Genomic DNA, 72089 nt, shown 5'->3' with positions numbered 1-72089 from the left:
TGGGTTAGTCTGCACTGGTCGCATGGGTTTATAGTCTGCACTGGTTGCAGGAACTGGTCTACATTGGTCACATGGGTTAGTCTGTACTGGTCACATGGGTTTATAGTCTGCACTGGTTGCAGGAACTGGTCTACACTGGTCACATGGGTTAGTCTGTACTGGTCACATGGGTTTATAGTCTGCACTGGTTGCAGGAACTGGTCTACACTGGTCACATGGGTTAGTCTGTACTGGTCACATGGGTTTATAGTCTGCACTGGTTGCAGGAACTGGTCTACACTGGTCACATGGGTTAATAGTCTGCACTGGTTGCAGGAACTGGTCTGCACTAGTTGTATGGGTTGGTATGCACTGGTCGCATGGGTTTATAGTCTGCACTGGTTGCAGGAATTGGTCTACATTGGTCACATGGGTTAATAGTCTGCACTGGTCACATGGATTAATAGTCTGCACTGGTTGCAGGAATTGGTCTGCACTGGTTGTATGGGCTGGTCTGCACTGGTCACATGGTTTGATTCAGTCACTGTCAGCAAGATGAACAATTCAATAAAAATTCCAATCAAACTGCATATTCAGTGAAAGGATCACAAAAAGAAACGAGACTAGATTAATGCATGATAAGAAGCTCATGTCACTCATGACTAAAAATGAGTCACTTTGTTTCTCGTTTTCAATGGCAGTTTTTTTTTCCTGCTTTAGACAAGTATTGTAACAGTTTATACACCTATTCACAATCACTAAAACTTCCTGTAGTATTTCATCAAAAATTGAGTCAATAATATTTCAGAGCCTGGCTGTTATGAATATGAAGCATCCCCCTGCCCCTCCCCTCTTACCTCCCCCCACCTCAAATTTTCCTATGTAGGGGAACCTGAACATTTGCTGAAAAGGGTGAACAAGAAAAAAATATTAATTTCCATAAAGCTTGTACTGGCATCAATTCCAAATTTAGTAGTAAAATCTTAAACCCTACATGACAAGGAGTTTTCATAATAGAAACAACTACGCTTAAAATCAATTCTTTTGTATCTGATAATACAACTTTAGCAGAAATATTCAAAACTCTTAAAAACACACACAAACACAAAAACAACCCTTCTTGTAATAATGCTGTTTATCTTTGCAGTCAAATTTATTGGAGAAATTCAGATAATTTGCTTTTCAGTTGGCCTATCCAGTCAATATAGTTTCCCATTACTCTTCCAAAAACGATCTGCTTCAATTCAGTTGAATCTTGTGTGTTTTACAAGATTTTTGCAACAAGAAAATCAGGAGAACGGTTTTTGAATGTAATTAAATTGAGGAGGGTGTTTTAAATCATTAGATCAGGCAAAATTCATCTCTTTATGGTTAATTTCTGTCTGTTTTCTTAAAACCCTTACCATGTTTAATTTTGCTTGTCATTTACAGTGACAGTAACAAGCTGGGTATGTACAGAACCTGCTTACACTGTAGTTGTGTCTTACACTGTAGTTGTGTCTTACACTGTAGTTGTATCTTACACTGTAGTTGTGTCTTACACTGTAGTTGTGTCTTACACTGTAGTTGTGTCTTACACTGTAGTTGTGTACACATTGAACATTGAATCATATTATATTATTATACCAGTTATTCATTAAATTTATTCAGACAGTCATTAAGACAGTAAATCAATGTTGATACATTCTTTGATGTTAACTGGTATCAACAATATATGGTTAGTACCTCAATACAGATAAGCCATAACTACACTGACACTGAGTACAGTAAAATTATTCATCAACCTTTTTTAGTTTGAAACACCAAGTTATAGCTGGTTCAAGTCAATGAAAGAACTGTTCAAAACCACTTCACAGACCATACTCAAATGAAATAACCAGTGAATGATGAGTCCAAGATGTACATGTTTGAAAAAACAATATGTCCATAGCTAAATCAATAAATATCAAGATCAAGGCATCGAGTCCTAAAATTTGCATACAAAAAATGTATCCATTCTCAACAGCAGACACAGACTTGTGCAGCCCAAGACAGGCTTAAATATAAATCAGACATGCAAACAAAATTTAACAAGGGATTAAGTGATCATTTATAATACACATTATAGATGATAATGTATGTCACAGGGTGAGAAAAATGTGCAGCCTGACGGGGACTCGAACCCGGGACCCTCGGAATACCGTACCGCGGCTCTACCGACTGAGCTATCCGGCCGCTTACACATCTTCTCCCCTATATAGTGAACAGTTCTGAACCGTGACATACTCCCCTGCTATATTGAAATTCGTCCTCGAATTTCACAGAGTTACAGAGCAATGTGAATTAAACTCTGAGCTGTATTCAGTCACGGTCCCCCGTTGGGCGCCAAATGTCACGGATATACGTGAGTTCTCACTCGGGAGGATAGGGCGTTCAAAGAGGAACCTGTAAATATATTGTTGGCACACAATAAGATAGAAATACGGAGTCAATGAAAAAACAACAGCTCTCGCTAAAAGTTCTCATTTCTTGTGCTATTGATAATTCCAAGCGAAATACATACACATATCATAGTAATTCATGTTTACAACGTTTTATAACCTCAAATATACCTGTTGACCGAATTCAAAAATGAAGTGAATGAGGCCCGTCAACGTGTTACAGGTCAAATGAAGTTATTAGTATGAAGTTGAATAATGATATGAATGATTGAAAAAGAGACGATAGGGGAATGCTATATAGTATGGGTATGAATTACAGAGTATTCTAGTAAGGACAAAATGACCTTGTGACATGTACTACAAGAGAGTTACTTTCACTAACTGAAATTGAGTAATTGGTGGAGACAATGTACTGTGCTGCTATTGAATCATGTATGAATAATCATACTGGGGTAGAGAATAGGCAATTTGCTGATAAAAATTTCAAATAGCAAAATATATCTTAAAAGTTATACTGATATTTTAATCAGAAGTCCATCTGACGGACTACTCCTTACATCTAAATAAAGGGAAATTTGGCTTTTTTTTATGAATTTTAAGCATTTATTTTGTGACAACCTTTTTTTGGGTTGGGTTTCATATAACACAAACACAACGGCAACTGTCCACATCTACTGGTCAGTCAAAGACCTCAGGTCCCACTCCATGCATCATTGCAGACAATAGAGTCTGTTAAAAAAATAATCAGGATAGATCCTGCATAGCTATGCTCCCATTGTCTGACGTAACCTCACTACCCTAATGCAATGATAATAAACCAATTAAACAGTGCATACAAATCACTAAAAGGTAACAAACCTTTAAATTTACATGTTACAGAAATGCTTATTCATAGAAAATAAACAAAGAAACAAAATAAGAAATAAATCCTTGACAATGAAACTCATTCAGATAACGAGAGCAAATAGAGACAGTGATTTTCCTACTTATATAACAGACTCCGAAAAAGGGCCTCTTCCCAATTGAAATTTTCTTTAAAATCATGCAGTTTTCCCAAAATCTGAACTGAAACATGCTTTTTTCTTCCCAAATTAGCAATTTTAGCGATAATTTTTCCCAAAATCAAGAGGCTAAGGCCTCTTCCCAATTAACGAGAAAAATCACTGAGAGCAAAAATACAATATTTTATCAGAACTAAGATTCAAGTAATATACATGCATGTCTTATTATGCACTAACAAAGTTTGCACTCTTACCCTATGCTACGACCGGATGTAAAAAAAACATTCGCACAGGGCATGCGCGGTGGTTAAATCCCACCTATTTTATTCGATTAAATTCTAGAACAACCACTACTTTCGGTTTCAATTTTGCTGACAAGGAACAGTTTGAATCAACGTAAGCGTTTATTTTAATTGCAATGTCCAAAACTTTGCACTACACGGCGTAATTTTCATTACATATCCGGTATTATCACCGTCATAGTAGTTTTTGTTCCAGTCGGTCAAAATGACAGTACACATTTACATGTAAACAAACAGATTTAACTTCTTAGACAATTTAAATAAGGAATGCAGGCTTCGCGAAACTGCTGAAAAATTTGCCTGACATTCGGTCAGACAAACTTTCAATTCTTGTCTGACCGGAAGAACTTTTGTCTGACCGAATTTTTTTCCAAATATATGTATATGGTATAATACCTTTGTGGGTTTTTTTTAAAGACATAACAACTTTTAAAGATTTGCAACACAATTTTATTCCCTTAAATAAAACATTAGTTTATCCAGATTGATGGACTCTGTCTGGAAATCAAAACATTCATGATCAAAGCGGCCATTTTTCCATTTACCCACAAATTTTCTCGGCGGGCGCCTGGACTCGTATTCCTTTTGTTTCGCTTTTTTTTCTTCATTGGATAGTTTACGATTTTTGCCGGGCGTAGCGCCAGCATAATAATGGAGTAACACCGACATTTTGGTTATTGACAGTCGTATGTATCTAGAATTTGATTGGACACTTATAATGAAACGGCGAATCAAAACTTGTTTTACATTTTTTTTATTCACGGGAGAAAACTCGGTCTTGATCGGTCTTGGATATATCCCGGTATTCGTACCGGACATAAGGTCCGGAACTCTGAAAAAAATATCGGACCGGCCTGATTTTTGCCGGACATGTCCGACGGTCCGGCAACTTTCGCAAAGCCTGGGAATGGACACACGGTAAACTCTGTTGCAACTTAAAGAATATTCATAAACCTGTTTGAGAAAAATTGTCCCCGTGTTCAAATAAATTTCAAAAACGGGAAAAAAAAGCAGTCTTTTACCAATACCCTGCAACAGCATCTTATTATTCTGACAAATTAAATTGACTTTATAACGCTCGTATACAATTATTGATTGATCGATTTTCATTATTTTTATTTTGTAATACCTATCATTCAGTATGCAATCAAACAAAACCAAGTTTTCCTACATTCAAGGAAACTGTAAGTTAGGACGAGCTTTCAAAACGAACAGGTAGCAATTTCCAACACGCTTACCGAAACTCCAACATGGCGGCTCAACGTGGCTCATTTGCATAATTTATTCATAAACGCAGGAGCATAGAACTTTGTTAGTGTTATGTGTTGCACTTTTCAATGTGTCTTCCTTAAAAAGATGTTAAAAAAAAATCTAATTACCTGACCAGGGCCGGTAAAATTGTCCGTATTGCCCAGGTTTTCCAACAGCCTGTTCGAACAAGTGAAAATTTTCAAGAATAAACTATGTTAATATCATACGGACAATTTAAAAATGTTTCACATAAAAAAGGACAAGTAAGTCAAAATCAGATTTTGCCGGCCCTGCCGGACTGACCCTCAATTTTTTACTGCTATCCGTAAATTCTTTTATGAGTTGACTTCACAAAAGTCTTTGTTGCCAGCGATAAAATTGATACATTATGTTTATCAAGAAAAACAAATTAACATTGTCGACCCAGGCCTTTTTTCACAAGTTGGGGAAACAGCCTTGCCCTTAGTTTTTGGGAAAAATTAAATGGTATACTTGCCAAAGAGGTAGAAAATACTTGATGTTAATTCAATTTTTGAGGAAATCTGCATGATTTTAAAGAATTTTTCTTTGGGGAAGCAGCCCTATAACGGCCCCTGCTATAGAAGGTAAAAAGGCCTGCGACCATTTTACAAAAATTACTCCATGAACCATTTAAATCATTTCTCATCTGAAAGAAATCAGATTTTTTGCTTGCTTCTTTCAAACATAATAAAACCACTGAAAGAGCCCCTGAATATTAAATATTTATAACCATGATAATAATATGTCATTTTGGTGTAAAGCAAGCATGTATTTTTTTATCTTAAAACAAAGCATACCATTAAATAATGTTTCCTTCATGTTATATCTATCAGACATCTGACAATTAAATCCTGTGTTCAAACCAGTGAACTTTTATTTTTACACAAAAATGAGAAACATGAGAAATGGGTTTTTAATTGCATAAATTTAAATCAATATGATATTGATTGTTGAATATCGATCATAGGGGGAAGTCAAACACTTGGACCGCTTTGCCGTCCTGAGCTTTGGCTTAATGCCCGGCTATAGACTACAAGTGTATATTCAAATGGAAATAATTAAACAAAAACCATTACAATTTAAGATATAATTTTCTATACCAATCAATGAAAATTTCAGTGTCGTATCTAGTGGACGCCATCATTTTCAATATAACTCAATGATTATAGCAAGGTATTCCGACAACGGAACAATGGCAAATTTTTGTCAAGGTGTTCCAGGTGAAAAAGGAAGCAGTGCATGAAATACTGAATGACAATTTTAAAACAGAAAATTTTATATAAAAAATAAACGATTATTCTAACTGACTTTCCTGTTCATAGTCTTTGCTAATTTCATATTATATCGATATTGTGATTTTCAATGACAGTACTAATAACATCATGATTATAATAAGACTATTAGTATTAAAAGTTTTGTATCCCAAATAGAAATGGTGTGACCGGAACAGTAGCTGAAGTGTGCTCTGCTGAATTCAAAGTGTTGGAGGGTATACTACAGAAACCATCACCTCAAATACAATAATAGCATAATTTTTAACTACAATTGAGAACCCCTGTTCAACTTCTAGATTAACACCTCAACCCAATCATGTCGGCTTTTTAAATCCTTGACGCTAACGAATAATTGCACACTGACAAACAAAAACAAAACACAAATGAAAGCTGTTAAAATGTGCCTATATTTATTTTTCAATGAATCAATGTATGAAAATTTCTGACAGTTCTTTGAAAGCACAAATTATGTCAAAATTTCAAATCAGGAAACTAATTCTTACAAATTATTTATTGGGATTTCTTTGCATATGGAAAAATGCATAAACATCACATATAAAGCATTTTTTAATATATTTATTATGATATTCAGTGGTATGAAAAGTAGGTCGCTGCTGCATAATTTCAGAATCGGATGTGATTTTTGGGAGGCTGATTTTTCTGTGACACTAAACGTTTCATTTTAGTGATCAAATCAGTTTTGCATAATAATAAACCATCTAGCCCTTATTGCATATGGTCATCTTACTTTTCATTGTACATCTTATGCACGGAAAACCTTTGAAACTTACCAATATCAACTATTTTGGCAACTTTTGAGTAGAGTTCATTTTACAGCCTCGTTTCAGATCTCTCATGCCGGAAGTACTTCTGACGTCACATTTTTCGCTGAGTTACAACTCCGACTTAGATTCTAGTATGCGTATCCAAACAATTATTATCTCCCCTGGATAAGTGTCGTTATTTTAACAAATAAGGAACTACAACGAGACAAGGAAGCAGTCGTCAAAATAAAAGTTATGTATCGCTAAATAGATAAAAAGAGAATATTAACTTTGTATATATCAAATATGTTAAAATCATGTATAACTTTCGGATAAACATGAACTTTACATTTCAGCAAGCACTCACCCAAGTTAGGAGACTTCGTTTTGAAAAAAAAAAAATAGCTGAAGTTGGGAGTAAGATAACGAAATCGTTTGCTTTTAATCTGTATTTCCCAAAGGGACACACTTTTCAGAATATCGACAAATCTAACATCAAGGAAATAAATTTTACATATACACAATAAAAAAAGTGATGCAGCATTGATTTAAAACAGTTTTAATTTGATACTAATTGGCAGATATGTTACTATGCACTATATGTCTCTTTATTTGACAGACGATGTTATGGAATCCGGGTATGCCATACATGCGTATCAATCAAATGTAAGCACACATGCCTTAGAAAACAAAGAAAAAAAAGTTAAAAAAAAAATTACTTGAAAAAAAAAAACAATTCAAACAGAACATTACCATTTAAAATCATCAAATCACCACTAAACCCATACAAGTTTGTTCCATGTTGTATCTCGTTAAACATGTCTAGAAACTTTGAGATCAGAAGAGATTGCCTATCATATTCAAAATCGAAATTTAATGTATTGAAAAGTTTATACCAATCAGGTAGTTATATTACACACCAAGCAAGTGTTTATATTAAACACCAAGCAGGTGGTTATATTAAACACCAAGCAGTTCATTATATTACACACAAAGCAGGTGGTTATTACACAAACCAGGCAGGTAAGCAGTTAATAATATATTATATAAAACACCAAGCAGGTGAGCAGTAAATTATATATTATATAAAAAACCAAGCAGGTGGTTATATTACACACCAAGCAGGTGGTTATATTACACACCAAGCAGGTAGTTATATTACACACCCAGCAGGTAGTTATATTACATACCAAGCAGGTAGTTATATTACACACAAAGCAGGTGGTTATATTACACACCAAGCAGGTAGTTATATTGCACACCCAGCAGGTAGTTATATTACATACCAAGCAGGTAGTTATATTACACACAAAGCAGGTGGTTATATTACACACCAAGCAGGTAGTTATATTACACACCAAGCTGATAGTTATATTACACACCAAGCTGGTAGTTATATTACGCACCAAGCAGATAGTTATATTACACACCAAGCTGGTAGTTATATTACACACCAAGCTAGTAGTTATATTACACACCAAGCTGGTAGTTATATTACACACCAAGCTAGTAGTTATATTTACACACCAAGCTGGTAGTTATATTACACACCAAGCAGATAGTTATATTACACACCAAGCTGGTAGTTATATTACACACCAAGCAGAAAGTTATATTACACACCAAGCTGGTAGTTATATTACACACAAAGCTAGTAGTCATATTACACACCAAGCAGATAGTTATATTACACACCAAGCAGATAGTTATATTACAAACCAAGGCAGGTGGTTATATTACACACCAAGCAGGTAGTTATATTACACACCAAGCAGGTGGTTATATTACACACCAAGCTAGTAGTTATATTACACACCAAGCTGGTGGTTATATTACACACCAAGCTGGTAGTTATATTACACACACCAAGCAGATAGTTATATTACACACCAAGCTGGTAGTTATATTACACACCAAAGCTGGTAGTTATATTACACACCAAGCAGGTGGTTATATTACACACCAAGCAGGTAGTTATATTACATACCAAGCAGGTAGTTATATTACACACCAAGCAGGTAGCTATATTACTCACCAAGCAGGTGGTTATATTACACTCTAAGAAGGTGGTTATTACACACAAAGCAGGTAGTTATAGTACACATCAAGCAGGTAGTAATATATAACACCAATCAGGTAGTTATATTACACACCAAGCAGGTAGTTATATTACACACCAAGCAGGTAGTTATATTAAACACCAAGCAGGTAGTTATATTACACACCAAGCAGGTAGTTATATTACACACCAAGCTGGTAGTTATATTACACACCAAGCAGATAATTATATTACACACCAAGCAGGTAGTTATATTACACACCAAGCTTGTAGTTATATCACACACCAAGCAGGTAGTTATATTACACACCAAGCTGGTAGTTATATTACACACCAAGCAGATAGTTATATTACACACAAAGCAGGTAGTTATATTACACACCAAGCTGCTAGTTATATTACACACCAAGCAGATAGTTATATTACACACAAAGCAGGTAGTTATATTACACACCAAGCTGGTAGTTATATTACACACCAAGCAAGTGGTTATATTACACACCAAGCAGGTAGTTATTCCAACTTTAGAAATAGCTGGATTTGTTTTTGTTGTTGTTAGTTTTTTTATTTTGTTTGTTTGTTTGGTTTTACGGCGCACCAACACAATTTAGGTCATATGGTATAACAATAAATTGCTAAGAAACCAATAAACTGTCCTCTTTGTAATAGGACATTTCTATGAGAAAATAGAACATTTTTGTTATATATACGAGTACATGCATTACTTATATTCTAAAAAAATAGCGTGCCTATACATATTTAGAAGTTGTATATAAGTCTATGTCAAACAATTAAAGGGAGATCACTGCGATTTCAAGGAGCTTTCAACTTTGTTTGTATGTTTGTCTGCCTGTCTGATTTACGTCGATTTTAATTCAACATACTTTTTGGTCATATCACGGCGGTCAGCCTGTTTAACACAGTGCCAAAAGGTCAGCATGACGAAGGGTGTCGAATTAACTGGCAGTCAAACTTTGGAATAAAAAAACGCGGATTTTTTTAACTCACTCTTCTACGGTGTTCCGTTAGGGCCATCCTTATGATTAAAGAAACACCGTGCTTTTCTATCGTAATATTGCTGTACTCCATTAAGTTACCATGTTTATCATTGAATTTTTGTGCCAATGCAAAGAAGAAAATCATAATTATCTGTATCAATGAAAACAAAGTGATTAAGTGTAACCATTCGATTTTTCTCATATTTATTTCTTATTTAAAGAATGTTGAAAATGAAAAATATTTATATCCAAAGTCTGCTTTCTGTTCACACTTCTCAGCAACAGGTATCTGAAAAATATAAGAAGTTTTTGAGCGATTTTTAGGGGGGAAATCATTAAGTACATAATATCAGAGGGAATCGCAAAATTTTGACAATGTTATATAATATCCAAATCTAAGAGAGGTTTGACATACTTGCAATATTCCAGAGAAGGGGTGGGGGTCATGACCCCAAACCCCCGTTCCCTCTGGATCCGCGGAAACCAAGCTGAGCATTTTGTAAATATTCAATTCAATTCAATATATCTTTCGGCAAAAATATATCAGTGATCATCGTCAATATAACATATATACAATGGTGGTACGAGTACAAAGAGAAAAGCATGAAATCATTTTAATTAATAGAGGTGTTAAATTTAACAGACTGATTGATTGATGTTATAGCTATACTCGTCTTAATTTTCCAACGATGGCAAAAATTGTATTTCCAAAGTAATCATAATCTGCACGCTAGATATCTAGCAATTGTAATTTTTAAATACATAAAATTTATACCAACACTACACATGTTCATACATAAATTTGTTAGATGACTTTAACGTAAAAATTCTTCTAGAGTGATACACTAAAGAACTGAACCAAGGAATAAAAGTTTCAAACCTTTCATTCTTACATGATAACTTATACTTACTTTGCTATAGCCAAAGTGTAGCTCACTCTCTATATAGACATCCAAGATACCAAACAGGTTATCATCATCGTCATACAAGTCGTTAGTAGGTGTATCAGAGATATCATTCCAAGTTGCTGTTATATCAACTTCACCTTGCTCTTGGAGATCTATAGCTCCGATGTCTAAGATGTCATCATCTAATTCTTTAGTATCTACAATACCCTTTATGTCTGCGATGTCGTCATCAAATTCAATATCTGAAACATCATCAAGCGTATCACTGTCATATAGTTCATCATCTGTTGTTGTGTATCTACTTGTATCCTCAGAATCCGATGCTATACTAGTATCTTGAGTGTCATTGCTACTATCTCGGTATGACTTTATCTGATCTGGTTGAATCACTGTGATACTTGATTTGCTATATGACAGTGGATCATGAGGTTTCTTGTGCACAACTGTCTCAAGTGAATAAGTGTCTGTAAATTCGTCATCTGTGTTTTCAATCGGGTCAGATGCATCACTTTCATCGTCTGGTGCTATTTCTTCTTGGTAGGGAATGTAATCACATGATGTAATATCAGATTGCAATATTTTGTATGCATCAAATTTGGTTTTAGGACTTCCCAATCGAAGACTGTCATTATTATCTAGAACTACTGTTGGCATTGCGAACTTTTCTATTATTTCAGGTTTGACATTGACCATATCCACTGTCTTAACCTCTGTTTTAGTGTTCACGCGCTCTAAATCTTCAGTATATAGATCTCTTGCATCAGCTATCTTGTTCCTGAGTCCATCATTTCTCTCTTTCAACTCTTTAATGGTTAGATCATATTTACTGTAATGTGGACTGTCAATCTTTTCTTTATTCGGTAGCATGACAACTTCTGAAACGTATTCCCTGTCGTTATGTCCAATTTCAGCAAAACAATTTTCATTATCTCTCGCAATCAATATATATTTCTCAATTTGGTAAGGCGGGCATGTCTTCAACATTGCGACACCATCTCGTATGTTTGCTTTAGTATCGTGTCCAGTCTTCAGCGCCTCTTCTGAAAGTTGGCCTTTCTCTCGTGTTTCTGTCAAACCTTCAGTTGTAAAAATTTCATCCAGATACACGTGGTCTGCAAGGCTCAGACATGACAAAATTTTGTCCGGTGGCCAAACTTCCTTTCCATGACGAACATCAGCTTCTTTTTCAATATCAATGGCTTGCATTTCATTTTCATACGCTTTATTAATATCGCCAACTTCTATATTGGTTATTAACGCCCTTAATGCATCTAAACAGATCTTACTCGCCTTGTTCAAAGCAGCGTCAGCGTTGTTAGTCAGTTCGTAGTGCCCATGACACTTCATTGTTGTATCTTCTTTTGTATGTGCAATAACTTCCTTTTCATGCATCTGGTCCGGTCTTAAAACACCACTGATATCATTGATGGACGTTGTTTCTTTTGCGACTTTAAAGCTATCATTGTATTTTTTAAAATTTTCTAAGTGTACCTGTTTAGGAAGTCCAGTTCCTGACATTACTTCTTTAGCTTTTTTAGTTTCAAATGGAGCCTCGCTATAAAAGGACCTGGAAAGTCGAGACAAAAGTCTTTCGACGTCTGTTTCATTTTGAATGTATTTACGGAACTTTTCATCAGACTCGACAACAGGTTGCCGGAAGTCTCCATGTTCTTTTCCTGTGGCATCTAGACCTTTGTTATCTCCTTTGTAAAAGCTTTTCTTGAATTTTCGGGTAGCAAATTCTACTGAAGAAATTAGCGCCTTACCATGTTTCACAGGAGGTTTTTCTATGGTAACACCGGACCTGCTTCCAATGCCTATGTGCAATACAACTTTGTCGAACGTGGCACTAGTAGGGATGATGACGTCATCATTATTGGCATTAATGAGGATATCTGTAACGAAAGAAAGAAGGCGCCCTATTTAGATTGATATTGAATGAGAGTTATTTTAAAACATACCAATTTTGTGCGCTAAAAGTGTGTAACGGATCATAAGAAGTGATTCCCATTTGTCGAATCGGAAGTTACTAGACAGCTTTGAATAAAAATCCGAGCGATTCATTCAACTAATTCAATCCAATCTGATTCATAATTCACATAAACATAATACCACATATGGTTATTATTTAAAAGACAGAGAACCACTAGCATTTTTGTGGTGAACCACTAGCCACTAACACAGCACCACATATAATCAATATTTGAAAGATGGCGAACCACTAGCCGCTAACACAGCACCACATATAATCAATATTTGAAAGATGGCGGACCACTAGCCGCTAACAGAACACCACATATAATCAATATTTGAAAGATGGCGAGCCCACTAGCCGCTAACACAGCACCACATATAATCAATATTTGAAAGATGGCGGGCCACTAGCCGCTAACACAGCACCACATATAATCAATATTTGAAAGATGGCGAACCACTAGCCGCTAAAACAGCACCACATATAATCAATATTTGAAAGATGGCGAGCCACTAGCCGCTAACACAGCACCACATATAATCAATATTTGAAAGATGGCGAGCCACTAGCCGCTAACACAGCACCACATATAATCAATATTTGAAAGATGGTGAACCACTAGCCGCTAACACAGCACCACATATAATCAATATTTGAAAGATGGTGAACCAATAACCGCTAACACAGCACCACATATAATCAATATTTGATAGATGGCGGACCACTAGCCGCTAATACAGCACCACATATAATCAATATTTGAAAGATGGCGAGCCACTAGCCGCTAATACAGCACCACATATAATCAATATTTGAAAGATGGCGAACCACTAGCCGCTAACACAGCACCACATATAATCAATATTTGACAGATGGCGGGCCACTAGCCGCTAACACAGCACCACATATAAAGAAATGAACCATAAGTGACAAACACAGTACCATATCATTATGATCTGTAGTTGAAAGAGAGGTTATCGCAAGTCATAACAATTATCACCTGTATTGTCATATATTTGTCATCATGTCCATCATCCTCAAAATCATCATCATCGTCATCATCATTATCTTAATTATTATATTATTTTCACCACCTTCATTCCAATCATCTTCAAAATCATAATTTTTGACATTTCAGTCGCCGTTATCATCAAATTTTCAATTATCATCAAACCAACATCATTATCATCATCCTCATCATCATCATAAATCTTTCACTAATATTAAAAACAGCATCATCATCACTTCGATCATCATCATTGAAATCATCATGATGTTTTTATCATAAAAATCATCACCACCTCAAGCGTCATCATTTTTAAATCATCATCAAAAACGCAATCATTTCCATCATCATCGTCATCATCATCAAAATCATAATAATTATTACCTCCATAATTAAATATCATCTTTTACCTCCATCACAATCATCAAAAAAGCATGACCTTCTTCAGCATTATCAGTAGTACTATTATCATCATCATGCTAAAAATTATCTGTATTACATCCGTATCATCATCATCATTATCATCATCAGCATTATCATGCATCATCAATATCATTATTATATAATTATTATCACCTCCATCATCATCAAGATAATAATTATCACCTCTATTATCATTAATGTTTCGATCCTAGACTTATAATCAAAACTATTTTCATCATCATTATAATCACTTAATTACACTAAGGTCGATGTTAGTTGCTGTCGCTGATGATGATGATTTGGATGATGTACTGTTGTTGAAGATGATGATGATGATGATGATGATGACCTTAATGATTACAATGAGGGTGATGAAAATAATGATGGTGATGTCATTCTGTTGATGTTATGTTGTTGTTGATGATGATAATGATGATGACGATGTACTGATAATTATAATAATTATGTACTGATTTTGACGATGATTTACACTGATGATGATAATAATGATGATGAAGTTCATGATGACAAATGTAATGATGATGATTATGTCAATGATGATGTCTCTCCGATGATGATAGTGATGAAATATGGTGGTGCTGGTGATGATGACTCAGATGATGTTGTTGTTGATGATGATGATAGAGGTCATGATGATGATGATGATATAGATGATGATGATGATGATGATGATGATGATGGTGATGATGATGATCATGTCGACGTCCCCGCGAGTTGTTTGACATTAATGGGAGATAAAACACTAGCAACAAACACAGCACCATAAATCTCAAGCCTTTAGTTAACATAGTAACGCATATGACCAATATTTGAAAATAGATAAATTACTGGCAGCTAACACAAATATTTTTATGATGGCGTATCACAGTGCAGTACAGCACAGCGCAGAGTACAGTACAGTACAGTACAGTACAAGAAGTGCAAGAAGTACAAGTACTAATACGTTTACTTATCAAAGCCAATCAAATCAAATAAAATAAATCAAATTAAATCAAATATCATCTATAATGCAATATAATATCACATATCTTTTCTTTTTATTCAAATTTTAAGAATGTAATCCGAACATCATTTTTTGTTAGATCTACCTCCTTTAAATAAAATGAACACATTTTTAACAGTAAAAGTTCATTTATCAGTTTGACATTGACAGTGTACTAATAAATGCACAAAATGCTAAATTAAATTCCGTATTAATATCTTTTTATTACTTTTCCTGAAAAAAAATCCATGTGCGAAAATCACATTGACAATTACGCAATGTTAAAAAAAAAAAATCTTATTTTATTTATAATAATTATATAGAAATCCTTTCAAATACCTTTACATGTGCTTTTCGCAGAATATTTTATATCGTTTGAAGGATTTTCTTCCATTTTTGTTAGAATTATTCATCTCTATAAATCACAGCCGTCGACATTTTGTGGTAACTATGCTCAAATTATTACGTCACAGATAATAACTGCGCCGTCCAATAATATTTGACGCAGCATGTGACGTCATGCGTCTTTTTGCGACAGACGTCATAAAGATTCAGTCTGACGATAAAGGTTTTGCAGTTGTTTTGAGGTTTTGAGTGTGTGTTATTGGCAAGTGTGAGATACATGATCCAATATCAAATACATTTATATTGCAGATATTAGTGTTCCGAAACAAACTATTATTATTATTCATATAAATGTTAATACTATACAGTAGCACTTAAAAAATTAAAAGTTTGTTTCCAAGAATTATGTTCTGAAAATATCAAAATGTTACATTTCTATTGTTTCTATCAATATTTCATTTGAATATTTATGGAAATTGTGCCCATGTAGACCAATTCACTTTAAATACTTAATAAGAAAGTAACGCTGAATATAAAATCAGCACGTGCTTATTTTCATGAAAGTTGCGAAGTGAACAAATAAAGTAATTTACACATTGCAAACGGCGATTACTATCCATGAAAATAACCAAAAGGAAGCTAAAATATACAAAAATAGCCCATACTGTCTTAGTCACGCGTTAGAAATATGGTGGTAAATAATGCTAAATCAGTCACATAACATGTTACATAACACACTAGCACATAACATGTAAATTACTACTTGAATCTTGAATCTTTTTACATTTCTTAAAATCTTATTACATTTTCCTTGAACTTGAAGCTAGTGGTTTTGGTCATGCGAATGACATGCAACACATTTTGTGCAATTTGTGTTGACCTCTGAGTGTGACCTTGACCTTGGAGCTAGGGGTCTAGGTATATTGCCCATGTCACAAGTTACTTCAAACCCCTTGATGCATGACAGATTTACAGGCCGGACAAGATTTTCTAACTGCTGAAGTTTGACGTCTCAGCGTGACATTGAGCTTGAAGTAAGGGGTTTATGTTCTGTCAAGTGTTTTCATTTTTTATATATTTTGTAAACTCTATACCAAATATCGAAATTCCGAGAATGCTATGTCATGTAGATTTGATTAAAGTTTCCAGAAAACATAAAGTTGTTATATTTGTGTTTGAAATGTAGTTGTGGAGCACTAACGATGTACGCCAAACGGCGCGTTGTCGTGCGACGTGTTGTCGCGATGTCACATTGTAGCACGGTTCAAATAGAAGGAAAGCGACAGTGCGACATCGTGATAAAACGCCACACGACAACGCGCCGTTTGGCGCACGTCGTTAGAGACAGGGCGAAAGACGATAGCGCAACAATGAGCTGTTTGGCGCTTTGTCGTGTTGTCGCTAGCGACAAGACGACAAATTGATAATGTTATAGGTTGTGTTGTCGCTATCGACAACGCAACGTGCAATATACCAAATCAGCCACCATAACTTATAGTTAGTTACTCATGGCATACTATAACCAATGATCATAGCTCATTAATCATTCATTAATTTACCTTTAGCACCCGAATATAGCCCACTGGCCATTCTTCATAAGGAATATTACTTGTGTCAGTGTGTATTAAACTAAATTTATTACTAACAAAAACTGTAAGTTTTTTTTTTTTTTTAATTTTATATTCTGGAGGGGCGGGGGGGGGGGAGAGGCTTAAGTCTTTTTTTATGCTCCCCGAAAAATTTCGAAGGTGCATATAGTCGCTGGGTTGTCCGTCAGTCGTACGTACGTCACGGATTCGTGTCCGGCACATAACTTCGTTATTTGGAGTCAGATTTTACAACTTTTTCACAGAAATGATTACCATATTGACACGACGTGTCGCGCGCAACACTTGGGTCGCTACATTGAAGGTCAAGGTCACAGCATGACCTTGCAATAAAATTGTGTTCGGCCCATAACTTCGTTATTTGAAGTCGGATTTTACAACTATTTCACAGAAATGATCACCATATTGAGACGACTTGTCGCGCGCAACATTTGGGTCGCTACCTTGAAGGTCATGGTCACAGCATGACCTTGTTTTCAAAGAATGAACAAAACTACTAATATCTAACCTTCTTTGCATTTTTAATGATTACAGATTGTTTTATTTTTACCTAACCTTTCCATATAAAATCATAAAAAAGTCATTAAGTGTTTTCAAAAAAGCAGTATTAGGTGTAGGTAGGCTTGTAAAACAATGAGTAAATAAAGGAAGCAATATTAAAAAAATGCAGTGTAAAAGAACCTTAACTCTGCCTTGCCTAATTTTGGAGTTATAGCCCTTTGTTCATTTTTTAAACTTTGAACTTTGTCTGTGACATAACTCTGACACTACAATATGTATACTTTCCTTTGTCCAAAACCTATTCGGGGAGCATCACCGGTTTAACCGGTTCTTCTTTTTCCTCAGTTGTGTAAGAGTTATTGCCCTTGACTTAGTATAAATTTGCAATTTTCAACTTGTTCATGCATAGCTCAAAACATATTTGACCTGTAGGTCTGAAAGTTTACAAGAATGTTGGTCAGCCATATACTTATGCACCTTGGGGTTTGCTTGTGGATTTTTGTTCTTGCCCTTGATTTAGTAAAAGGTTTTTAGTTTTTAACGTGTGGCACATGTTGACCTAGTCATAAGATTGACAAAACAGCAGAGTCCTCTGATCACATTTCTAGTTTGAAAAAAGTTTATTGATAGTAATTTCCCCTTACCGGCGAGCAATTACATGCGGTTATCTCATTCTAATTTGTATTTGTTTGATGTGTTTTAAAGTCACCAACGGCTAAGTAAATGTCATTTTCCAAACGAAGACCTAGGATACATTATTTCAGGTACATCCGGGAGATATTATAGAACCACTAGCCTTATGTAAAGTAGGCTGATCCTATACTCACATGGAGAAGGGGCAAATGATAATAATTATATAGTATGAGCAATAAAAAAAGAATTTAATAAGGCATTCAAAACAGCTAATCATTAAAGGCACATTATGCTTCTAAACAAAGAAATCTTTACTTCTTTAGCAAGGTCAAATATGAATTTTATATGATTAATACAATGGTTTTAGAGAATTTCAGATTCTTGTTACCTGAAAAAATTTGCCATAAAGTAGAAAAAATGTAAACAAGTAAACAAAAGTAGTATTTTGACTTTCATATAAATTTAAATACACATTCACTCTAAATGTACTTATTGACAAAAGCAACAGATGAAAAAGGATGGTTTAAGTAATTAGCCAATGAGTAACATTTTGGATACTATAAAAGTACACCAAAATTAAAAAGATTTTGAGAAATAAAAATAAAGAATATCTGAGGCATAATGGACCTTTAAAACACAAAGACAACGAAGTTGCCTGCCAACAGCTTTGCCTATATAATAACTCAAAGAAGCAAATTTTGGTATACAACAAGAAAATACAAAACAAATAATTCATGAATAACTACATAACTAAGTTTAGAAAACAAAAGTTAAACAGATATGTGATTTTTCTTTAAGGACGGAAAGCGATTAACATTTGCCACCGATATAGAGCCAAGTCAGCCTGCACAACCGTGAAGTCTGTCCAAGCTAGACTCTTAAACTGTTGGTTGCTTATTCTTTATGCTTTTACACGGGGGAGGAAGTGTAACACGAGGGATGGAGTTCTTATGATTACTTGTTAAGGAGTTCTTGTGATAACTGTCACGGAGTTTGTCGGAAAACTATTGTATATACTGCTAAAACACTCGTCAAAATTGTTATTTTCATCTTTAAAAAGTGAGTTTTAGGTGCTAAATTAAACTTTAATGATTAGGTCTGCCTTACATATTATATTATGTGCCAAAAACTAATTCATAGTCCAATTTTCACCCCCTCTTGCTTAAAATCTGGAAGTTTTGTGTAAATTTTCCAAATTATTTGCCAATTTGCAAGTATTGACCTGTTCATTTCAAGTCTTCACCCTTACAATACATAATTCCCTAATTATACTGCAAAATTGGAAACATAAAGCCAAGGCTAAAAAAATTATTGCCGATTTTTTTCAAATGTCCCAGCAAAAAAATGAACGTACTACATTTCATAATGATTTACAAATTTATTGAATAACAAAAAACCGCTAAAACGTGCCGTGAACACATTGGCAGTAACAAAAGTTATCATAAGAACTCCAGGACATATTTTGAGTTATCACAAGAACTCCGGGGCATTTGAAAAATCGGGTATAAATTTGTTTAATCATTAAAGTTAAATTTAGCACCTAAAACTCACTTTTTAAAGATGAAAATTACCATTTTCGACGAGTGTTTTTGCAGTATATACAATAGTTTTCCGACGAACTCCGTGACAGTTATCACAAGAACTCCTTAACAAGCTATCATAAGAACTCCATCCCTCGTGTAACACTTCCTCCCCCGTGTTTTATCTTGAAATGGACGGTTCCAAATTAAAATCTGGGCAAATCTATTACCTAATTAAAGCAGGGTTTGAGTTAATTCAGTCTTAATCATCAAATACGCTTAGGTGCGCTATTTATGACATAAACGTTTAGCACAGTTGTTACGACAATAACACACGATTCTTATGGCAAATACACATGGTTTTTACGTCAAATACCACACGGTTTTTACGGCAAATACGCATGGATTTTACGGCAAATACACATGGTTGTTACTTCAAGTTTGCAAGTGATATCAACATTGTTTGTTTAATAGCAAATAATCAAATAAATATGTGCACGCCACAAAATAAAAAAAATCATATAATTAAATTATGCAATCATATCGTAATTCGGATTTATGTGGTCAAGGTCAATTGTCTCATTCTTGAAGAACGTTTCATTCTTTTGTAACTTTGTATATCCAGTTAGCAACAAGAAGTGAGATAATTGTGAACTCATTGCATATTCAGAGTGCTGTTTAATACAAATTCAAGCAAATCCAGATTGCTGTTACTCTAAATCGAGCAAATCCAGAATGTTGATATCAAAATACCACAAAATTCAAGCGAATCCAGAATGTTGTTATCCCAAATTCAAGCAAATCCAGACTGTTGTTACCACAAATTCAAGTAAACCCAGATCGTTGTTACCACAAATTCACCATAGTGTATACGGTAATTGGTAAAACACAAATTTTACACATAATCACATGTATACATGTTTGTTACCGAAAGTTTACATGTATTTTGTCAACCATCATACGTATGATTGGATCAAATTAAAAGACACAAAAAAGAATAATTTTTCTGTGCCAGTAATCACTCTTTTGTCAAATACAACATAAAGTTGTTTATTCTTTTCCGAATACATAATGTCAACTATAGATTTGTATTTTGAATCTTTCTTCAGAGACAAGCATTCTTTGACCAGGTAACCTCGTTCTGATATTTGTACTATTTTTAGATATCCGGCGACATAGATATTTCCATTGACGTCGCAGGTGACGGAATTAATCATCCCTTCGATTTGTTTTGTTAAGTCAACTTCTTTGATTATATTTCCGTCAGTATCAACTTCAATGACACGATTTGCCTCGTAGTTTGATTCGCAAATGACTACAGTGTTGTTAACAGTACCTGTCATACACACTGGTGACTGTAAGGCAAGTTTTCCTTCGCTCGAGTTTTTCAAAAAGCATTTATGCGTTTCTACTCCTTCCGGTGAGTAGAACGTAATAGATAGTGTGCGTACACGTCCAAAATTAGTACTGTCTTTAAGCAGAAGCAATGCAATCCCATTATTGAATTCGGTGAAAAGTACATTTCTACAAATTGTTTCATCAACCGCCACAGATTTGATTGATTTCGTTGTATCTCTGTGCAGCTCGTAAGTTACTTTTTGACAGGAAATCATTTTAAAGATATTTTTCAGCCTTGCATGTAAGGGAATATAAAGAGGGACAAAATGCAATATATTTTCCTCATGAATAATTAGTGAAAATCCGGATGTCGAGCGAGCCGCAAGACAAATTTTTAACGGATAATACACCAAACCACGTTTTGCTCGAAGAAAGTAGTCCGGCTTTAAATCGTCCATTCGTTTGAGGCATAATGTCTCTAAAAATGTAATATCATAATTTCTGTTATACAAACATAAAACTTCTGCTCTTCTTATCTTTGTGAAAGACACAAGTTTGATATGCGGGACATATTGTAGTGCCATATTTAGTACTTTTACAACAAAATCGTTTTGTCTGTCTTCTTCTAATTGTACTGATAATGTTTTCATCTCATCTGATCCGCTGTCCGTGCTAGCGCTGTCGCTGGCGAATTCTTGATGATCCTTACATGCTCTTATTTTCTCATAAACATGTTCACAATGCAAACAAACATACAATCTGCATTTTCTGCAATACTGTGACAATTTGTTAATCGGAAAGTTGCAAATACTACACGTATGTGCTGATTTGATGCCATCGTCAAAGTCTGAAAGTAATAATGAAAATATCTGTATTAAATTCTAAATTTGCAAGACATGTATTAAGGGCATTAACCCCCCCCCCCCCCCCCCAAAAAAAGAAAAGAAAAAAAAGAGCCAATCATCGACATTGTTCTATTTGAACTTGAGTGTAGCCAATCAAACTTTCTCTGCCTTTACAAACCTCATGTGACCATAGAAATCGGCAGGTGACTGCAAAATTGGCGGCTACTATACGCAAAACATGAAACTAGTGTCCATTAACTGGAGATACCGGTACTATTAGATAATTTTGGACTCGTTTTTCCTGTTTTTAGACTATTTTGAGCAGGTTAAAGGTGACAGCTTCGGAAAAATCCGTGAAAATGTCTTGTTTTTTGTTCAAAATATCTCATGTTTTAACTAAATGACAGGATTTCGTGTTACTAATATCGACGCTTATCCATTGGGGTCACACAAGCCAAATATCTACCCCGTGAGTCTTTTCTTGAAAGTTTTACAGATTTTCAATCTGGTCCGGTCGAAGTAAAAATGCTGCCAGATACTTATTTTAAATGCTGCCGTCGATGGCAGAAATACCATGAAAGTGATACCATGATATTCTGACAGAAAATCAAGGTCAATCTTTTATCAATTTCTCTATTCTTTGCGTCCTTTTAGTGGGAATTGAGACGTAAAACTATTATTTCTAATATTTTCTCAAGATAGAAAAGTTATTAATGCGGTATGTGCATCGAAAAAGCTTTTTAGCAACACGCAATTACAATACAAAATGTAATGATTCCGTACGAATTTCATTTTGACGTTGTGCGACAGTAAACAATAACTATATATAAATTAATGTGTCGCTCTGGGTCTTGCTTATTGTATCGCCTTCGGAATAGGGTACACGCATGCATACTAAAATATTGGAATTTATTTTCGAAGAAATATTCAAATTATTTTACATTACTGTAGAGCTATTAAAGGGACAGCAGACCGGGGGAGGGGGGGGGGGGCGGGGGTGGTAATCAAAGAAATAAAAACTAGGGGCAAAGCCGGGATCGTATTAAAACATATAGGGATCCCGGAAATTGACCAGTCAAGAAGATATTTTTTTCAGATAAGCCGGGACCGTATTTAAACATATAGGGATCCCGGAAATTGACCAGTTCAAGAATATAGTTTTCAGAAAAGCCGGGATCGTATTAAAACATATAGGGATCCCGGGAATTGACCAGTTCAAGAATATAGTTTTCAGAAAAGCTGGGATCGTATTAAACAATTTAACGTTTTTAAAATCGCCTTTCATTACGACAATAGTCATTACACAAATATAGTTTATTAGTTTTCCCTCTATATCTAATACGATCCCGGATCCCGGGATTTTCCCCCACCTTAATTTGTGGAATTTCAAACCGCAAGTCCTCCATTTCTAAGAAAAACAATTTAATTTAAGCAAATGAGATGTAGAAGGCGAGCTAAAATTTAATCTGGCCCCTAAATCAAATCAAATTACTTAAATTAGATGTACCATCATCATTACTGACTAATTCCAGTTGGCATAAAACTTTGAACAATGAGCCAATGTTAATTGTTATGGCCTATATTTGGACTATATGGCATGCATACAGAATATTTAGTCAATGCTAGGGGTAAAAGAAGTGACCGACAGTCTATTTGAATCTTTTTGCTAAATAAAAATTACGACAAATGGCAAATTGAAAAGAAGGGGAAGTAGCTATTGATATATCTCTCTAATAACATTTTCCATACTGGTTGATCACTTCGTGTATTTTGTTCTTGGATGCATTACAAATTAACCAAGTGACCATTGGCACAGCACGCTAAGATTGCACTGTCAATCACTCAAATGAAAATATGAAAAAGGCATCAGGGACTAAACACCAAACAAGTTGTAACTTCCATCAAACATGATATCATTGTCAACAAGCATGATGAAAGTGCAAGAATGCATAATGACTATTATATATTATTCTAACACGACCCGCATTTTTCCCTATTGAACATAGAAGAACCGAAAGTGTGTGGTATTATTGTCAATAGAGTCACGTGGTGACCGTTGATATATTTAGACATGGTGACTAATCAAATTATGCATGACGTAACCACTATAAAATCCGACGCGCACAATAAGTACGAAACAAATCAGGCGCCAATTTTTGCTTTAATAGCAGGTACGGCAGCATTTTTTTTGTTTATGTCGTGTTAGAATCCGAAATTAATATATCCAAATCGGTGTTATGTTATCGCTGGATAACATCACTGTTTGTTCGTTCGGTATGCGCATCATTATACACTCGGGCACGTATAATGTGTAATTGTCACACAAGCCCGTGATGAAAGTACAAGCATGCATAGTGACTGCCTAACCAATAAGCACAATAGCAGTGTCAATAAGTAAATTGTAACAGTAAGCAGGCATTGTGTAATTTCTACCTCAATATCATTCCATATATTATTGTTATATATATAATTATGTCTTGTATAAGTTGTGTTCTTTCGTCGTTCCAAGCATGTTCATGTAGAGCTTTGAACATTGTAAAATAAAAAAATACAAAACATAGATATAACAATTCTTCAAAGCAAAACAGCCAAAGATAATTAAAATAAATAATATTCCCATACCGCACAGATACAGGACACATTTCCAGATGTCAATTAAAACCGTCCGTGCTGATTTTTACCAATCTTGTATGACTTGAAAAAGCCATCCCGTGAAGTCAATCCATAAAATAAAAAAAGTTAACAATATAAACAATTGCTAAAAAACTATCAATTAATAATCCAAACGCTATGATACAAAAATTCTTCATAAAATTATCAAATTCATGCAGTATATTTGCGTTTTTTTCACTCATGATTACAATATTTTACATGTAGAACTATGTAACATTATTGTAAGCGCGTGTAATGTCTATAAATAGATTGGCATATTGTTAACTATATTGCAGTTGATAAGAAATTTACACAAACTATGGTAGATCTAGGTGACGTGATATTTTTAAGGTATTATTTGTATAAGTGATAGTTATTGGTCATAACTATATAAAATTTTATGGATTTTTGCGCAGCCAAGATCTATTTCAAATCTTATGTACAGAATTTATTGCACGCGTACGGAGCCCCTAAGGTGACATTCTCGACACTTTTACCCCGGCATTTAATTCGTTTTTACGAAATATTAATTCGTAATTACGAAATATCAATTCGTTTTTACGAAAATTAATTCGGGGTTTTTACGAATATTATGTCGTAATTACGAAATATTAATTCGTAAAAACGAAATGTTATTTCGTAATTACGAAATATCATTCGTTTTACGAAATATTAATTCGTATTTACAAATATTAATTCGTTTTTACGAAATTGTTATTTCGTATTATTTTCGTTATTACGAAATATTAATTCGTAAAAACGAAAATGTTATTTCGTAATTACGAAATATTAATTCGTTTTTTACGAAATCTTATTTAAGGCGTCATTTTGAGCTTGATAATGAACCTATTAATCTCACAAATGGGTCATTTACATGCCTTGATCAACTTTGCGATTATAAGCCGAATGGTTCTCAAGTTATTATATTTAAGTGAACAGGGTTTTTGAGTGAGAAGTCATTCTCTATCCAAAATGGTCTTTTTTCCCCATTGTCAAATACATGTTCCTATCAGCAATGTTTTAATGTATCTAACCTTCTTTGCATTTTTAATGATTACAGATTGCTTTATTTTTGCCTTACCTTTCCATATAAAATCATAAAAAAGTAATTAAGTGTTTTCAAAAAAGCAGTATTAGGTGTAGGTAGGCTTGTAAAACAATGAGTAAATAAAGGAAGCAATATTGACTTAACAACAATGATTTTTCCTAGTGGAGTTAATACCCTTTTTATCAATAACTGATGTGAAGCAGCTTTGAAATTTGTAGAGGACATATATCTGAAACCATAAGAGGTATCACTTTGTAGGTAGATTGATCTCATTAAAAAAAATGCAGTGTAAAAGAACCTTAACTCTGCCTTGCCTAATTTTGGAGTTATAGCCCTTTGTTCATTTTTTAAACTTTGAACTTTGTCTGTGACATAATTCTCTGACACTACAATATGTATACTTTCCTTTGTCCAAAACCTATCGGGGAGCATCACCGGTTTAACCGGTTCTTTCTTTTTCCTCAGTTGTGTAAGAGTTATTGCCCTTGACTTTAGTATAAATTTGCAATTTTTCAACTTGTTCATGCATAGCTCAAAACATATTTGACCTGTAGGTCTGCAAGTTTACAAGAATGTTGGTCAGCCATATACATATTCACCTTGGGGTTTGCTTGTGGATTTATGTTCTTGCCCTTGATTTAGTAAAAGATTTTTAGTTTTAAACGTGTGGCACATATTGACCTAGAGTCATAAGATTGACAAAACAGCAGAGTTCTCTGATCACATTTCTAGTTTGAAAAAAACAACAGTTTATTGATAGTAATTTCCCCTTACCGGCGAGCACTTACATGCGGTTATCTCATTCTAATTTGCATTTGTTTGATGTGTTTCAAAGTCACAACGGCTCTGTAAAGGTCATATTCCAAACGAAGACCTAGGGTACATTATTGCAGGCATATCCGGAAGAAATTATAGAACCACTAGCCTTATGTAAAGTAGGCTGATCCTATACTCCCATGGAGAAGGGGCAAATGATAACATATATGATGAGCAATATAAGAAAAGAATTTAATTAGGTATTCAAAACAGCTAATCATTAAAGGCACATTATGCTTCTGAACAAAGAAATTTTTACTTCTTTAGAAAGGTTAAATATAATCTTTATGATGTTTATAATGGTTTTAGAGAATCTTAGATTCTTGTTACCTGACAAAAAATGTCATAAAGTAGAGACAAGCAAAAGTAGTTTTTTGACTTTCATACAAAATACACATTAACTTTAAATGTACTTATGACAAAAAAAGCAACAGATGAAAAGGATGGTTTAAGTAATTAGCCCAATGAGTAAACATTTTGGATACTATAAAAGTACAACCAAAATTAAAAGCTTTTTTAGAAATAAAAAAACATAAACGAATATCTGAGGCAAAATGGGCCTTTTAAACACAAGGCAACGAAGTTGTCTGTCAACAGCTTTGCCTATATTATAACTCAAACAAGCAAATTTTGGTGTACAACAAGAAAATACAAAACAAATAATGCATGATTAACTACATAACTAAGTTTAGAAAACAAAAGATAAACAGATATGTGATTTTTCTTTACGGACGGAAAGCGATTAACATTTGCCACCGGTATAGAGCCAAGTCAGCCTGCACAACCGTGAAGTCTGACCAAGCCCGACTCTTAAACTGTCGGTTGCTCATTCTTTATGCTTTTACACGGGGTAGAAAGTGTAACACCAGGGATGGAGTTCTTATGATAACTTGTTAAGGAGTTCTTGTGATAACTGTCACGGAGTTCGTCGGAAAACTATTGTATATTCTGCTAAAACACTCGCCGAAAATGGTAATTTTCATCTTTAAAAAGTGAGTTTTAGGTGCTAAATTAAACTTTAATGATTAAGTCTGCCTTACATATTGTATTATGACTGTGTCAAAAACTAATTCATAGTCAAATTTTCATCCCCTCTTGCTTAAAATCTGGAAGTTTTGAGTAAATTTTCCAAATAATTTGCCAATTTTCAAGTATTGACCTGTTTATTTCAAGTCTTCACCCTTACAATACATAATTCCCTAATTATAATGCAAGATTGGAAACAAAAAGCCAAGGCTAACAAATTCATACCAGATTTTTCAAATGTCCCAGCAAAAAAATGAACGTACTACATGTCATAATGATTTACAACCTTATTGAATAATTAAAAAAAAACGCTAAAACGTGCCGTGATTTAGCGCAAGAAACACATTGGCAGTAACAAAATTTATCATAAAAGCTCCAGGACATATTTTGAGTTATCACAAGAACTCTGGGACATTTGAAAAATCGGGTATAAATTTGTTTAATCATTAAAGTTAAATTTAGCACCTAAAACTCACTTTTTAAAGATGAAAATTACCATTTTCGACGAGTGTTTTTGCAGTATATACAATAGTTTTCCGACGAACTCCGTGACAGTTATCACAAGAACTCATTTACAAGTTATCATAAGAACTCCACCCCTCGTGTAACACTTCCTCCCCCGTGTTTTATCTTAAAATTGGACGGTTCCAAATTAAAATTTGGGCAAATCCATTACGTTATTTCAGCAGGGTTTGGGTTAATTCAGTCTTAATCATCAAATACACTTAGGTGCGCTATTTATGACATAAAACGTTTTGCACATGGTTGTTACGGCAAAAACATACGGTTCTTACGACAAATACACATGTTTTTTTTACGTCAAATACCTCACGGTTTTTACTGCAAATACACATGGTTATTACGACAAATACGCATGGATTTTACGGCAAATACACAGGGTTGTTACTTCAAGTTTGCAAGTGATATCAACATTGTTTGTTTAATAGCAAATAATCAAATAAATATGTGCACGCCACAAAATAAAAAAAATCATATAATTAAATTATGCAATCATATCGTAATTCGGATTTATGTGATCAAGGTCAATTGTCTCATTCTTGAAGAACATTTCATTCTTTTGTAACTTTGTATATCCAGTTAGCAACAAGAAGTGAAATAATTGTGAACTCATTGCATATTCAGAGTGCTGTTTAATACAAATTCAAGCAAATCCAGATTGCTGTTACTCTAAATCGAGCAAATCCAGAATGTTGATATCAAAATACCACAAAATTCAAGCGAATCCAGAATGTTGTTATCCCAAATCGAGCAAATCCCAGAATGTTGATATCAAAATTACCACAAAATTCAAGCGAATCCAGAATGTTGCTATCCCAAATTCAAGCAAATCCAGATTGTTGTTACCCCAAATCGAGCAAATCCAGAATGTTGATACCCCAATACCACAAAATTCAAGCAAATCCAGAATGTTGTTATCCCAAATTCAAGCAAATCCAGACTGTTGTTACCACAAATTCAAGTAAACCCAGATCGTTGTTACCACAAATTCACCATAGTGTATACGGTAATTGGTAAAAAACAAATTTTACACATAATCACATGTATACATGTTTGTTACCGAAAGTTTACATGTATTTCGTCAACCATCATATGATTGGATCAAATTAAAAGACACAAAAGAGAATAATTTTTCTGTGCCAGTAATCACTCTTTTGTCAAATACAACATAAAGTTGTTTATTCTTTTTCCGAATACATAATGTCAACTATAGATTTGTATTTTTGAATCTTTCTTCAGAGACAAGCATTCTTTGACCAGGTAACCCTCGTTCTGATATTTGTACTATTTTTAGATATCCGGCGACATAGATATTTCCATTGACGTCGCAGGTGACGGAATTAATCATCCCTTCGATTTGTTTTGTTAAGTCAACTTCTTTGATTATATTTCCGTCAGTATCAACTTCAATGACACGATTTGCCTCGTAGTTTGATTCGCAAATGACTACAGTGTTGTTAACAGTACCTGTCATACACACTGGTGACTGTAAGGCAAGTTTTCCTTCGCTCGAGTTTTTCAAAAAACATTTATGCGTTTCTACTCCTTCCGGTGAGTAGAACGTAATAGAAAGTGTCCGAACGCGTCCAAAATTAGTACTGTCTTTAAGCAGTAGCAATGCAATCCCATTATTGAATTCGGTGAAAAGTACTTTTCTACAAATTGTTTCATCAACCGCCACAGATTTTATTGATTTCGTTTTGTCTTTGTGCAGCTCGTAAGTTACTTTTTGACAGGAAATCATTTTAAAGATATTTTTCAGCCTTTCCTGTAAGGGAATATAAAGAGGGACAAAATGCAATATATTTTCCTCATGAATGATTAGTGAAAATCCGGATGTCGAGCGAGCCGCAAGACAAATTTTTAACGGATAATACACCAAACCAAGTTTTGATCGAAGAAAGTAGTCCGGCTGTAAATCGTCCATCCGTTTGAGGCACAATGTCTCCAAAAATCCATTATCATAATTTCTGTTATAAAAACATAAAACTTCTGCTCTTCTTATATTTGTGAAAGACACAAGTTTGATATGGGGGTCTATTTGTTGTGTTATAAAATTATGTAGTAGTTCTACAAAATCTTCATGTCTGTCTTCTTCTAATTGTACTGTTAATGTTTTCATCTCATCTGATCCGCTGTCCGTGCTAGCGCTTTCGCTGGCGAATTCTTGATGATCCCTACACGCGCTTATTTTCTCATAAATATGTTCACAATGCAAACAAACATACAATCTGCATTTTCTGCAATACTGTTGACAATTTGTGAATCGGAAAGCTGCAAATACTACACGTCTGTGCTGACTTGATGTCATCGTCAAAGTCTGAAAGTAATAATGAAAATACCTGTATTGAATTCTAAATTTGCATACCAATTCATAAAAAAACATGTATTAGGGGCATTAACCCCCCCCCCCCCCAAAAAAAAGAGCCAATCATCGACAATGTTCTATTTGAATTTGAGTGTAGACAATCAAATTTTCTGACCATAGAAAACGGCACGTGACTGCAAAATTGGCGGCTACTATACGCAAAAGAAAACTATTTAAGTTGGAAAAACATGTGTTTTTGTGACAAACAAACTTTTTATTTCATTTATGTCAGAAAGAAAGTGAATAATACCAAACATGTCGATAAACTGAATAAAATTTCAGACAAAACTTTCTACTTCACCGTATTACCGGCGCCAGTGATGGCAGATACCTGAAATTTAAATTTGGTTGGTTGGCGTCCGCGCCGAAGCGCGGCGCCTTTTATGTAATGAAATCAGATTTTGTGAAAGGGCGACAGCAACTTCTCGAGCCTTTAATAGTTGTTCATAATAAAAGCCGATCATTCCGATCGGTATGAGGGTGCTTGATTCTTTATTAACTTGTCGCGATATGTACAATGAATAGCGAACTGGAGAATTTCGCAATGCAAACATTTTCAAATTAAATAACCTTTTCCGTCAATAAATAGCGCTCTTCGGGATATTTTTATTTATCATTTTGTAGTACACAGTGGGTTATTATGGTATGTTATTCCGAAAGCTGTAAATAGAATGATGAGTTGATGACCTAAATATTCCGAAAATATATTTATAGAGGGATGTACTCCTGTAGGTAATTCCCGGTCTCTCCTGGTCTATTTAGACGACCGGCGAATAGTACCACACGTTTATTGTCCGGTATCTCCCGGTTTTGGAGTAGATGTTTGTTATCGTTACAGAACAGAACAAATATTTTACAGATAAATAAACTTTTTTTCAAAATGAATGTTTGACACTTAGTTTGGTTACAATTATTAATAAACACAGATCAACTCTCAAATTTATTGATTATTATGATACATAAACGTACAATTCGGAAGAAAAAAAAACACAAATCGCATGATTTATTTTATCTATATGAGATAAAAACAATAAATATTTACAATAATTGAGAAAAATGTACATTTTTATGGCATTAATATGACACTATCAACTTTGAAACATTTTATTTAATTTGTTATTCGTGTTTAGTAAAGATGCCGAGGAATTATTCAAAGCTACAAATCAGATTTTATGAATTATTCAATTGATTGATAATTTAAAAAAATGATAAAGAAAAATACAACTGTACATTTATATGGTTTAAGAATAAACAATATTATATATTGAAGGATTAACAATATTTTACTGACTTTTTCCAGTTAAGTTTTGACCTATAATCGTCGGTCATTATGACAATTGAATTCTTAAAATTTATTTTACAATTTTAATAAAAAAAAGAGTAGTAAACGTAAAAACTCAGTATTAAATATAGTGCATCAAACACTAAAAAGAAAAGAAAACAATATTCATAAAATCTGTATTTTTTATTAAAAAAAGATATTACAATTAGTGTATAATAAACATTTATGCTCAACATGATCAACATGGTAATATAACAAGTATCATATTGTTACTAAGTGTGAACAGATAATAGCGATAACATAATAAGTGGTGTTGATCATGCGTTACTCATATGGATTATAAATGATTGTATACATGTATATCCGTTGCAATTAATAACCACGATCATAAAGAAATAACAAGTAATACTTTAATTTCTAGCATGCCAATCAAAGTTATAGATAATGAACAATGTCTTTCGTTCGTTCATTCATAAGTGATATACCAATGAACCATTGAACAGTTTTAACTGTTTATAAGAATATCTTGTCATCATATATCTACTAGTTCATCTACACCTGCTGCATTTCTTGCTTGGACGCCCTTTGATGCTTTGCATCAATGCTTTTCTTGTATTATTATATTACACAAATACGTCCCATTTCATAGCTATGAAACCATTGCCCATTAACTGGAGATACCGGACCTATTAGGTAATTTTGGACTCGTTTTTCTTGTTCTTAGAATATTTTGAGCAGGTTAAAAGTGACAGCTTCGGAAAAATCCGTGAAAAATTCTTGTATTTTGTTCAAAATATCTCAATTTTTAACTAAATGGCAGGATTTCGTGTTATTAATATATACGTTAACCATTGCCAAATATCTACCCCGTGAGTCTTTTCTTGAAAGTTTTACAGACGTTCAATCTGGTCCGGTCGAAGAAAAAATGCTGCCGTTGTAGGCAGATACTTATTTTAAATGCTGCCGTATCGACGGCAGAAATACTATGAAAGTGGCTGACATTCTGACAGAAATTCAAGGTCAATCTTTTATCAATTTTTCCATTCTTCGCGTCCTTTTAGTGGGAATTGAGACGTTAAACTATCATTTCTAATATTTTCTCAAGATAGAAAAGTTATTATTGCGGTATGTGCATCGAAAAAGCTTTTTAGCAACACGCGGTTACAATACAAAATGTAATGATTCAGTACGACCAAAAGGGTAGATATTTGGCTTGCGTGATCCCAATGGATAAACGTCTATATTAGTATCACGAAATCCTGCCAGTTAGTTAAAACTTGAGATATTTTGAACAAAAAACAGACATTTTCACGGATTTTTCCGAAGCTGTCACTTTTAACCTGCTCAAAATAGTCTAAAACAGGAAAAACGAGTCCAAAATTATCTAATAGTATCTCCAGTCAATGGACAATAGTTTCATAGCAATGCAATGGGTCGTATTTGTGTAATATAATAATAACAACCAAATTTATAACCTACCTGTACCGAGCGGTAAATTTCAGGTATCTGCCATCACTGCAGTGATCTGCCATCACTGGCGCCGGTAATACGGTGTGCACTTTAACTTGACGCTGATCCCCGCCCACGTGATACGCCCTTCAAAAATAGTTTAATATTTGAACTGGAATGGGGCATATTTTACGATTATACTGGTTTAATTAAATATTATGATATAGTGTTTACAAGGGCGCATCACGTTGGGGCATGATCTGAACCCCATGCGTATATGAATTTCATTTTGACGTTGTGAGACAGTAAACAGTAAGTAGCTATATACACAGGAACTTGAAATTCTATCAATAACCAATATCCAAATATACCCCCTATATAGTATAATTTTCTTTTATAGTATATAGGGGTATATTTTGCATATTATCGTTAATAGTGATAGAATTTCAAGTTCCTGTGCTATATTAATAATATCTGCCATATTTTGCGGTTCGGATCGGAATATCCGTCCCGAGGTGACCCGCCCATGGGCGGGTGACCGAGGGACGGATATTTCGATCCGAACCGCAAACATATGTCAGATATTTTTTTCTTGCATATTCTACCATATTCCATTATACTTTAAATTCTTTATCTTTATTTTCAATGAAAATTTATATCATTACAACCGTAACTACTTTCTTACAACAGCGTATTAATTATAACTTCATTCATAACGGCAAAATGACGTCATCCTAATCGTGCCATTGTACAGCACGCGACTCATCTGGAACACCCCATGTCAGATGAAATTCCGGCATGGGTAAAACTCACGGAAACGCAGTCTGATATGCAAGAAATAAATTAATGTGTCGCTCTGCGTCTTGGTGTTGCTTATTGTATCGCCTTCGGAACAGGGTACACGCATGCATACTGAATTATTGGAATTAATTTTAGAAGACATATTCAAATTAGTTTACATTACAGTAGAGCTATTATTGTAGATATATAATTATTTCTTGTGTAAGTTGTGTTCTTACGTCGTTCCAAGCATGTTCATGTAGAGCTTTGAACATTGTAAAATAAAAAAATACAAAACAGATATAACAAGCTTCAAAGCAAACAAGAGGGCCATGATGGCCCTAAGGTCGCTCACCTGTATAAAGGCACCCGGAGCGGGGCCAGTTTAAACCCCAGGGCTTTTATTTGAACAAACTTGAAAGACACCCATTAGAAGATATTTCACAATGTTAAGTTTTTACTACACACATATAATGAAAAACAATGATTTACTGCACCCCCACCCCGTCAGGGCCAATTTTAATCCAAGGGCTTTTATTTGAACAAACTTGGTAGACACCAATAAGAAGATGTTTCATGCTAAACATCTAAGCTCTAGCTCATTGGTTTTTTTAAAAGAAGATTTTTTAAGTTTTTACTATACACATATAGTTAAAAACAATGACACCCCTGGGGACAGGGTGGGGCCAGTTTTGACCCCAGGGCGTTTTTTTTGAACAAAATTTGTAGACACTTACTAGAAGATGTTTAAGTTTTTGCTATACACATATAAGGAAAATCAATGACACCCAGGGCGGGGCCAGTTTTAAACCCAGGGCTTTTATTTGAACAAACTTTGTAGACACTCACTAGAAGATGTTTCACGCTTAATATCTTAACTCCAGCTATTCGGTTTTTTTTCAAAAAAGAGTTTTTAAGTTTTTGCTATACACATATAAGGAAAATCAATGACCCCCAGGGCAGGGCCAATTTTTACCCTAGGGCGTTTATTTGAAAAAACTTAGTAGACACCCATTAGAACATGTTTCATGCTAAATATCTTAGCTCTTGCTCTTCGAGTTCTTTAAAAGAAGATTTTTTAAGTTTTTACTATATGCATATTGGGAAAAACAATGACCCCCTTGGGCAGGGCCAATTTTGACCCTAGGGCTTTTATTTGAACAACTTGGTAGACACCCATTAGAAGATGTTTCATGCTAAATATCTTAGCTCTTTGGGTTCTTTGAAAGAAGATTTTTTAAGTTTTTACTATATGCATATAGGGAAAATCAAAGACCCCCTGGGGCGGGGCCAATTTTGACCCCAGGGCTTTTATTTGAACAAACTTGGTAGACACTCACTAGAAGATGTTTAATGATTAATATCTAAACTCTAGCTATTTGGGTTTTTTCAAAAAAGATTTTTAAGTTTTTGCTTTACACATATAAGGAAAATCAATGACCCCCGGAGCGGGGCCAATTTTGACCCTAGGGCTTTAATTTGAACAAACTTTTTAGACACTCACTAGAAGATGTTTCATGCTTAATATCTAAACTCCAGCTATTTGTGTTTTTTCAAAGAAGATTTTTTAAGTTTTTGCTATACACATATAAGAAAAATCAATGACCCCCAGGGCAGGGCCAATTTTGACCCAGGGCTTTTATTTGAACAAACTTGGTAGACACCAATTAGAACATGTTTCATGCTAAATATCTTACTCTTTTAATTCTTTAAAAGAAGATTTTTTAAGTTTTTACTATATGCATATAGGGAAAATCAATGACCCCTTGGGGCGGGGCCAATTTTGACCCTAGGGCTTTTATTTGAACAAACTTGGTAGACATTCATTAGAACATGTTTCATGCTAAATATCTTAGCTCTAGCTCTTTGAGTTCTTTAAAAGAAGATTTTTTAAGTTTTTACTTTATGCATATAGGGAAAATCAAAGACCCCCTGGGGCGGGGCCAATTTTGACCCCAGGGCTTTTATTTGAACAAACTTGGTAGACACTCACTAGAGGATGTTTCATGCTTAATATCTAAACTCTAGCTATTTGGGTTTTTTCAAAGAAGATTTTTAAGTTTTTGCTATACACATATAAGGAAAATCAATGACCCCCAGGGCGGGGCCAATTTTGACCCCAGGGCTTTTATTTGAACAAACTTTTTAGACACTCACTAGAAGATGTTTCATGCTTAATATCTAAACTCCAGCTATTTGGGTTTTTTTCAAAGAAGATTTTTTAAGTTTTTGCTATACACATACATAAGGAAAATCAATGACCCCCGGGGCGGCGCCAATTTTGACCCCAGGGCTTTTATTTGAACAAACTTGGTAGACACCCATTAGAACATGTTTCATGCTAAATATCTTAGCTCTAGCTCTTTGAGTTCTTTAAAAGATGATTTTTTAAGTTTTTACTATATGCATATAGGGAAAATCAATGACCCCCTGGGGCGGGGCAAATTTTGACCCTCGGGCTTTTATTTGAACAAACTTGGTAGACACTCATTAGAAAATGTTTCATGCCAAATATCTAAGCTCTAGCTCTTAGGATTTTTTAAAAGAAGATTTTTTAAGAATTTCCTATTGGTTGCAAATCCCCATGGCAACTAGTCCAACTAATTGTACTGCGCGACGAGATATTGTGCTATTTTCGTGTCTGGGCAATATCTCGCCTCTAAAGCGAGATTCTGCCCCAGAACGAAAATATCTCAGAATCAAGCTTTGGCACGTCAATATATTTTGACTACATGGCAACCAGAGTTTTTAATGGAATTTAAATTTTTGAACAACTTTGAAAGGGGTCCACCTAAGGATCATTTCTGTAAAGTTTGGTTGCAATTGGCCATGTGGTTTAGGAGGAGATTAGCTTAAGGTCTTCAGCGTACCCGTTTATATATATGACATGACGTGAACGCTGAAGATAACCCCGTAGGGAAAGTCCACCAATAATCGTGCCAGGATTCTGACACGCTCGTATTTATTTATCGAACATGTCACGAAGTAAAGTGAAGCATACCTTGATAAAACGATATATAATCTGTTGATAAGCCAAGGATGGACAAATAAAAATCTTATTAGGAACATAAACTACCTAAAAGTTTCCGACAGGTAAAAATTTCGGCACTTGGCCGCCATATTGCCAAAATGTTTGACCACGTGATTACGAGATTGACCTTTATGAACCCATGTGCCTCCAATATTTTTATAGATTACTTTTTTTTAAGATGTTGAAAAAGGTTATTTACTGACTGTTATATTCAATAAAATCATATTTAAATACTAAAAAAATTATGAAAATAAATAAAAACATTATCTTGAATAAAAATATCGAAATCATGTCAACAAAATGTTCTAAATATAGTACACAACTCTATTCAAATCTGTTCCCGCGAATGACGTCATACGAGGTCTCGCGTGGCACTTGAATGTCATGGCCGACTGTAGTCGGCGAAAATTGATGTTTTACAGTTAAATAGGCAATTTTAATGACGGTATTAATATTTTATTACTTGAATTGGTATAGAACGATATTTAAATAATTGTTTTACCGTAAAATGCACAAGAATTGATCGGGTCAAGTGTATTTGCAAGTGAAAAACAAGAATAAATCAACTTATGTTATTCTGGTTAGGTTTCGTAACGGGTCTAATCCAAAACTTTAATGCCGCATCTGATGAAAAACAAAAATGTTAAAAAGCGGCTTATAAAGTTTTGGAAGCCAGAACTAGGAGGAGATGTTGTTTGAAAAGTTTGACGCCATTTTTTGAAAGACGCACGACGGACGCAGAGTGATGACAAAAGCTCACCCTTGAGCACTTCGTGCTCAGGTGAGCTAAAAAAGCAAAGATAATTAAAAATAAATAATATTTCCATACCGCACAGATACAGGAAACATTTCCAGATGTCAATCAATACCGTCCGTACGCGTGCTGATTTTACTTGTACCAATCTTGTTATGACTTGAAAAAGCCATACTGTAAAGTCAATCAATAAAACCAAAAATTTTAACAATAAATCAATTGCTATAACTATCAATACTAATCCAAACGCTATCATAAAAACATTCTTCTTAAAATTATCAAAGTCATGCACTATATTTGCGTTTTCTTCACTCATGATTAAACTATTTTACATGTAGAACTATGTAACATTATTATCTATATTGTAAGCGCGTGTAATGTCTATAAATAGATTGGCATATTGCAGTTACACAAACTATGGTAGATCTAGGTGACAACATATTTTTAAGAAGTGATAGTTATTTATGGAACGCCATAGCTGCGTCATGTTAATACATTTCTTTTTATCTTGCCCAGAAAGCGTCTTATTATGTTAAATATAAGCGTTGTAATGCCATCGTAATTTGTCGACTTGTCTAAACATTGCCTTATTATACCTAACAGTAGTCTTATCTCTTTAAAATGTGATGTTGACTTGTGTTAAAATTGTTTAATTATATTAAACAGTAGTGTTATCATGTCAAAAATGTCGTTTTGGCTTTTATGAAATGTGTCATATTGTGTCAACTAGTTGCGCTATTTGGTCAAATTGTGGAGCTGTTTTTTTTCTTCAAAAGACTGTCTGATCATTTGAAACAGTAGTGTTCTGTGTAAAAGCACAGCTTAATTTTACTAAACTGCCATGTTATTTTGTCAAAATACGGTGTTTAAATGTGTAAACATTGTCTTATTTTGTCAAACAACTGTGCTAATTTGCTAACGTACACTACTGAATTGTCTTTTTATATCAAATATTCGAATTATCTTGACGAAATGGGGTGTTGACTGGGCTAAATCATGCCTTATTATGATAAACTGTAAGCTATTTTGTCAAAAAGCAGTTTTGACTGGTTAAAACTCAGTTTTATATGGTCAAAAAATTGCGGTATATTGTCTAAATGTGGTAATGACTTGTCTAAACTCTTTCTTATAATGTAAAACAGAAGTGTTGTCGAAAATTGATGTTTTCTGGCAAAACACAGAAACAGTCTTATTATGTCTAATAATTGTGTTAATTTCTTCAAATTTAGTTCTGTCTTAAGAAACCGCTGTCTGATTTTGCTAAACTGTCCAGTTATCTTTTTTGTTCTATCTTTTATCGCTCCGCGCGGGCTCTGGTCACGTGATACTAAATTTTGACAACATCGCATCTGGACAGGATAACACGATTATCTGACATAATGAGACGGCATTTAAACATGTTAACGTCATAGACTGGCAAGTCAACGCCACTGTATTATATAATGATACTGTGTTTCAACAAGTAAACACCACATTTGAAAAGGAAACAAGATACTTCGCCATAAACGGACGATGTTAAGTAAAAACAACACCGAACCTTCACAAAATAAAATGACACTTTGACAAAAAGATAGTAATTTTAGACAAGTCATCACCACGTTTCGACAAAATGATATGACTATTTGACATAATAAGACTAAGATAGACAAGTTGAATCTTCATTTGAACATAAAAGCATGACAGTTTGACAAATCAAAATATCGTTTTAACAGTTCATAACCATAATTTGTAAAGATACCACCATTATTCACATAATAAGACGGTGTTTAGGCCGGTTAACATAAAGTTTGGAAGAAATAGCATGGCGATCTGAGAAAATAAGGCAGTGTTTAGACATGTCAATACCATCTTTCGACAAGTCAACAATACTGTTTGACATAATAAAATTACTTTTACACAAACAAACAAAATTTATTGCCAAGTCAACATTAGTATTTGACATAATAAGTATATTTTAGACAGGATAACAACAGTTTTAGACAAGACAGCATGATTGTTTGGCATAAAAAGACAGAATAACACCACCTCATACAAAGCAACAAAATAGTTTGACAAAACAGGACAGCACTCAGCCAGGTCAATATTACGGTTGAACAAGATATCACTACTAGCCGACAAAATAAGACATGAGTTTGACAAGTTGACACCAAGGTCCGACAAGATAACACTACCGTTTCACATAATAAGAAAATTTCTAGACAAATTACCACCACAGTTGGACAAGACATCATGTTATTTTGACATAAAAGACATTCTTTAAGCAAGATAACATCGAATTTGAACAGAATCACATGGCAGTCTGACAAAATGTGACGGTGTTAAGACAAGTCAATATCACATTTGGACAAGACAAAACGACAGTATAACATAAAACAGCAGTATCATAACATACCAGGATCACATTTGGACAAGATGACACCAACTTCCGACAAGATAACACTACTGTTTCACATGATGAGACAATTTCAAGACAATTCAACACCACATTTAAACAAGTATTTGTTCAGAAATAATGAAATCTTAATTCGAATAGATAACGTGCATGTTAGACATATTAAGACTTCCATTCGGCATGTTAACACCGGATTTGAACATGATAACATGAAGTTTTGAAATAATAAGACAGTGTTTAGACAAGTCAGCACTACGTTTTGACAAGATAAAAATATTTGACCTAATTAGACTTCGTTAAGACAGGTTCCCATAAAATGTTGGCAAGCCAACACTTCTATTATACATAATAAGACGCTTTTAGGGAAAAATAAAACGAAATTTAACAACATGAGGCAGCAATGGCGTTCCATAGTTATTGGTCGTATAAGATTTTATGGATTTTTGCGCAGCCAAGATCTATTTCAAATCTTATACATGTACAGTACAGAATTTATTGCACGCGTGCTCGCAATAAATTCCAAAAAACTTGATAGATCTATATGACCAATAACTAAATTTATACGTGTTTCAAAAGCCCTCAGAGTTAGATTTTTTACATGCTTGACACAAATTTATACAAATAGATCTACATAAATATTAAAGGATTCTTATTTCAAAAATATTGACGTTTACAAGTATCATAATATAAGAACAACAACAACAAATTTATATGTTTTCAACATTAAAAGAATAGATTTCCTTATTATATCTTTTATAAGATGTGGTTAGAATTTACCATAGTTTTGACATGATATTTAATAAAACCAAAGATCTCTCTGTTATTTTTGCATGAAGAAAAGGACAAAAGGTTGGATTCAGAAAACATGTCTAGAAAATTTTGCCTTCTAATGTTACGAATTGGGTATTTTATAGGTTCAATAAAAGTCTACATGTATAAATCTGCAATTCTGAAAAAGAAAAGTTTATTATCCGGATTTTGAAACATTTTAAAGATCCTGTTACACAATTTGTATGGTTTTATATCATAAATATAATGCTCAAATTAAGATTTATCAATATTGTCAGTTCCAAAACGCATTATCTATATATTACGGTGTTCCGTTTATTTATTCTGTGCCCGCGATGCACGATGGTACGATGGTGAAAACGCGATGGAACGATGGTACGATGGTGAAAACACGATGGTACGATGGTGAAATCACGATGGTACGATGGTGAAATCACGATGGTACGATGGTGAAATCGCGATGGTACGATGGTGAAAGTGCAATGGTACGATGGTGAAAACGCGATGGCACGATTGTGAAAACACGATGGCGCGATGGTGCGATGGTACGATGGTGAAAACGCGATGGTACGATGGTGAAATCATCGCGTTTTCACCATCGTACCATCGTGTTTTCACCATCGTACCATCGTGCCATCGCGTTTTCTGTATTCTGCACCCGCGATGGCACGATGGTACGATGGTGAAAACGCGATGGTACGATGGTGAAATCATCGCGTTTTCACCATCGTACCACCGTGTTTTCACCATCGTACCATCGTGCCATCGCGTTTTCTGTATTCTGTACCCGCGATGCACGATGGTACGATGGTGAAAACGCGATGGTATGATGGTGAAATCACGATGGTACGATGTTGAAATCGCGATGGTACGATGGTGAAAGTGCGATGGTACGATGGCGAAAACGCGATGGCACGATGGTGAAAACACGATGGCGCGATGGTGCGATGGTACGATGGTGAAAACGCGATGGTACGATGGTGAAATCACGATGGTACGATGGTGAAAACGCGATGTAACATCGAGTTTTCACCATCGTACTATCGCGCCATCGCGATTTCACCATCGTACCATCGTGATTTCACCATCGTACCATCGTGTTTTCACCATCGTACCATCGTGCCATCGTGTTTTCACCATCGTACCATCGTGCATCGCGGGTACAGAATAAATAAATGTCACGATTGTCCAAACGTGTCCAAACGGAACACCGTAATATATACAGATATTACCGAATTTAACATTTCATGCATAAATAAAGGGATGTAATTAGAAATTTATTTTCTATAAAGTCTATGTCAATTTTTTTTTCATTAAGAAATGAATGCATACAATGAAATGATTACATATATAATGTGCACAAATATTTGCAGTACATATTTTACATATTCTTCGATATTTGAAAATTGTTTTATTAGCATAATTATAATTAAGTGTGGTAACAACCTCCACTTCTCACTTCCCCTCGGAGCGTGCACGTCGCTGAGAAGGCACAGGGCATCGGCCTATTGTCACAGGTTACTGTACATTTAGGTTCTCATTGACCGCCTTACAGTGACCTACTTTTCGGCTCAAAATTCATATCTTTGGCTAATACTCCGTGGAAATTGCATGGGGGTTAATTATCACCATTTTGTGCTTCAAAATAAACTCTTTAAGGACATGACTGGTGACATGTCCGGGGTCCGTACTCGACAGCGCAAGCTGCATTTTGTGCCCGAAAGGGCGGATGGACCCTCATTAAGCTTTAACTACATACATACATGGTAACAACCTCAACTATAACATACAGGATCTTTAAGTTGTAAAGCTAGAAAACTGCAAACATTTATTAATAAAAGATTTTTCAAGACAACATAATAAACATTTATGAACATATTCTGATTTGACAAAGAGAAGGAAACAAAGCAAAAATTGGAGAAATAAAACTTTGCCCCTAGTGGAACTTGAACCTACACCCTCTGAAAATTCTGTTCGCTTACGTCAGCTAGGCATTTTATACCATAAAAGTGATATCTAGATCTTTTCATTTACAACACAACAACATGATAAAAAATAAATTAAAGTTGTCAGTATTATGACAACTAAAATGAATGCCCCATTGACCGGGAAGACTTTATAACTACTGACATTTGAACTGTTACTGTGAACTTAAGGTGACAACAGACACTTTCCGTGGTACTCACATATATGTCATTTAAACCAAGTTATTTTAGTAATAATTGTTATTTATTTAATCTTTGTGCATTAAATGTCGTTGATCATCATAAAAAATAACATATTTGAAAAAAATGCCTTTGTAAATGATTGATTTTGAATAAAAATCCTAAAATTTTAAAACGTCATATCAAAGTCATTTTTTATTATTTTGTCATCAAACTTTTGGAAAATAACCATACTTATATTATCTGGGGAACCGTGTCTCAAATTTTTTCTATCTTTTCTCAAAAAAATATTACGTAACGTCAAACATTTTATGCGGCTTTTTTCACCATACATATTACGTAATTAAAGATAATTAAGTCGCTGATTAAGCAAACAAAAATCCCTGACACGGTTCCCTCCGTAAATGAATTTCCTTTCATGTGCTTTAAACCGCATGTTAATTGCTTGATTATTAAAAAAGTCATGCCGATTCAAAGTTAGTCCGACCCGCATCAAACGAAGTGTCATAAATCGGCTGTTCTCTCTCGGACCCCTACGTTTCACGCTAAATAATTGCATAATACACAAATATCGCACCAGAGAGGGGTCACAAGTTGTGGTAACATACTCTAACAACATTTTATGACCCAGTGACATCTGACCAATTAAAAAGCTGCTGATTAATATCAGTTTATAGCCGAAATTTCTTCAATTCTTAACGTGATTTACGATCCGTCTGGTATCTGTCGCACATGTCACGTGACTATCGGTAAAATTTGAGGCACTCAGGGGGGGGGGGGGAATGGAACGCATTTGCGCACCGCTAGCGGGGTATTAATTAAATTGTTTCCTTTTTGAAGTTTATTATTATTATCATCAGCATTATTATTGTATTATACCAGTGTCACTCTGCCTGTGTATTCGTGTATGAAATTCCGTTAAAATATAAAATAAAATAACAAAAAACTGAGCTTCTGACAGTCTATTAAAGTTCATGGTTAATGTACAAATAAGAACGGGATATTATATAGTTTTTCCACCAAATTGATGATGCTTCACATATTTTAATAGAAATAAAAGGTATTACCCGATCATTATGATCTGGCCTTCTTGACTTCTATTTTGAATATCATCTATGCACGGCATAGAGATCCAGTTTCTACCGGGATAGACAATAAATTTCATACTTTGTCCCAGATTTATTAGTACTGTGTCCGATTTACTGGCGAACAATTTATTTTTACTGAGAATATATTTTAACATCTTTTTTATAGAGAAATAATCATCCTTAGACAATCTAAAATGGTTTAGAAATTTGTCAGGGACACCTTACCACAAGTCATATATAGGCGTTCACATAAAAAATGTTGTCTGTTTTTGTTGTTGTTTTACTTCACATTGTTAGAAAACGAGGTTGAATGTAAAGTAAGCCCTTGAATCTGTACAAAAGTCTATCAACTCAATGTAATATATATCAGATTAACGGGACAGACAAATTATTTTCACACATTATGGATATTTTAGCAACTACATTTTTAATCGACCCCGTGGTCGTGCGATTTGCCGCTATGCTTAATTATTTATGTTCAATACATTATGTTACGTACATTGGCCGACACTTTCTTAATTTATAAAAAAAGCTAAATGTTTAGATATTCATAAAAGATGTACGGTATTTGTACGATACATGAATTTAAACAAATACGAGTAGTATGGACCTGTAATTCACGGATATATGGAACTACCGATTTCCCTCATTGATGCCTCAACAGGGGGCGGAGCGTTATCGATAATCGACAGGTTAGGCGAATAGCAGATACAAATAGTATAGGTACCGTTTTAAAACGTTTAAAAACACATTTTTTGGACTAACTGCTTCCAAAATTAAATCACGAATGTGTTCAGAAAAGGTTGATAAATCTTCTTAGCAAAAAATCTCATTTTAGGTATTTTCAGTGATAATTGACTCCGTTGTCACCTTAAACTTCAAGCTCGGGGGTCTATGTTCTGCGCAAGACACACCATCTTATTATTATTGAATATTATATAGATCAATATATAGCATTCTTTATTTCATTATAACTTGTTCATTTCTAATAAATTCGTCAGTTTACGAGCCGCTGTCTCTGGACGTTTGACTTTTTTTTACAAACTTTATATTTGTCACGGTTCAGAACTGTTAACTATTTAGGGGAGAAGATGTGTAAGCGGCTGGATAGCACAGTCGGTAGAGCCGTGGTACGGTATTGCGACTTACCCGGGTTAGAGTTCCGGTCAGACTGCACATTTTTCTTACCCTGTGACATTTGGCGCACAACGTGGCGTGACTGAATATAGCTCAGAGTTTAATTCACATTGCTTTGTCCTCGAATTTCAATATTACAGGGGAGTTATCACGGTTCAGAACTGTTCACTATTTAGGGGAAAAGATGTGTAAGCGGCGGTAGAGCCGCGGTACGGTATTCCGAGGGTCCCGGTTCGAGTCCCGGTCAGGCTGCACATTTTTCTCACCCTGTGACACATAAGAGCACATCAGCCCATCTGATACATTTATCATTTATGTTCAAAAGAATTGATTGCTCTTGGTGACAATAATAGACTTGATGCCAAGAGAATTGTGAAAATAGCGTGAGTCTTTCTACTTTGTTCTTTATACTTTCATAAAAATTTACGTCTGAATCGGCGGTTCCGTTATTTGTGAAAAATTGCCATATGACCATGACAGTGCCGATCTGCCTTCTATAGATGTGTGTGTGTGTGTGCGCCTGCGTGCGTGCGCGCGCGCGCGTGCGTGCGTGTGTTATGTGTTGAAATAGACGGCACCATGTTTTTTCGACTCATTCGAACCGAGCCTGCCAGGATTTCAATTGTGCCTTTTAAGGCGGTTTTGAGTTGTTTTTCTATTTATATATCGCATGTCACATATATGCTTGCTTCTCGACTAACGCACAATACCTTATATACATGTATGTATATGAGTGGTAATATATAGATTATATAAACACTCAATAGCTCCGAAGTCATTATCACTAGACAGATTTGAAATGCAGTACAAGCAAGGGACTTACGGTCATCTATTTCAAGTGAAGTTGTGGGAATTAAGTGACCCATAACGAACAAACAAAATTATGCTTTTAGAACGAGGGAGACAATTTCGTTCAAAATATACTACATAATTATCTCCCTTTTTGCCGGGTGCTTAAGAAACTGACAATAACTTGGGCAACACTGCTCTTAAGGTATTTTTTTTTGACAAACAGCCTGAATATATATTAATATACTTATTCAATCCAACATAAATTTGTGAATAAAAGTCTCAATAATACTCAAAACATTAAAGATCAGTATGTTCAGGAATGAAATGACTTAATATGTAACCAATATATATGTGAGATTTGTAATCAAAATGTTTGTGAATTAGAATATCATTTTTTACTTTGTTGAACTACGCATTAAATACAATATAATACCAACTTGGCCTAGTGTATATAAATTTGTCTCAGTTACGTCCAACCAAAATACGAGTACATTGTAAAAATATCAATCTTTTAGCTGCTTCATAGTAACATATTTGTATTTCGTGTCTACATGTATAGTTTATTTAATTAGAATTTCAGTTATTAATGTAAATTACACTCCAATAATATAGATATAGATATAACATTACAATTATCATAAATATGAATATTTGGCCCAAGGGCTAATTTAAGTGTTTATTATTTGTTTTGTATTAAAAGAAATGCACATGCCTTTATAATAAACTGCTCACTCGCTCACTCGCACCCTCCCTCCCTCCCTCCTCACTCACTCACTCACTCACTCACTCACTCACTCACTCACTCACTCACTCACTCACTCACTCACTCACTCACTCACTCACTCACTCACTCACTCACTCACTCACTCACTCGTTCACTCACTCACTCACTCACTCACTCACTCACTCACTCACTCACTCACTCACTCACTCACCCACTCACTCACTCACTCACTCACTCAATCAATCACTCACTCACTCACTCACTCACCAACTCACTCACTCACTCATTCACTCATTTACTCACTCACTTACTCACTCACTCATTCACTCACTCACTCACTCATTCTTCACTCACTCACTCACTCACTCATTAAACTCACTCAGTAACTCACTCAGTAACTCACTCAGTAACTCACTCAGTAACTCACTCACTCACTCACTCACTCACTCACTCACTTAAGTACAACTGTATGATATAATTAGATGTCATCAAAGCAAGTGTAATATTATCAGACTAGCTGGTGAGAAAAATTATGTATTGAAAATATAATTATGTGATGTTATTCTCCAGGAATTCTTGTTTCTTATCGATCAGTTTAATTCTCACATGGCTGTTTCAGTAACAGGTGTTTACGAATATAGAAAACAAACATCTGCAAGTATATCAATTTTGGCGCGAAATGTTCACCCATTTTAATAAGAACGCGTTATATTTTTTTAGCAGCACAGCTTCAATCGCAACATTTTTATAACGCCCGGCATGTTGATATTTCATAGGTGTTAGAAAAGACGAAAGTGTCTTGAAAATCGGCAAGGAAAAACAAACAGAAAAGTAAGAAAATAAATAAACCATTCACGGAACGCAGCCGGTCCGTCATTTAGCGAGCTGCGAAGTATTGTAGAAAGTCGTGATGTCACGAGAAGTAAATAAGGCCAAGCACATGTTTTAAAAGTGTTTTACATAGCACCTGTTAAATGTTTAAAGATAAACTTCTTGATGATTATATATCTCTAGTTTGTTTTTCATTTGGCATTTGTAGATTCTACTTCAAAATGTTAATTTAATTTCACAAAGCTTATTGCATAATGACACCTGTGTATCCTTAAGTGTGAATTTCTAACAACGATTACAAAATATCAAGTTGATCACCATATTTGAAAAAAATGCAATAACAAAATGCAGCATATGTTACATTTTTATGTTCTTTATTAATAATATCCATCCTTCTACAAAATCTAAAAACATTCACACATAGATATTAATATATAGAATTATTTTAGCCTCATTTCAAAACACGACTGACACGGTCGTGTAACATTGAATTATTTACATTTCGTCTTAATATATTTCAAGCATATAATTATATAAACCGCCATTTTGTGACATTTTAGTATAATCGCTACAGCAGACTAAGAAGTGGTAAATTATGTAAGTACCATTTAATGTAATCAACAACCCAAGTATTTTACGAGTTTTATAAAACGTGACGCAATTTAATGATGATGTCATACTACAAAGCTTCTATTGTACAAAGCATTTCAAAATTTTACTTTTATTTTTTTCCTCTCCTTTTCTATTTTTCTTTATTATCTTTTGATTATTCGATATACTCTTTTACAGTCGTTGTTCTTTTTTTTTCTGGTTGAAATTGGCCTTTAAATAACAATGATTTGCGAACAAACATGGATTTTCCATTGCTATGTCCATATTTCCAAATGCGTTTCGTGCGAACTCGACAAAATTGAGCCACAGGTGCGTGTCACGTGAATGTTAGGGCAAAACATGTCTTCACTTTAGCAGTAATCTTTTAATTTAAATTCTATATGTTCTATTAACCGGATCCTTTGCTCTTTCTTGCCTAATTTATGGATGTTTAATAGGGATAGGCAATCTTTGTTGAAGAACGAATGTGACTGTTACTTGCTTGTTCTAATTGCAATTTGTTGAGACTTGAGAACTTTCCTACTATTGCTTGTAACTTTCGTAAAATGTTCTTCTTCCTTACGCTTTTCAGTATCACCGAGCATAAGAAGTTTTATTTGTTGTTGCCTTATTATCATTTCTTTTTCAAGAATCTAATGGGAATTCATGTATCTAAAAAATAGTCCAAGTTATCACATAAATCCTTTTCATCAAATGGAATGCCATCATAACTATTGCCGGAACACTGTAATCTTTGTAATGATTGATGTGAACGGGTGATAGATATGGCGGACTGTTTATTATCCCATCACAAAAAAACGACAAAGAAAAGATTTGTCTATTACGTGTATTTATTTCTTAAGGTTTGGCGATATTTTTGTCAATGGCTGTTAATCAAGAATATAAGGCATTTTGTTACAAAGTACCATGTGTGTCCCGATATCGGTCACATACGTTATGATAGATTATGCCATAAAGATTATTGAAGTAAGTACAGTAACAATGCTACAAGACACCAATCGCATAAGCTCCGATAACGGTAGCCAATTAATGTTTTTACTTTGTTTCCATGTTCAGAAGCTCTCTAAAAACCAGATCTTTTTCAGCCACCAAACGTTGGAAAAATTCCAGCAAGACGTAATATTGTATCGACTTTTCTGAAAATATATTTATTTAATTATACGACAGCAAAAGAATTCGGTATTCACATATTAGTGGTGGGAGGGAGAGGATTTTGAAATATTGTGTTCTACATAAAGTTTAATAATGTCCCGTACCTTCTTTAACGCTGGCGAAGTTGAAAAGGCCGGGAGCGTGTGTGTGTGTAGTTAATGCTTAATGAGGGTCCATCCGCCCTTTCGGGCACAAAATGCAGCTTGCGCTGTCGAGTACGGACCCCGGGCATGTCACCAGTCATGTCCTTAAAGAGTTAATTTTGAAGCACAAAATGGTGATAATTTACCTCCATGCAATTTCCACGGAGTATTCCAGCCAAAGATAATGAAATTTTGAGCCGAAAAGTAGGTCACTGTACGGGCGTCAATGAGAACCTAAATGTACAGTAACCTGTGACAATAGGAAAGGTGTTTGTAGCCCTGAAAGGGCTGTTGGTGCCAGCTATAGGCCTGCCTTACAAGCCGTCTATCTGTACTAGGGGCTCACGCACCCTAGTACACCATCCTCGTCGTCTCAGCCTACTTTGTATGGCCACTCCCCTCGGCATTAGTCAGGACATCGGCAGCTGGTCCGCAGAAGTGACGAAGTAGGAGTTCCGTAGTTACCGCCCACGGTTGAAGGCAAAATTTAAGTTGTCTACCAGCCAAGTTGAAAATCTTCTGCCGATGCCCTGTGCCTTCTCAGCGACGTGCACGCTCCGAGGGGAAGTGAGAAGAAGGCCGGGAGCGTGGTCTGCAGCTTCTTATATACGCGGCTAAATATAGCTCGCAGAGGGGTTAACTAATTGATGCAGATGTAGTACCGTAGTTTTTGGATAGAATAAATCGTTTAAACTTTTAGCGTTTAAACTGTGCATTCTTCTGCAATAATGTTTTGCAAAGCTCGATAAAATATTACTATAGGTGTTACTGAATCTATCATTTTTTAAATTACTGGATTCTGGAAGAAATTTACCAAGACTTTCTTATTAATCTATGTAGATCTACGTGAACATCATATTTTTTTAAAATATAATATGTATTTAAATGTTAGTTATTCGTCATAATTATGTAACATTTTATGTTATTTATTACGCTCTCGTAAAGGCCATTCAAGATCTTATTTTTATAGAATTTATTGCACACGCGTGCTAGCAATTTAAATTCCATTCTGTAGTGTACATTCCAGTACAGTAAAACATGATATATGACCAATAAAGTTCTAAATTTATACGTGTTTCAGGAATCATCAAAATTAAATTTTATTATATTCTTGACACAAATTTATACAAATAGATCCAATAAATATCAAAGGATTCTTATTTGAAAAAAATAAGCGTTTACAAGTATCATTACATTTGAACAACAACAATAATAACAACAACAACAATATATATGTTTTCAACAATAAAATAATATATTTCCTTATTTTATCTTCAATATCTTACTTTTATAAGATGTGGTTAGAACTAACCATAGTTTTGACATGATAACACATTTGACCAAAGAAACCTATGGTTAATTTAAGCAGGTATCTGTTATTTTTGCATGAAGAAAAGGAAAAAAGTTGGATTCAGAAAACATGTCTAATTTTGCCTTCTAATGTTACGAATCGGGTATTTTTATATTTTCAATAATAGTCTACATAGATTTCTGAAAAGAAGGGAGTTAACCATACGGGTTTTAAAACCCTAACACAATATTATTCTGTTTTATGGTTTTATATCATAAATATGATGCTCAATTTAAGATTTATCAATATTGTAAGTTCCAAAAAGCATTATTTATAAAGATATTACCGAATTTAACATTTTATGTACAAATAAATGGTGTAATTAGAAATTTCTTTTCTATGAAGTCTTAGTCATTTTTTTCAATAAGAAATGAATGCATATATTTTAATGATTACATATAATGTGTACAAATATTTGCATAACATATTTTACATATTCTTCGATGTTTGAAAATTGTTGTATATCTTAAGCATAAAATTATAAACAACTGTGTATACTGTATAATACATAAATAAAATTTCAGTTAAGTGTTGTAACACCTCAATTATAACATATAGAATATTTAAGTAGTTAAGCTAGCCTACCCTATTTTCACTCATTTCACATTTAAAGGTATCTAAATAAAACTGGCTAAAAAATATTTACCTTAATTAACGGATTTTTTATAGAAAACACTAAAAAATAACTCACTGTTACTAAACTCATCTATGCGTACAAAAGAACGACAAATTATTTAAAAAAGGCAAAACTTGGGGATTATATCTTGAGACCCCTAATAAGTGTCAGGAAACTTTTATTTGAACCCGAACATATCCCTATATGAAAATTCTGGGTTCGCTTACATGAAAAGGTATATAACTTCTCAGTTTAGCTTCACGGTCTATCATATATCTTTAATTAGTGAGAATTTTAAACTAGATCTTTACACAAAACAAAAAACTACAACACATGTATAAAAAAATAAATCTAAAAGTTGTCCAATATTAGTTCATGACTAAAATGTAATGCCTCTTACTTTTAATATTGAACCGGGAAGATTTTCTAATCATGACATGTACTGTGACCTTGCACTTGAAGTAGGTGCTATCCTCAGGTTCTGCGACCACAAGACAGTAAAGCATCTTATTGGAATACTTAATAAAAATAGCATTCTTTATTTACATTAAACTTTATTCATTTTCTAATAAATTCGTCCCACTTTACGAAGGGCAGCTTTCACTGGACGTTTTCTTTGGTTAGCAAAAAGTTTAATATGTGCACGGTTCAGAACTGCTCTCCACTCTCTCGCGCACACTCCGCTCACCGAACCAAGGATAGCTTCAGCGGTAGAGCGACGGTATTTCGAGGTCCCGGGATTGAAGTGCCGCGGTCAGGCTGAAAACGATTTTTTCGTCACAACTGGCGCCCAGGTGTTGGGGACGCGTGTATGAGTTCATAGACAGACAAGAAATGAGAGCTCACATTTGCTTTGTCCACGAATTTTAATATTACAGGGGAGTTATCACGGTTCAGAACTGTTCACTATTTAGGGGAAAAGATGTGTAAGCGGCGGTAGAGCCGCGGTACGGTATTCCGAGGGTTTTGGTTCGAGTCCCGGTCAGGCTGCACATTTTTCTCACCCTGTGACACATAAGAGCACATCAACCCATCTGATACATTTATCATTTATGTTCAAAAGAATTGATTGCTCTCTTTGTGACAATAATAGACTCGATGCCAGAGAAGTTGTGAAAATAGCGCGGTCTTTCTACCTTTAGTTTTTTATGCTTCATAAAATTTACGTCATATCGCGTTCCGTTAATTATGTGATTGCCATGATGACATGACAGATGACCGATCTGCCCTTTATCAGTGGTGTGTGTGTGTGTGGTGTGTGCGTGCGTGCGTGCGTGCGTGCGTGCGTACATTCGGCGTGTGTGCGTATGTGTTGAAATAGACGGCAGCATGTTTTTTCGACTCATTCGAACCGGGCCTGCCAGGATTTCAATTTTGCGTTTTAAGGCGGTTTTAAGTTGTTTTTCTATTTCTATATCGCATGTCACATATATGCTTGCTTCTCGACTAACGCATTATACCTAATATGCATGTATGTATATGAGGGGGAAAATATAAAAGATTATAAAAACATTTCAATAGCCCCAAAATTCATTATCACTCGAAAAATTTTGAAATGCAGTACAAGAAAGGGGGACTAACGCTGCTATTTCAAGTGAATTTTGGGGGAAAATTTAAAGTAAACCCAAAAACAACAAAACAAAATTATCTTTTTAAACGAGGGAAACAATTTCTTTAAAAAATATACAAAAAAAATATCCCATAATTTTTTCCCCCTTTTTTCCGGGTGCTTAAAAAAATGACAAAAACCCTTGGGCAACATTTGCTTTTAAGGGTTTTTTTTTTGACAAACAGCCTAATATAAATTTAATAAAACTTTTTAAACCCCAAATTTAAAAAAGGGGGTGAATAAAGGGTCTCAAAAATATCAAAAACTTTAAAGATCCGGTATTGTTCAGAATGAAAGACTTAATATGAAAACCAATATATATTTTGAGTTTTGTAATAAAAAATGTTTGTGAATTGAATATTTTTTTTATTTTTGTTGAACTACCCATTAAATACAATATAAACCAACACCCCCTTTTAGTGAAATAAAAATTGGGTTCTCAGTTATGTCAAACCCAAAAAATACGGGGGTCCCATTGTGAAAAAGTATAAAAATTTTTTTAGTTTGTTTCCCTTTGGTAAACTATTTGGGTATTTTCATTTCTACATGTTTTGTTTATTTAATTGGGGAAGGGGCTGAAATTTAATGTAAATTAACTCCAAGGGGATATAGATATAGATAAAAACTTTAAAATTAATTATCAAAAAATATGAATTTTTGGGCCCACGGGGCAAATTTTAAAGCGTTTATTTTTTGTTTTGTATAAAAAAAAAATGCAAAAGGGCCTTTAAAAAAAAATTTGCTCATTTTGGCTTCCCCTTCCTCCTCCCCCTCCTTCCTCCCCCCGCCGCTCGCTTCACCCCACTCACTCACTCATTTAAACCCCACTATCACTCACTAAACTCACTCCTCACTCACTCACTCCCCTAAATTCCATCCTCACTCACTCCTTCGGGGCACCCCAAAAACACACACACACACACACACGAAAGGGCACCCACTCATACTCACCATTTCACTCCCCTACTATCAAGTAAATTGTTATGATATATTAATTCTTTCCAAAAAAAGTGTTTTTTATTATCAGACACGGTTTGGTGAAAAAAAATTTTTGTATTAAAAATAATGTGATTTTTTTCCTCCAGGATTCACGTTTCTTATCGATTCAATTTAATTCTCACATGGTTTGTTTAGTAACAGGTTTTTACAAATTAAAAACAAACATCGAAAATATGTCAATTTTGGCGCAAAAAATTTCACAAATTTTGACAAAACGCCGAAAATATTTTTTTGCAGCAATTAAATCCAACATTTTTATAACCCCGGCTGTTATTTTTCAAAAGGGTTAGAAAAAGAGAAAGTGTTTGAAAAATCGGAAAGGGAAAAAACAAAAAAAAATAATAAAAATGGGAAAAACCATTCACGGAACGAAAGCCGGTCCGCCTTTGGGTCCCAAAGGCTGCGATGTATTTTTAGAAAATCGTATGTCCCCAATGAAATAAACCCAAGCCCCCCTGTTTAAAAAGTTTTTTACACGTAATAGCCCCCTGTTAATTGTTTAAAGAAAAAATTCTTAAAAGTTTTTATCTCTAGTTTTTTTTTTCTTTTGGCATTTTAAGATTCTATTTTCAAATTTTTAAATTTTAATTTTTCCCCCCAAAGGGCCTTATTGCATAATGAAAAACCGTTATCCTTAAGGTGAATTTCTAAAAACGATTCCCAAAATTTATCAAGTTTGAATCCCCAAATTTTTTAAAAAAGAATGAAAATAACAAAATTGCGGGCAAAATGTTAAAATTTTTTATGTTTTTTTATTAATAAAAACCCATCCTTCAAACAAAATTTTAAAACATTCACAAAAGATTTTAAATTTTATTAAAAATTTTTTTTAGCTTTTTTAAAAACACGGACTGACAGGGTCTTTTTAAAAAATTAAATTTTACTTACATTTCGTCTTAATATATTTCAAGTTTAAAAATAAACCCCCAATTTCAAATTTTTAGTATAATTGGTAAAACCCACGGATCACAGAAAAAAAGGGGTTTGGAAATTTTTTTGGGTATTTTTACTGTATAAGGTTTAAAAGTACCTTTAATGAAATTTAAAACAACCAATAATTTTAAAATAATTAGCGTTTCCCCCAAATAAAATTTTTTAAACGGGAAAAAAAAAAAAAAATTTAATAAATGAGTATACTAAAAAGCCTTCTTTGACAAAGCATTTTTAAAAATTTTTACTTTTTTTTTTTCCCTTTCCCCTTTTTCTTTTTCTTTATTATCTTTTGATTATTCGATAACTTTTTTAAAAGCCCGTTGTTCTTTTTTTTTTTTAAAATTTGGCCCTTTTAAAATAACAATGAATTTTCGAACAAAATCCCTTTTCCATTGCTATGTCCAATTTAATTTTGCGTTTCTGGAACTCGAAAAAATTAAACCCAACACTGTTTTTTGAGCAGGGGGCGTTCACTTGGACTGTTCCTGCCCAAAAAAAATTGGAATTTTAAAAAAGGTTTGTAAAAGGGCCCCTTTTGGTTTTTGCCCATTCATATTGCAATAAGCCCAATTTAAAAATGTTTGGGCCCCACTAGGGAAATAAAAAAATTTTGGGTTTTTTGACGATTTTTTAATTTGAAATATCACCTTTTTTTAAACTGCACGAAAAATAAAAAGTTTTTTAATTTATTATTTCAAAATTTTAGAATACCCTTTTGGAAATTTTTAAAAAAAGGCCCCTTTCGAAGAGACTACGAAGGGTATTTGTTTATAATATTTTTTAAGTTTTGGAAAATGGTTTACAATTTAAATTTTAAAATTTGGGATGGATGGGAAATTTAAAATTTAAAGGATTACAAAAAATTATTGCGAACGAATTTTAATAACGCGACAGTACCCACTTAAAAACCGGAAAAAATGTAAAAATTAAATTGCCTTTTTTTTTTTTTTTGATTGCTTTTACCTGCTTGGGAACATCGGAAGATTTCTTTATAAAAATTCTAAAAGGGGAATTTACGGGGAAATAAACGGGAATTTTTTCCCCAAATTTTAAACCCAAGTGAAAAAACAGTCTTACCTCATCACTGTGTGTTAACTACATTTTTAGTATAAAATTTTTATCTTTTTGACTGGGACTTTTTGACAAAAAAGGCTAAAAATTTCTTTTTAAAATTTAACCCCAGACATTTTTATTAAATAAATGATTAACAGTTTTTAAAATTTTTCAGTCAAGGGTTTTCTTTTTTTTTTTCTTTTTCTTTTTAAAAAAAGGATCCCTGCGTGAAAAAATTTATTTTTGGATGTAGATAAAAACCCGTGACGCCCCCCCTGATCAGAGGGAAAAATACTGAAAACGAGGACTTCAACAAATCGGGTTTTGTTTTTTAAATACGGTATTTCTTTCTTTGTCAGCTTTTTTTGCCCTTCTTGAAACCCAGGCGGGCTTCACCTTGTTTTTAAACTGGTAAGTGAAAAATGACGTTGCGTTTTGTTTTTATGGGGCTTTCCCTTTCGTCGGTACGTACCGGGGGTTCCTATCTTTTTTCCCCGGAAATTGTAAGGGTAAAAAAAATTATTTCTTTTAAAAATCAATTTTACTTTTCCCTTTTAAACTTTTACTTTTTTGAAAATTTTTTTTTAATCTTATCCCCATCGTCATTTCGTACTGTGAAAAAAAAATTTTCAGTTTCCCATGCCCAGGGAAAACAGCTATTGTCTGCCGTAGAGGAAAATTCCCGGGCTTTTCAGTACAAAAAAATGTCCCCCGGCCTTTTTCCCTATCAAAGGTAAAGAAAAATAAATATATCTGGATTTTTAAAAATATTTTTTTATAAAAAAGGGTTTTAGGCTCAAAAATTTTTTTGAACTTTTTAAATTTAAATATTTTTTTTTTTGTTTACAGGGGAAACAATAAAAAAAAATTTTTTATTTCATGATTACGCGCTTTTTTCCCCACATGACTTAAATAAAATTTTTTTTTCCCAAACCATAAACTTTAATAAATTTTTTAAAAACCAAAATGACTTTAATCTTTTTTTTTACCACATGATTTTAAAATCTTTTTTGTCCCAAACATGATTTTAATCATTTTTTTTAAAACATTTTTTAAATTTAACAGGGACTAAACGAAATTGGGTTTTTAATAACATGACAAGGGGTTTGTTTTTAACTGAAAAATCACTAAACCAAAAACCAAACTGTTTTTATCCCATGAAAAACACTTTGAAATTATTTTTTAAAATGAACTTTTCTGACTTTTTAAACGCCGATATTATATTACACTTTGGGTTGGGTTTTTTAAAAAAATTTCTTAGGTATTTATTTTTTTCCCTTAATTTTTTAAGAGACTTTAGCCCTCCAAAATTTGGAATTTTATAACCGGAATGCTAATGTAAGCCCCAGCCTGTCCATGGGTTCAGCCCAAAAGGTAAGTTTTGCCAAACGAGTAAAAACCCGGGACAAGTTGTTACGTAAGCCGGCCTTTATAATGTAAGCTTTTTCTGTTTTTAACTTTTTTTGTATTTTTATTTTTTAAACCCTTTTTAAAACATTGAAGGGAAATTTTTCCAAAGTTAAAAACCCAGGAAAATAATCCCCAAAATTTTAACATTTGGGTTTAAGAGAACCCCATTCAGGGTACATTAACAAATTGTTTATACGTTGCGGGTTGGGGTTTTCGGGTTACCCGGTCCGGGGGGTACATGTCCTTTTTGGCTTTTTTTGGGTTTTCCCTATGTTAATGAAATTTCCACATAGGTTTTCAACCATTCCAAAATATGCAAGGAATTGAAATTCTACTCTTTTTAAAAAGGGCTTCTACCCCCCGTAAAATTGATCTGACCCCGGGTTGTAAGAAAAAATAGAAACGACCATAATTTATGTTTTAATTTTTATTTAAATTTTTTATTTTCTTCTTTTAAACGGGAAAAATTGCCCCGGATTTAGACGCAGCCCCCCTTGTTAATGAAACCCGGGAGGCGAAAAATTTTTTCAAGTTTTTCTTTGGAATAAAAAATAACAGTATTTTGGGTGGGTTTTAAAATCTTCAGGGGAAAGTGAAATAATAAACCCTTATTGTATTTGTTTTTAAATAAAAAAAAGTTTTTTAAAATAAAAAAACAATCTTTTGGGTATTTGTTAAAAAAAATAATGGAAATAAAATTCAATTTTGGTAGTCTAGACTAAATGCTTGTTTTTAATGGAAAAAATTTTTAGTGTTTGAAAAAAATTTTTAAAAACTAAGAGATTGGGGGAAAAATTTTGAATTACTTAATAGGGTTAACTTTTCTGATGGGATTCGGGGTTTGGGTTTCCTTTAAGGGGGGGTCCAAGCAAAAATTTTCTCCAAAATTTGCCCTTTAAATTTAATTTGTTTGTTTGAAAAATTTGGAAAAAAAAAGGTTTTTTTTATGTTTTATCAAAATTAATAGAGAAATTTAACCCTTTTTTTAAACGGGAAAAAATGAGAAAAATTTTTTTTTAATGTACCAGAAAAATGCAAAGATAAAAAATTTTTTAAAAGTCTGAAATTCAAAATTTGGGAAAGATTTTAATTTTGACAGGATTTTGTTTTCCCGAACAAAAAATGCTTGCTCACGATTTGGCTTTCTTGATGCCCTTTTTTAGGGGGATGGACAAATAAACATACGCCACAATTTTTAAGTTCTAAAATAAAAACTTTTTTTTTGAGTATTTTTTTTCCCTTTAAAATTTTAAATTCTAACATCAAAAATTTTTTAAGATGTTTTTAAATTTAATTTCCCCTTTTTTTTTTTCCCCTCGTTTTAAAATACACAAAATTCAAATTCCCTTGTGACCAAAACGCCGCTTTTTCCCTAAAAATAGAATTTGTACATAAAGGTTAAAGGGAAAACCCTATCGTTTTTTAACACATTGAGATTTTCTTTTTAAATTTTTTTTCCCATTTTTTTTACTTAAACCCAGTACTGGGGGCCATGGAGGGTTAATTTGCATCTTCTTTTTCTGTCCCTCATACCCTCAATCAAAGGGAGCTTTTCAACTTTTTCCCAATTTTGCTTTTTTGGGGCTTTTTTTTAGATTCTAAATATGTTGTTTAAATTTGGTATGGGGTTCAAAAAATTTTAAAAATTTTTAATTTTTTATGTACCTTGACTACTGTAAAGATTTTCCTTGCTGAGCCCAAAAAGTACAGGGGTGTTACAAAGCCCAGCAAAAAAACCCGATGGGGCTTTCTTCTTACCCAGAGTTAGAAAAAGATGAAAAGGCCATTCGTCCCCCCAAAACCCAAAGTATTTACACAAAAGGGCCGTCGTTTTCAGTAACTTTTGCCTACCCCCATTTTCCCCAGTTAGGGAATTTTTGGTTAGGCGCCCGGAACCCACATAACCATGGCATTTTAACGGGGGCCGTAAAAAAAAATTTTTGTCCCCCCTACTCACCATCAACGCTTTTGGGGGTTTGGTGGGTTAATCCCAGAAAAAAAAAGCGCAACTAAAAGCAAGGGGGCAAACAAAAAAACCCAGGCAAAAATCAATTTAAATCAAGGCCCAGTGCGCAATAAGGGGAAAAAGAAGGGGGCTTTAAATTTAAATTTTGTAGCGTCTGGGGTTTTACTTTTTTTAAATGAAGGGCAATATGTTTTTTTTGTAACAAAAGTTTTATACAAATCCGTAGAAAATTTTTTCCCAAAATTGGATTGAAAAACCACATTACCCCCATCTAGGGTAAATGGTAAAGTGCACAAGTGGAAAAAAAAAAAAAAATTTTCCCTTTGTTTTTATTTTTGGCGAAAATATCAATTATGTTTACTTTAAATACCCCAGGTAACTTTCAATTTATAAAAAGAGGGGGACGGTTTTTTTTTTTTTTTTATCAACGACTATAAAAATTTTCCCAACCCTTTTTAAATTTTTTAAATTTGTTTAGCTTTTTCTTAAACGTTAAAAATGAGCAAAAATTCACCCATTACTGTATTTTAACAAAAACCCAAAATTTTAATTTTGCTAAGCCATTTCTGATACTTAATCATGTTTATCCCCTTTTTTTTTCAGACTAAAATTTTTGTACTAAAAACATGAAATTTTAAATTTTGGTTTAAAATAAAAGTAAAAAAAAAAAGGGGAAGGGGTTTTAATTTTGTTTAAAGGGAAGGGAAAACAACATAAAAAACAAAGGGAAATTTTGGCCTAAAAAAGACTTATACCCCATTTTTGGGGTTTTACCCAACAAAACCTTTTTTCCAACACTTTTAAATTTCAAAAAAAAAAAAATTTAAAGAGTTTCCCCAGCTGTTGTTGGCCTGACAATGGACTCTCACTTTTGTTTACAAAGGGGAAAATTTTTTGGTTTGCTCCACAATACAAGGAGTTTTTTGGTTCGCTTTCAGAAATAAAACCCAGATTTTGGTCGTTTTTTAAACCAATTTCCCAAGCAGATGTGGGCGCTTAAAGAAATAACAACAGATTTTTGGTCGCAATAAGCAATACAAAAGGGGGGAGGGGGGTTGCTTCTCAGCAAAAACCAAGCAGTTTTGGGTCCTTCGGCAGGTTAGGAGTTAATGTTAAAACCTTTGGCCTAAACCCCACCCTCTATTTAAATGGATAAAATTTTTTTGATAATATAAAAATTAAGAATAAAAAAAAAAGGACAAAATTTGGAAAAAAGGGTTTAAGGGTTTATGGTAAATCAGTATCCAGAGAACATTTCATATGAAAGCCATCTTGGGATATCCCACCATTGCCCAAAATTTAAATTTATGTGCTTTTAACAAAAAACTTTTGAATTTAAATGAAAAACGGGGAAACCGTATCATACAATCACGGGGGAAACCCCTTTCTTTATCATAAACAAAATGATTAGGGCATGTTTTTGGGCCTTTCTACTATAAGCTTCGGTGAATTTTCTTTTGGAGATGAACTTTTGTTACTAAATGGGGTAGGGTTTCCGTTACGGGCCGAAATAAGATTCCAGAGATGTATCTTAAGCTTTTCCCTTCTTTAAAATTTATAACCCAAAATTTAAAATTTAATTTTTTCCAGGGGGCCAAAAATTTTAGGTGTTACCCTTTAGCTTTAAAATACAAATTTTTGGGCCCTATTAAAACGAAATTTGTAACAATTTTTTTTTTTTAAAAAAATATAACAATTTCATCAAATTGAAATGAGGGTTACTTTTGAAATTTTGGTTTATTTGTTTGTTGGCCACAAAAATTTACACAAAACATTTATAAAAGGGGATGACAGTAGAGAGCAAGAAAAATTTCCCTCGAAAAATCAAATTAAAAAGAAAAAACTTTAGTGCTTATCATTTTAAAGAAAATGTTACCCCTTTTTGTTAAAGGCGGGCCCAAATTCTTTCACGAAATGTTTTTTAAAATTGAAAAAACTTTTTTTGGAAATAAGTTATCCCCGGGTTTTATTTCCGCAAAATTTTGAAAAAAAGGGAATTTAAATTAAAAAGCAATGCCGAGTTTAAAAACACTTTCAAATTTATTTAACCTAAGTTATCGTTACCCCTGGGGTTTTCCAAACCCCCGTAGTTTGAGTGGGTTTTTCCCTTTGAGCAAGAAATTTTACATTTTTTTCCAAGGGTTTGGTTTTGTCTAAAAATATAGGTTTCTAGAAAAGGGGAAAAAAACTAAAAAAAAAACCCACGAGTTTAAAATTTCCCCATGGTTTCCCTTTCGTAAAAAAATTTATCCTTTTTTGGAAAAATAATGTTTTTTTCTAATGTTTAAAGGGATGGTTTTAAAAATTTTGTATATTTTACAATCCCTTTTTTGTGCGGGACAATATCTTTCTTAAAATTTCCATCAAAATATGACCTTTTATTATGGGGGCGGTTTTGTGCAGAAATTGAAAATTTAGACTTTAAAACCCTACCCACACGTCACTGAACAGGTTTCCCCTTCCATTTTTTCCCCAAAATTTTAGCCCAACCACCATTTTTTAATAAAAAAAAAATTTTTAAAAGGAAAATTCATCTGTAAAATTAGTGTCTTTAAAAAAAAATTGAAAAAAATAAAATTAAAAAACCCCGATGTTAAAAAAAACTTTAAAATTTGTTTTTTGAAATTAATTAGATTTGAAAAAATTAAACCAGTACATGAAATTACGCACGTTGAAGCAATTTGTTTTTCTTACAAACATTTTAAAAAACCTTTTCTGTTTTTCATTTTTGTTTTTAAAAGGGAAAAAATTTTTGATTAAATAAAAAACACACAAAAAGAACAAAAAAAAAATTTACCCCTTTTTTTTTCCCCCAAAAAAGGTTTTTTTAACTTTGGGGGGAAAAAAAATTTCAAAATTTTCGCCCTTTCATTTATAATTATGCATTCCCCAATTTTTTTTCTTTCATTCCGGAAAATTAAATTTCAACCATTATTTAACCCAAATTTTATTGGTTGACAAATTTTGTTAGCTCGAGTAGTAAAAAATATGAACTTTTTTAACAGTTGGGGGAAGGGTTTTTAAAAATTTTTTCGTTTATTTGTTTCATTTCAGTGTTAAATTATAAAATCTTTTTTTCTGTAAACGTCAGATCGTAGAGATGCAAATCCAAAAGCGCATACGTATGTAGGGCCTAACTTCTTCCTTTAAATTAACACTAGTAATATAATCTTCACATTGCATAATGTAAGATTTTTTAGTAAAACATACACATTATCCTAAATTTTTTATGTTATTTTATGATAAATAAAGTTAATAGGCGCTATGAATACGTGCATGTGCAAGAGAACTGCAACAGCGACACCTACCGGGAGCAGGCACTGATGCAGGAGGAAAAGAGCAGGCACATATAGTTTGGGTGGAACTATCAAAAATGTCTACGAGACTGAGATGTGTGCTTAAAGGAACAATATGCCGCAGAAATCCTTTTTTTTAATTCATTAGAACTCTCACAAATGTTGTTAATGATGTTTTGATAATGGATTAAGAGCATGTAAGCTATTTAGCTGCTGAAGAAAGTAGCGCATTGCAGTAATGTTATCATAAAGGTAGCAAACTGTAAACAAAGTGGTATTTTGACTTCCATACAAAATACTTATTTACTATAATTATACCAATTATTGACAAAACAGCAAAAGAAGCAAAGATGGCAAATGGAAAGCCGTTTGATAAGGTATCATTTTTTTTTAGAAATATAATTCATAGCGTTTTATTAATGAGGCATTATGGGCCCATTAAGAGGACAAATCCGATTTTAGACTGTTTTGACTGCATGGTCGTATTTAAAACTGGCGATTTGTTCTTTATGTATATAAACTGTAGAAAATTCCGAAGAAAAATCACAATTTTCTCGAGATAACCGTGAAAAATAGTTTTCTGATTCCGATGCAGATTCAATTTTGTACAAATTTGGTGGATCTTCCTTGCAGTAATATAAGATCCTAAGCCTTAACCCAAATATAATGTCCAGGAGTAAAATGGTCGTTTTTCGAACTGTATATATTTTATAAAAACAGCATATTTTCGAGTTAACCCTGAAATCATTTGTCTGATGTCTTTACAGAAATATATGGCCCAAGCCCTAACACAAGTACAACTCCTGTACATTTCCTCGTGGCATGTTCGTTTCTTATACCGGCGATTTGTTATTTCCGTATTTATTATGTAATAATTTTTGTAAAACAAGAGCCGGTTGAACCGGGTGATGCTCCCTGAATAAGTTTTGGACACAAGAAGGTATACCTCTTGTAATGTCAGAGTTATGTCACAGACAAAGTTTAAAGTGTAAAAGCAACCCAAATGTTGCTCGCTACACGTCGTCTCAATATGGTGACCATTTCTGTGAAATAGTTGTAAAATCCGACTTCAAATAAGGAAGTAATGGGCTGGACACGATTTTGCTGCAAAGTCATGCTGTGACATTGACCTTCAAGGAAGCGACCCAAATATTGCGCGCGACACGTCGTCTCAATATGACGATCATTTCTGTGAATTAGTTGTTAAATCCGACTTCGAATAATGAAGTTATGGGCCGGACATGATTTTGCTTCAAGGTCATGCTGTGACCTTGACCTTCAAGGTAGCGATCCAAATGTTGCGCGCAACACGTCGTCTCAATATGACGAATAATGAAGTAATGAAGTTATGGGCCGGACATGATTTTGCTTCAAGGTCATGCTGTGACCTTGACCTTCAAGGTAGCGATCCAAATGTTGCGCGCAACACGTTGTCTCAATATAGTGATTATTTCTGTGAAATAGTTGTAAAATCCGACTTCAAATAACGAAGTTATGGGCCGGACACGAATTCGGGACATACGGACGGACTGACAGACGGAAAGACGATGGACAAACCGAAAAATCAATTTTGATTGGTGGGGCTTCGTTAATATAAGAAATGTGAAACGCAAGTGTATCCATTTTGCCTAGTTCATGACAGAAATAAAGATAAACACTAAATATTGTTTTCAGATTAATTATTTTTTGGTGTAAGATAAGATATAATAATTTGTAATTGATTTAGAGTACGCAATACTTAACATGTTTATCAGTACGCTATTGTCATGCTGAATTCATACCTGGACAAAGTTGTTTTAACTATGTCTTTATATCAGTGCGTCTACCGATGCAATCAAGTCCGCCATTGGTTGGAGGAGGATCGTAACATTGTCTTGTTCTTGTCTGGGTCCCATTTTCACAAGTGTCGTCACATGTAGACCACGGAGACCAGCTAGCCCAATTCCCATCCACTGTTTAAAAGGATTAGAAGTATTCAAATATAATATGCAAAATAAATGAAAATCAAATATTATGATCTTGGAGAGTATTACTGAACAACAGCAAGTCAAAACATGTTGAATGCAAATAATGTCCATTTATGCCTACATGGCCTAGTAACGAATATTTATGTCTACTTGTACATAGTATGTATATTTCATATGAATCTTGGTTATTGGTAAAAGAAAACGGTTATTTTGAAAGAGTGTTATAGCATAGAAAAGCGTATCATATAAAATTAGCCACTCTAAAAATAAGTCTCGAAATTGAAACCTGAGAAATCATTAACCACATTGATTATGATTTGTAACCGAAAAAAACAAGTGTAGTAAGTCAAAGCGTTAAGCTTACCAAGTGAACACAGTGAGCAGAATTTTGCACAGATTAACTTGGCTCGATGAATATCCTTACAAATATTGAAAAAGCTATTTAGAAAAGCACAATCCACTGTCACATCATCAATACATGCTCCGGCTGAAATATAAATAGTAGCCACCCTAATAGTGCTATCAACGTATTTGCAATTATTCCGTATGTAGACAATGGACTCTTTCATAGGACAACCACAACTAAAACTCAGTAAATATCGGCTTATATCGGTAATGCTCGGTGATATCTTTAAAACCCCATACATTGTTCTTGCCTCCTTTCGGCAGTGTTCGAATATGTAATGTTAGTTGTTGTTATTATTTTTGTCACGTGATAGGATTTTTTACATTATGATATCATTTCTTGACCATTTTATAATTTAATGTTAAGAAAAACGAATGATCAGTTTGTCTTTTTATTGTTCAGTTACCAAGAAATATTTGAAAGGATGAGCTTACGTGTCAAATGTGAACACAGATCTTTATTGCATCTATCTTTACTACAACATTTATGGCAGTCCAAAGTTTGTCGCCCACTTATCTCTCGACCGATCAAATTTCCGGCACCACTGGCACTTACTCCACATAACTGTAAAATGGAAATATGACTTATAGACAAGAAACTATAAAAGTGGACAGTACAGGCATATTGGTATCCAGATATGTCTTGTACAGTTTGATTCTGCGATTGTTGCAAATTGATAAAATTTTGAAATTTTACTAATTTCCGGTAATTTGAACAAATATCTTATATTCATATTGTTGGTTTAGAACAACTAAGATGATACTTTTTCTTAGAGGAGAACGGAAGTTTATTGTAAATTATGTCACTTATTTTGCTATACACTAGTTTTATATGAACCAAACCAAATTTTAGAATTTTGCTAATTTTGTAAAATTGTTTTTGGTATATCTCTTGCCTACCTGATTGTCTGTACATTTGAGGATGCTTCTTTGTCCTGTTAATTTTACTTCTATGTGACAAGACTATAAAAGTACAAGTAAATTAATATCATAAAAAGCGTTTATATAGTCAATGACGAATAATTTAATAGTGATAAGTGATGAAATGGTCTCGTGGTTATATAACCCTTTTCTGAGTTTTGTCTCAAATCTCAGGAATTTAATTGGTCAATGAATACCCGAGTTCTGAAATTTCTTTGTTACTTTGAATCCTTGGAATTTTATTGTCATACTAAAGGTATCTTCTGACTATTAATATATTATTTTTCTCTCATTGACAATAACCTGACCCTCATTCGTCTATATTTACTTTAACATTATTATATTCAATAACGTGTCGATATTTATCAGAATAGTATTATATTATGCGAACTTGTACATTTCTTTGACCAATATGGCATTATGCTGCTGTTAGATATTTACCTGACCGGCATGACATTCTGTCACTGTCAGACATTCATCAACGTCAGCAATGTCGGTACAATTGTAACACTGCAAGGCGTCTAAAGTAAATGTTTTATAATAAAATACAATGAACTATTTAGATTGTTTTATAAAATGCTACTGTGTTATCGTCATAGTAAAGTTTAGCTTCATTTGTATTATTACCTAGCGTTCTACTTAAAGTTAAAAAACTGTAAAAAGTGACGCTAGATAAAAAGTAGTCCAGCAAACAGGTTCTCATTTTACCATTTGATCTGAGCAATATACGGTACTTTGTTTTAGGACCGAAATTGATACAAGTGATACAATGACAGAGAGTCCTATATTTTGTTAAATTATCGACATTTCAACAAGAGATTGCCCTCAAAGTTCTAAAGTGTCTTTATAAAAAGAGGTTATGACCCTACTTTTTTAAGACATACTGCATGCTTAGTGTTCAACCCTTTTACAGTTGGACACTACGCTTTCCACTTTTGATTACATCTGACGGACCAAGTGGGAGACTCTATGATTGACAGTTCTTAAAGCCCTTTGGGACTGTATTGTCTTAATGTTCGTCTTCTGCATTGCCTCGTCAGGCCCTTGTAGGTGATTTTCTTGTTGCTCTGTCTTCCTTTAGGACATTGAGTACTTTTGTTATGGTCATTGGGCTTTACATTTATATGTTTCTACATTATAATTTGGTGTTTTACTTATTTAACCTTTTGTAACCATACCAACTGTTAGAATTTCACTTGGCGGGGATTCATTTTATTTACACTGTCTCTTTTATAGGAAGATGGTGGTGCTAAGAGTGAGGTTTGGTGCACCATTTACCGGTTTAAACTCCCCAGCAGTACTTGTGCTGCTGACCGTTCCAAGGCGGCGCCACTCTGTTTTCCTCAGATGTATGTTTTGGTGATACTTTTGCTTGTGTCCCTTGTTGTTTTCTCGTCTACGGTAAGTATCTTCCCCTTTGCCCCTAGTCTTATTTCTTTAATTTACTCCCCAACTCCCCCATTCCCCGGGTCTCCTGTCCCCTTCCCCTGTGCCCATTGACTTTGTGGGCCTATTATTCAATCATTTATTTGTTTTCTGTGCATTTCTTATCAGTTACAAATTATTGCCTATTATTTAATCATTTATTTGTTTTCTTTGAATTCCATATCAGTTACAAATTATTTATCATTTGTGATTAGCCTGTCCATGCTGTGCCTTGTGCTCTGTCCTGTTTTTGATTGGGGTCCGCCTGGGCTCCTTGCCACTGGTTCTTTTTGCTGGGTCGCATGGGGGTTGCGTTCATTGAACGCCGCCTTTCCTTGTTGATCTTGTTTATCATATTTTATGCTGGCTGGTAAAATATTGTTAAAATCATTATCTTACTTGTTTAAGAATACAACCAAATAAGTCTTAACTCTTACGTTGTCAAGATTAGACAATTTATTACATTTATCTTACATTAAAAGATTTCCACTCAGGTCCAAAATCCCCAGGAAAGAAAATTTGACTTTCTTACATATATTAACTGAGAAAGTTAAAACGTAAAAATTCCGAAAGGTAAGAAAGCAATTCCCTAAAAATAAAATTGCTAAGTCACTTTTCATTTTTATGCAATTTTGCACAATAGAATTAAATGATTTTCTGGCAAATCAGTGAGCAAATGATCTGAAAAATTGCATCGCAAGCCAAGACTTAAACTACATTGTACAAAAATATCGTATTGAAACCATGCAAGAAATACACATCAAGGGAGATGATGAACACTTCATTTATGTGTATGGTGTTAATTTTTTGTTAGTACCCATGCGAATTTTAAAAGGACAAATGTACTAACAGACTACTGTAAAATAAGTGTGACCATTAATAGAACGACTAACGTGTAGTAGAATATATAGTTTGTTTTCATAATCGATTAAATATATTTTGAATTTAAATTACAAACGTTCCAAATGACACAGGGGTAGGATGCTTGCGGACAATTGCTGATTATAACCTTAAGTGTTGTTGCAATACACATTTTGTTGCATTTCGCTTCATTTTCGTAAAGAAAAACATGCAGTTTAAGCTTTTCCTTGGTTAATATCTCTATCTATAAAGAAGAATATCTCTACCTGCCTTTATATCATTAGGTACAGTACCTTGTATTAGTGCCAAAATAACAATATGTGTTGAAGGACATGTGTTTTTAGATGCAAAAACTATAATAAAACGAGACGAGATACAGTCATCAAAATTTAAAACAGTTATTTCAGTTATCAACGAAAAAGAATAATCTTTTAAATAAATAAATAAAACCCTTCAGATGAAAGAAAAATGATCAAACTGCGCGCATGAACTGTTTAATTATGTAGGTATTTTTGCAGTAAGATTTGATGAAAAAGTCAATATATTTATACGTCATCTACCTTGCGTTTATCAAAGTTGGTTACTACCTTTTACATGGTAACCAAGCTTTTTGAGGTATTTCCATAATGTTAAAGAATCATTATTATATTTTTAACAATTTTTGTCATTTGCTGTGATTCTACATATTTTATGTTCTAAAAATTTCTTCGTTTTGTTTTTGATACAAATAAAAAACGTTATCATGTAAATATTCTATAATCCTCGTACAAATATAATTTCATCCGTTGTTCAGTACGCATTTCCCGAACAAGGGCAATGTAATCAATAAAAGTTAAATGTTAAATCATTTGTGCTTAACCTCAGAGTGTTTCGTTATGATTTTATAACTAACAATGCCGCGACTATGAGAAATAAATAATACGGACTAACTTTCTATAAAACGAAGATAAAGAAAAGTGATAAATATCAGTATACTGGTGAATCAGACATCTAGACAACCAGTTCATACGGTTACTATTTTCATATATAGCACTATAAACCATAAGTGCATTTAACAAATTCATTTGAATGTTCATATAAAACAATAACTGTATCTGCACTATTACATGGATACACATTTTATAATATACAAGTAAAATAAAATAGAAGAGAAATATGACAAAAAAGAGATAAGTTTATTGATGAATCAGATATCCAGAGAACGAGTGCACAAGATACCAATTTTCAAACATAGATGATAACACGCAGCTGTGAGTGCATTTAACATATACTTTTGAATGTTTATGTAAAATAGCAACTGTATCTGCACTATTACATGACTCACTATAATGATCGAATACATATAGGGTAGCATATGCTTTCCCATCTACTGTGAGATCTACTATGACTTCTTTTTGGGCGATCGCGCAAATCTGTACACTAAATGAATACGTTCCATTGACAGGCGCAGTGAAGATTCCAGTAGATGTATTATAAGCGTTTCCTTCATTCACAAGTGTAGAGCCAAATATTACAGGGCCTCCAGATCTTACGTTTGTTAGATTATTGGCTTTAAATACTACATTTGGACCTGTAAAACAAAATTTGTCACATACGTTCAAACCCCGTCATGGGTGGGCCAATGTTACCTTAAGCAAAATATTTTACACTCATTGCTCAGTACTGGATTGTTCCAGATGTGTGTTTATAAGCTATAGGTTTCCTTGAAGATCGAACAAAAATTAATTCTGTATACACAAAAAGACACGAGATTACAATGACGCGATGGTTTGCAATTAAATACAAAACAAAATGCGTTTATGATGTTCTAAAGACTATTTTAGGATGAAAATCAATGTTTATGTTATAATGCTAATGGGTGTTATATAAATTTTACCAAATGTCAAACTACAACTGCGTTTTGTGCAGACAACATCTTCTAAGGAATTTCCATCACAATATCGACCATTTATTGACGGTGGCGGATTTGTGCAGGTACGTGATCTAGACTTTAATCCGTCGCCGCACGTCACAGAACATGTGGTCCATTGTCCCCAGCCAGTCCAACCACCATCTTAAATACAACACATCATTTATACGAAAGTCATCTCTACAATTTTGTTGTCTCTTAAATGTCGAGAAGAAATTCTTTAAATAAACGACGTGGTTAACATCTTCAAATGATTTCACATTTAATTAGATTTAAAGGATAGCAGCTAGTATGAGGAATGATCTAGAAATACCCAGCATTAAGCCATATATTTTATATTGTATATTAAATGTTCATGTAAAAAACACTGTATTAATGCCTTATATATCCTATTTACAAGGAAACAAGAATTATAACAATAAAACACATTATGCTCACCACATGAATCTTTAAGTAAGCATAATAATGTGCATGCGGCGCAGTCTGAACGTTGTCAAAACTTCCAAAGAGTTGAAGTAAAAATATACTAAAATGTTTTCAAAGTATCTGTCGCTGTACGCAATATCGATCGATGCTTTACAACCCATTGAGTGAATAATTATGTTCTAATACCATATGCAAAGAATTAAATGAATTCATCAGCTTGGCTTGGCTTTTCTTAATTTTTATATGAATAAATACTTAAAATAGGGAAAAAAGAATTTCTAAAGAAGGCCCAACACGACAAAATTGAAAATGTTGCAGGCTTGATTGAGCCTGTTCATGGACGGTTCTGTCTACCGTACACGCCCCCTAGGACCGGCTTAAGAAAAAATAATCTTAGAAATATACAATTTATAAATTAGAATTTATTCAAACAACCCTATGAAATTTCTGCAAGGCTGCACACGACAGCACATTTGTTTTTTCTCTCTCAAGCGCCACAGCGACGCAGAACATAATGTCATGGCATTTTCCTATCTCCGCCAATGCTATGTATACTACACAAATTTGCTAAGCACTATATGCTTGAGTGTGAATATTTTTTGGGATAATTATATAAACGCCATGCGAAATATTTCAAATGTTGATTTATTGTTTTATTAATTCATCCCAAAGGATAAATGAGTTTTACACTGATTTTGTGCTAGAGAAGAGGATGACCCCCTTCCCCATCTTTGAAGATTTCGGAACATGCAAGGTGTTTCCAAATTTTTTTAATTAGATTTATTTTGTTTACAGTTTTAGACTTACTACCTTGTTTATGACTCGTGACTATCAATGAGAACTTTGCAGCGCCTTCTCATACTCCCTATTTAGTTTCTGGTCGTTCTAACGGGTATGGCTGCTCATTCTTGGACCAACATGGTTCCAAGCTCCTGGATGGTGCTGGGTTGCAGCTGACGAACTGAAATTCTAACCTGGAGCTCATTGCACATGTGTTCTATTATATTTAAGACAGGTGAGCGAGCTGGCCAGTCCATGCGCTAAAAAGATTCACTCTCTAGGTAGACCTGGATCACCCTGGTCCAATAGTGGTGAGCATTTCCGTCCATTAGAATAAACCGATCGCCGACTGCTCCAGCATACAACCTAGCCTGGTTGTCTAAGATGTCGTATATGTATCGCTGACCTGTCAGTGTACCTCAAATTAGCACATCCGGGT

At 33.9% G+C, this 72089-nt stretch overlaps 3 protein-coding genes across 14 annotated transcripts in view; all 3 read right to left on the bottom strand.

Moving 5' to 3' along the window:
- Nucleotides 1–7197, bottom strand: part of LOC132736639 (talin-1-like) — a 143153-nt gene extending 135956 nt beyond the window's left edge. For all 12 annotated transcript variants that reach the window (XM_060723804.1, XM_060723818.1, XM_060723811.1 and 9 more), the window contains exon 1: nucleotides 7040–7197. The gene's annotated coding sequence lies outside the window, so the exon portion shown is untranslated. The remainder of the gene's footprint in view (nucleotides 1–7039) is intronic.
- Nucleotides 7198–19495: 12298 nt separating this feature from the next.
- On the bottom strand, nucleotides 19496–38265 carry LOC132736638 (uncharacterized). The gene is made up of 2 exons (XM_060723803.1): nucleotides 37974–38265; nucleotides 19496–22175 (listed from the first exon to the last, which is right to left on the bottom strand). Exons 1-2 carry the CDS (start codon nucleotides 38212–38214, stop codon nucleotides 20947–20949), a joined length of 1470 nt encoding a protein of 489 aa, XP_060579786.1. The 5' UTR covers nucleotides 38215–38265; the 3' UTR covers nucleotides 19496–20946.
- A 24496-nt stretch (nucleotides 38266–62761) lies between these two features.
- The window catches only part of LOC132736637 (thrombospondin-1-like), a 17260-nt gene continuing 7932 nt past the window's right edge, over nucleotides 62762–72089 (bottom strand). Inside the window, exons 5-7 of the mRNA XM_060723802.1 lie at nucleotides 65764–65893; nucleotides 65288–65410; nucleotides 62762–64908 (exon numbers count right to left, since the gene is read on the bottom strand). Coding sequence (XP_060579785.1) covers nucleotides 64757–64908; nucleotides 65288–65410; nucleotides 65764–65893 — 405 coding nt within the window. The 3' untranslated portion in view covers nucleotides 62762–64756. The remainder of the gene's footprint in view (nucleotides 64909–65287; nucleotides 65411–65763; nucleotides 65894–72089) is intronic.

Source organism: Ruditapes philippinarum, unplaced genomic scaffold (assembly GCF_026571515.1).
Source record: "Ruditapes philippinarum isolate M1 unplaced genomic scaffold, ASM2657151v2 ctg471_1_1_1_1, whole genome shotgun sequence".
NCBI classification, from domain to species: Eukaryota; Metazoa; Mollusca; class Bivalvia; order Venerida; family Veneridae; genus Ruditapes; species Ruditapes philippinarum.
This window is presented reverse-complemented; position numbering and strand designations above follow the sequence as displayed.

What these genes read in the sequence shown, in the direction of transcription:
- LOC132736638 (XM_060723803.1), bottom strand. Translation starts at nt 38,214, where the DNA reads ATGAGTGAAGAAAACGCAAATATAGTGCATGACTTTGATAATTTTAAG. An exon ending in ATGTTTCCTGTATCTGTGCG is followed by an intron (nt 22,176 to 37,973) that starts GTATGGAAATAT and finishes TATTACTTTCAG; the next exon opens with ACTTTGACGATGGCATCAAA.